The sequence below is a fragment of the Hemibagrus wyckioides genome, linkage group LG08 (genome assembly GCF_019097595.1).
Source record: "Hemibagrus wyckioides isolate EC202008001 linkage group LG08, SWU_Hwy_1.0, whole genome shotgun sequence".
Taxonomy (NCBI): Eukaryota; Metazoa; Chordata; class Actinopteri; order Siluriformes; family Bagridae; genus Hemibagrus; species Hemibagrus wyckioides.
The window spans coordinates 28,184,451-28,256,539 of record NC_080717.1 but is presented as its reverse complement, the minus strand read 5'-3'; the positions used below and the strand labels follow the sequence as shown (position 1 = coordinate 28,256,539).

The window sequence follows — 72,089 nt, the reverse complement described above, 5'->3', positions numbered from 1 at the left end:
TACTTAGCAAAGTCCTAAAGCTATCATTGCACTTGTAGAAATAAGGTCAGACACCGAATGTGCTCAGGTAAGAACAGGGTATCGGTGAACGTGTACTGTTACGTTCAACCCGAGTGAAAGTGTCTACCTGCACCATTTCATCCATCGGGCTCACGTCAAACCCTTCACAGGTTCCACATGGGGCTCGGATTCTCCACAAGTCCTGACAGAGAGAGAGAGAGAGAGAGAGGGTGTGTTAAAGTGATAGTTTCAGTCTGTTCTGTGCCCCAAGTTCAGTCTGGTCACAATTTGTCTGATCTTAATGTGTTAAATTCAGGTTAATATCTAAACGTAGAAGACGAGTCACTAGCAGGCTTCCTGTAGAGCCGCTAAAGCACCTGGAACTCCACGGCTATCAGGCAGAGTGTGGCCGAGGAAGGCAGGACGGTGGCATCGGGCCGGAGAAGGCAGCTCAGTGCTGTACGGCAGTACCAGAAGAACAGAGAGTGCCAGGGCAACAGACTGGTGCTGAAATACGGCTCACCAATCAGCACAGAGATCTAACAGAGGGACACACAGACCAGGTTTCTGTATTCAACTGGATCAGCTTACACTTACAACCCACACAACAACAACAACAATAATAATAATAATAATAATAATAATAATAATAATAATAATAATAATGGGCATTATGAATAATTGACCTAAATATAAACAAAATAAATTGAAAAAGTTAAATAAAATATAAATAAATGGGTACAATATAAATAAAAAAAAACATTAAAATAAAATTAGAATTAATAATAAAAGCACAGCATTTTATTTATTCATAAAAATAAAAATATAATATAATAAACAGTATTATGAATAATTAACCTAAAAATGAACAAACTAAATTGAAATAGTTAAATAAAATATAAATATATGGGTATAATAATAACAAAAAAAACAAAATTAAAATTAATAATATAAGCATAATGTTTTATTTATTAATAAAAAAATTATTAACAATAATAATAATAATAATAATAATAATAATAAGATAGATGGGATTATATATCTGATAAATCTGAGGCTGTGTTGTACCTGTTCTCCCTCCACGTCAGCTGATGTCAGCTGCTCTGGACGCATCTGCAGCAGCTGGACGCTGTTTTTCAGCGAGTTTGCCTCCAAAAACTGAAACACACACAAACAAACACACAAAATGGTTAACAAAAAAAAAACCCTTTCTGTTTTTGTCGCTTCAGATGTTCACTTCCGCCTCAACCTCACCTGCTCGATTACTCCCTTTGACATTCCGGAGTTTTCCAAACTGAACACCTGTGAGACGGGAGAAATCGGACAAAAAATGTTTATTTCTGGACACGACTCGGACAGTTTGAGATGGTGTAGATAAATATCAGAAAGAAACACAGACCTTTTTAGCTCCAAGCAGATGTGTGAAGATGGGGAGAAGACTTCCATCACTGACGGATAAACACACACTGTCCGGCCTGAGAATCTACAGACAACACACACACACGTGTACAATATTTACACTTTTATTGCAGAATTATACAATCACACCGTATACACTTCAACACCCTTTTGGTTAAATCTTCTAGAATTACAAAACCTTAGTAATAAATAAGTCTACATGAGCTGAGAAATATATATGTGGCATTTTAATTTATTCTGATAAAACTCTAACATATACACTGATCAGCTATAACACTGTGGGCAGTGAGAGGTGAAGTGAATAAGACTGAGTATCTCCTCATCATGGCACCTGTTAGTGGGTGGGATATATTAGGCAGCAAGTCAACATTTTGTCCTCAAAGTTGATGTTAGAAGCAGGAAAAATGGACAAGCGTAAGGATTTGAGCGAGTTTGAGGAAGGGACAAATTGTGATGGCTAGACCACTGGATCAGAGCATCTCCAAAACTGCAGCTCCTGTGGGGTGTTCCCGGTCTGCAGTGGTCAGTATCTATCAAAAGTGGTCCAAGGAAGGAACAGTGGTGAACCGGTGACAGGGTCATGGGCGGTCAAGGCTCATTGATGCACGTGGGGAGAGAAGGCTGGCCCGTGTGATCCGATCCAACAGACGAGCTACTGTTGATCAAACTGCTGAAGAAGTTAATGCTGGTTCTGATAGAAAGGGGTCAGAATACACAGTGCAGGATGGTTTGTTGTGTATGAAGCTGCATAGCCACAAACCAGTCAGGATGCCCATGCTGACTCCTGTGCACTGCCGAAAGTGGCAACAATGGACACGTGAGCATCAGAACTGGACCACAGAACAATGGAAGAAGGTGGCCTGGTCTGATGAATCACGTTTTGTTTTACATCACGTGGATGCCCGGGTGCGTGTGCGTCTCTTACCTGAGGAACACATGGCACCAGGATGCACTATGGGAAGAAGGCGAGCCAGCGGAGGCAGTGTCCTGCTTTGGTCAATGTTCTGCTGGGAAACCTACTGTCCATGTGGATGTTACTTTGACACGTACCACCTACCTAAGCAGTGTTGCAGACCATCTACACCCTTTCATGGAACGGTATTCCCTGATGGCTGTGGCCTCTTTCAGCAGGATAATGCACCGTGCCACAAAGCAGAAATGGTTCAGGAATGGTTTGATGACCACAACAACCAGTTTGAGGTGTTGACCCCGCCTCCAAATTCCCCAGATCTCAATCCAATCCAGCATCTGTGGGATGTGCTGGACAAACAAGTCCCATCCATGGAGACCCCACCTCACAACTTACAGGACTTAAAGGATCTGCTGCTAACATCTTGGTGCCAGATCCCACAGCACACCTTCAGGGATCTAGTGGAGTCCATACCTCGACGGGTCAGGGCTGTTTTGGCAGCAAAAGGGGGACCAACACAATATTAGGCAGGTGGTCATGTCACAGCTAATCAGTGTATGTATTTGTGTTAAGGATGACACTAACGCTGTGTAATATCATCTCTTTTATAAACCTTCTTTATAAACAATCATTTAGTGTCTCATTACAATCTGAAGGAGGAAAACATCCCAATAACAGAACAGTTCTCTCCCTCCAGGATTTCATGGAGTTTTTTTGTAATTGTTGCAGCCAAAAATACTTGAATTTGTGTCTTTTTCAAAATTGTTGAGTGTTTTTTTTAATGTGTTGAAACTGCAAGCACAGGATTCTACTTTTACACTGCTACCAGTGAAGACATACACTGTTTAATGACTTTCTATGATGGCTGTGTTCGTGTTCTCGGGAAGGTGCTGGACTCCTGACCGGAAGGTTGCGAGTTTGAATCCTTGGTCCATCAAGCTGCCACTGCTGGACCCCTGAGCAAGGCCCTCAACCCTTAATTGCTCAGTTGAATAAAAATGAGATAAAATGTAAGTCGCTCTGGATAAGGGCGTCTGCTAAATGTCAGAAATGTAAATGTGTTCGACCCACATAACCTGAAGAGAGCTGAGCTCTTGCTGAATTTGTTGTGATGAGGCCACACGACGTGTCTCGACCCAAACTGTAAGCTGCTCAGAATATTTCATTTTCTTGATTTTGCGCTCATTTCTGTGATCGCAAAAATCATCAAATCCTAGAAGGACTGATAAAACATTGCTGGAACTGATAGAACATGCGATACACATTGTGTTAAATGTTTTCACACCACAGCTGATGAAGAAAATGTATTTCCTCATCATGTATATGTTAGTGCATGTGGCAGTGCTTACGCTGCGGAGAGCGCTAAGGTAACACTCTCTTCTCCGCCGGTCATTGAGCTCCCCGAAGCGCGGCCTCGTCCACAGCAGGTGAGCCTGACAGGTACAACACGGTGTAGCCACGTCAGATCGGTCACTGGGAAAGAAAAAAAAAAAAAAACCAATACAGATAACCCGTCTACCGCACTGTTAACATTAATGGATTTATTATCATATCGGCTTTGTAGGGACTTCATGGCAGATTAAATATTCAAGCAATTTTAACAACATAATACAATATGATACACAGATCAGGCACAACATTATGACCACCTGCCTAATATTGTGTTGGTGCTGCCAAAACAGCCCTGACCCGTCCTGCACTGTGTATTCTGACCCCTTTCTATCAGAACCAGCATTAACTTCTTCAGCAGTTTGAGCAACAGTAGCTCGTCTGTTGGATCGGATCACACGGTCCAGCCTTCACTTCACACGTGCATAAAAAACGTACTGACCACTGCAGACCGGGAACACCCCACAAGAGCTGCAGTTTTGGAGATGCTCTGATCCAGTGGTCTAGCCATCACAATTTGTCCCTTCATCAAACTCGCTCAAATCCTTACACTTGTCCATTTTTCCTGCTTCTAACATCAACTTTGAGGACAAAATGTTGACTTGCTGCCTAATATATCCCACCCACTAACAGGTGCCATGATGAGGAGATACTCAGTCTTATTCACTTCACCTCTCACTGCTCAGTGTTATACCTGATTGGTGTAGATAACAATTTAATAAATAAAAACTTTTTTATAAAATTGCCTTGGCCAAAAGAACAAAATCTTATGCATACAAACTCTATACAAGATTTTTGGGAAATTCTTTTCTTACAAAATAATCCTACTTTCTGTTTGGGAAATTATAAAGTCGTAACATCTTGAATGTTTAGCACCTTTCAGGGAGTCAACAGAGAGAAGAAACATGATTCGATGTTGAAGCACAGAAATTATGAGCGCTTTTATTCATTTGTGAATTATAGCGCCACCTAGAGGTGAATTTAGACAAAACCTCTTGGAGCCCCATAGACCCTGGTCCTGATCTAGTGGGTTTCACAATTCACATGACTATGAACAGTTAATAGAAATGACACTATTTACATTTAAATTATTTACTGTCCAGTGTCACAAAGATGGGGATGGTCTCCTTATTGGGTCTGGTTCTTCTCAAGGTTTCTCCCTCATGTTGTCTCAGGGGGTTTTTCCTTGCCACCTTTGTCTTGCTCATTAGGAATCAATTTTGAGCTTACTTCTGTATTTCTGTCAAGCTGCTGTGAGACAATGTCCATTGTTAAAAGTGTTATACAAATAAAACTAATGGTCCCACTGGCTTCTGGTTATCCTCCACTGGGAAGGGAAGGTATGCTCCAGCCCTTTAAAAACTCTTGAAGCTTTGAATGTTTTCTGAACAAATTCTCTGTTAAAAATGTAAAAAGAAAACCATCTGTATTCACCTGTCAGAGAGACTGTACCACAAGCTGTAGTCATCATGTGAGACGGTTAGACTGAGCTCTTCTCCCTCACACACACTCCTCTCAGCAGGCAGGAAGTACACACTCTGCATCCAGTGATCCCTCCACTGAGCCCAAAACACAAGACAACACACAGATCACGGATCACAGCAGACATCTGCATCGTGTAGTCTCATTACACGAGGTGTCGCTGTGCAGGTTATGGATGTACGTGTGTGTGTTAAGTGGTGCCTGGCATACAGGATACTCCTGCAGGTCAGAGTACGTCCAGCTGGGGGCCATGGAGCAGACGATGCTGCCGCTTGGGTCCATGTCCAAATCCCACCAGGACAAAACTACCTGAGCTCGACCACTGGCCTCCACCATAAACCTGTACGAGTGTGACCGAGGAGCACTGCTGACCGGTCTGCTGAAGTCCACACTAACACACACACACACACACACACACACACACACAATGATGTTTTCACTCGTGTGTACCGGACACCACACAACTGTGATGCTGTGACATAAAAAGAAAAGGAGGGAGGGAAGGAAAGAGAGAGAGAGAGAGAGAGAGAGAGAGAGAGAGAGAGAGAGAAAGAAAGAAAGAAAGAAAGAAAGAAAGAAAGAAAGAAAGAAAGAAAGAAAGAAAGAAAGAAAGAAAGAAAGAAAGAAAGAAAATGTGGGTAAAGTAAGATAGAAAACAAAGCAGGACAAAAAGAGAGAGAAAAAGTGAGAGAGAGAGAGAGAGAGAGAGAGAGAGAGAGAGAGAGAGAAAATGAGCAAGAAAAAGAGAGCAAAAGAGAGAGAATGTGTGAAAGAGATAATGTTTTTGTGTGTGTATGTGTGAGACAGAAAGAGAGCATAAGAACGTGAGAGAGAGAGAGAGAGAGAGAGAGAGAGCGTAAAAAGAGAGAGACTCAGAGCGAACCAAGAGCTTATGTGAAATGTTTTAATTTTACTGGGGAAGAAAATAGAAACACACACAGAGAAAATGAATCCACAGGTTCGACAAAGACAAATATGATAAATAAACAGTGCACTTTCACTCACCTGAACATGGTACACAGGGGTCCGAGGTTGGTGAAGGAATTCGGGGTGACCTGGCTGAGCTGTACATCACAGACAGAGGGCACTCCAGCGCACCGCATCACTGCAGCAGGGGGCAGTAGTGTGCGCTCCTCCACCTGCATGGGCTGAATCTGTGCCCAGCTCCACAGCTGCTCCGACTCCACCACCCGGGCATAGACTGTGGCTCGGTGAGGTACGGCTTCACAACCCGCCTGCAGGAAGGATACGAGAACATGAAGAACGCTTTCAATCCAGAAAACCCAAGCCAGCTCTCGCTTCCTGGAGCTAATAAGACTGTGTGGAAATCCTGGAGAGCAGAACCATCATGCTGAAAAGGACTCAGAGGAACCAATCGTGCCAAAATATTTCATCAATATAATCTCTAAAAAAATTCACTTTAAATTCATCAATAGCTTCATAGAAGTTGTGCTGCTCTCTCTTTTTCAAAGACACATAGTAAAATTATAATAATATCAATAATAATAATAATAATAATCCTATTTCTAAGTTTTTGTTCATGATAAAACAAATTATGAAGATATAATCCTTATCCTATCCTCAATTATTTACATAATTATTTATATTTTCTAATAGTGTAATAGACAAATCTTTGAAATTGAAAATTACTAAGTGAGTGAGTAAATAAATAAATAAATAAATAAATAAATAAATAAATGCAAATAAATTAATAAATAAATACAAATAATAATAATAATAATAATAATAATAATAATAATAATAGGCATTATTAATAATTAACCTAAACGTAAACATCATAAATTTAAATAGTTAAATGAAATATAAATAAATGGGTATGATATAAAAAAAAATGATAATTACTTATCAATAAATAAATAGTACAAGTACTATTATTATCATTATTATTATTAATAATAATAAATAATAAATAGTACAAATAATTAATAAATAGTACAAATAATAATAATAATAATAATAATAATAATAATGGGCATTATGAATAATTAACCTAAAAATTAACAAAATAAATTTAATAGTTAAATGAAATATAAATAAATGGGTATAATACAAAAAAATTACAACAATTCTATAATTGATAATATTCAGAGAAATGGTCTTTAGTGATAACTAAGCTATTTAATACATAAATGCATAAATACATAAATGCATAAATAAATAAAAATAGATCAGTAACTATAAACAAACAGAGGTCTTTAAACCAGCATTAAAGATCTGATAAGATTTCAAAAGGAAAGCGAACGTTTTTTTTCCACAGACATGACCGAAGATATTCACGGGCGCGGCTCGTACCTGTACCAGGTTTAAGTGTGCGTGTTCGTAGCTGGGTAAAGCTCCCTCTCCAATCAGCTCCGTATCGAACAGTTCTGTCACCAGGATGTTTGCTTTCTCCTGCATGTCTCCATCTGAAGAAAAAACAAACAAAAAAATATGATTATATGTATTATATTACAGGACCTTGCAGAGGTCACCCTGGAAAATGTCACAGAGAAAGTGTAGGATAAACTTACATATCACTTATAAACACAAAACCTACAGGATTTTCACTTTTGTGGAAAAAAAAAGAAGAAATAGAACAAATATTACATTTCTTATTCATCTCTATTTTTATTGAGTTATTTATATTCAGTCTAAGGAGGAGTGGACTTGCTGGGGTTTTTCCCTTTCTTATTAGTCTAGAAACTGAGCTGTGTTTAATGTCTTTGACCCAAGTTGCTTTTACTCTGCAGAAAATGAGACAAATCTGAACGAACAGTTTATCAGTAGAATTACAGTTCAATAAGAAACTGAGGTTTCTTCACTTTCTGACTCACTCCAGTCTCCATTTTTACTTTTTTTATTTCAAATATATACATACACATATACATTATATATATATATATACATACACATATACATATACATATATATATATATATATATATATATATAGCTATGTAGCTAAATAAAATTTGCTCAGAACAACCTCATGAGTTAAAAATACACTATATTGCCAAAAGACACCCCTCCAGATCATTGAATTCAGGTGTTCTTTTTCAGGGGTTGGGCTCGGCCCCTTAGTTCCAGTGAAAGGAACTCTTAATGCTTCAGCTTCATACCAAGACATTTTGGACAATTTCATGCTCTTTGTGGGAACAGTTTGGGGATGACCCCTTCCTGTTCCAACATGAAGGGGTCATCTCCTTTGGGCACACCAGTGACCAAAGCAAGGTCCATAAAGACATGGATGAGTGAGTTTGGTGTGAAGGAACTTGAGTCCTGACCTCAACCCCATAGAACACCTTTGGGATGAGTTTTTCCTCCTTCATTAAAAAAAAAAAAAAAATCTCATCCACATGAAAACACAAAAACGCGGTCTGAAGCGCTGTCAAGAGCATGCAAAACCAACAGGTGGCGATATAATCTCAACCATAAAGCCATGTTGGCCAATCAGAAGCCTGAGATGTTGACTACACAAGCAGTGTTGCCAGATTGGGCGGGTTTCCACCCAATTGGGCTTCTTTTGGTCACGTCTCACCGGGAAAAAGTGTATTGGGAGGGTTGATAATATTTGGGCTGGTTTTCGATGCAAATGGCGGGTTTTTATTTTTGACTATAAACATGATATTTTATTAATTTTCTATTCTAACGAATAAATAAAGTATAATATGTAATGTTGATGTTTTAATTATTTGGTTCAGTTTAGCCAATAAGGTTCAGGAGAGTACTGTCCAGTCAGACTTCAGTCTTAATTAGCGGGTTGTTGTAATCGTTCTACTCGTTAAGCCGATATCACAAAGTTATTAACTGTTATAACTCTTTGTTATTGTATTAGTTATAACAGTATCCATTTTGGGCTCGTATATATTTTTTTAAATGGGAGGGTTATAAGCTGTAGTTGTCTTCAGTCCAATCTGGCAACCCTGTTCACAAGCCAAAAACCTCCGGTTTCTCGGTCTACACGATCACACTGCAACCAGAGTTTTTAAAAAACTTCACCCTGGCAGGAGTTTTCAAAAATGTTCGTTTCAGTGACCGGATGCTGCGTTTGCGTGTGGAAGAACGGCCAAAACGCATAAAAAAAAGCTGCGGTTTTAAAAATACCCGCATTCGTGTGGACAGGGCCTTAGAGCGGAGACTGTGAGCCAGACCTTCTCGTCCAACATCAGTGCCTGACCTCACAAATGTGCTTCTAGAGGAATGGTCAAAAATTCCCATAAACACACCTAAACCTTGTGGAAAGCCTTCCCAGAAGAGTTGAAGCTGCAAAGGGTGGGACAACTCCATATTACATTTATGTGCATGTAAAAGCAGACATCCCAATACTTTTGGCAACATAGTGTATAAATATGTATAGAAAAAAAATCAACATGCCTTTCCAAGCACAAAGGAAGGTTGAGGAAGTGACCTAATCTGATCTAACCTGGACCCACTGTGACCTCTGTTGAGTGCTTATTGATGATTTTGATCCTGTCTGAGAAACCGTTTTTCTTTACGATGCAAACTGCAGCTTCAGCCATGGGCTTAAACACCTGTATGATATACAAAACAAAGAGTTTATTATCCAGGACAGTATTTTTTTACTCATAGATGTCAGTCTAGAGATTTCAGTTCACCTCTACAGAGTAGCAGAAGTCCGCTCCTGCGGTAACAGCCATCATGGAGAGAAGACCCGTTCCTGTGCCGATATCCAGAACGATAACTCGCTCGCCTCGAGCCTTCACCCGGCTAACTGCTGCTCGAATGCCCTGGTAATATTTCTCATTCTGAGGGATATAAAGCAAAGTTTTACACATTAATAACCATCTTGAATATCTGAGATCAGATCAGTACAGAAACAAAACTCACCCTGTCTCTGTCGTGCAGCATATCAGCATAACAGGACCTGATCAACAAGCAAAAAAAAGAGCAGAGGAATGAGCAAATCCACATCTCTAACCATACGCAAGGATAGAAAACACTTTGTGCTGGTTGTTTGGTTGTTTGATGCAGTGAAGTAGAGTTACTGCTGATATTTTTTTCATAACACCTGAAGTGTTTTATTCCTCTTATAACACAGTACTCCAGCCAAAGAATAGCATGTTATACCCTTTTAAAAATAAAGTTCACACTTGGTATATCCACAAAGAACAAGCTATACATTACAGCAGCTATAAACGGTCATTCCTACACCACACCACCTCACCTTCGTCTTTCTCTTGAATGCGGTTTGAAGTGAAACCACGACCACCAAAACACTCTTTCTCTCCTGAAGCCTTCCATCAATGTCATCATCCTTCCATCAGTGCTAAATAAACATCTCACACGGAACTGCCTTATCAAAAATTACACAAAATTTTATGCGGAGCCTTAAAGCCCCTGTTTAAGTATGGAAACGGTTGATAAAGTGGCTCCTAAAAACTGCTGTCTCATCTTTCTAATGCTTGTATATCTGGAAAATTAATAAACATCTCACTTATGAATACTGATATGCATTCAGCATACAACTTTCCATCTCTGTATCCCTGAACCTGACTGTTAAAAACTTTATGTAGTTAAATAAAGGTATTATTTCTTGGCTGTTTTGTTTATATAATACACATGACCAACTGGATCACATGATTACCAAATGCTTGATTTTAACCAGGACGAAAAGTTGCAGTATTTGTGTGTAGTATCTGTAGTATTGTCCACCCCACAGCCGTGTTGTCATTCCCGAGCTGAGACCACGAGTCTCTCTCTCACCCACCTGGCGATCTCCTGATGATAATCATACTCCTCTCCTTCCTCCACCCAGTCCAGCGCTCCCGTGGTGGGGTTAGCACGACCACAAAACGTCCTCATTATCCCACTATTACTAATCATCAAAAGATTGTAAGGATACGACGAATAATGCAAGGCTTATAACGGATTTTGTATTAATCTCGTGTGTCTAAGCTGCGCGCCGCCATATTGTTTCTGGTGATCCCGCCCTCTTTGGTCACGTGACCAGCTCTGCCTCCTCAATTGGGTTTGGTCTCGTTAGCATCTTTATGCTAAAAAAGTTGCAAAAATTACTTTAAAATAGAAAGTTTTATGTGTGTAGGTGAGGATAGAATGAGCGATACAGTCAGACCCAAAACGACTTCAAGCATCAACCCCTTAGTGAGATATTGTGTAAATATTAGACGTTGTTTTACAAACAGAGACCCCTTGTGGTCACGGACATAATTACAGTCCAGGGCCCAGGAGAGTGTTTCTAAAAATATTTCAAATAAGTTGAAGCTGCTATAGCTGTAAAGGGTTGGACAACATTCATGTTCATGTAAAGACAGACGTCCCAATACTTTTGGCTATACAGTGTATCTCTTATGCCTCTGTCAGACTTTATATACCACTTACTTTCCTTTTCTCACCCAGAAACCATGGAGGATGCAAAACTTCTGTAAGTGCAGTTCTGATGATGGTCAGCTCTGGCACTGCTGCAACGAATACACATACTCACATCGATCAAGTTTGTCAGTTTTTATTTAATAAAACGACACTGAACAAATCAAAGTTGATGTTAGAAGCAGGAAAAATGGACAAGCATAAGGATTTGAGCAAATTTGACCAAAACGGCTAAATTGTGATGGCTAGACCACTGTATCAGAGCATCTCCAAAACTGCAGCTCTTGTGGGGTGTTCCCGGTCTGCAGTGGTCAGAATCTATTAAAAGTGACCCAAGGAAGGAACAGTGCTGAATCAGAGACGGGGTCATGGGCAGACATTGATCACTGATGCACGTGGGGAGCGAAGGCTGGCCCGTGTGATCCGATCCAACAGACGAGCTACTGTTGATCAGACTGCTGAAGAAGTTAATGCTGGTTCTGATAGAAAGGGGTCAGAATACACAGTGCAGGACGGGTCAGGGCTGTTTTGGTAGCAAATAGGGGACCAACACAATATTGGGCAGGTGGTCATAATGTTATGTCTGATCGGTGACTTTATAAACAGACTCAGATATATGGCTTTATTTTTAATGTAACTCTCAGGCACTGAGACTCCAAGCAGTAATGACAAGGCAAATGATTTAAATAAAGAAAAATAAAATCTTTATCTTATCTTTCCAATGAAAAAAAAAAAATCCTAGCTTTTCAAGACTTAATGTGGAAACAGCACCAAGCAGGACAGGCAAGCCCTCCAGAGGGTGGTGCGATCAGCCGAGCGTACCATCCATACCGAGCTTCCTGATCTGGACACTATATACAGCAAGCGGTGCTGGACCAAGGCCAGGAAGATAATGAAGGACCTCAGCCATCCCAACAATGGACTCTTCTCTCTGTTGAGGTCAGGGAAGCGTTTCCGTTCCTTAAAGGCAAACACAGAGTGAATGAGGAGGAGCTTCTTCCTGCAGGCCATTCGGGCCCTCAACCAGAACACCTAGAACCTGGACTTTCTGGACTCACCCCCACACGACATGACATTCTACCTCAGCTGGTTGTCGCACATGCAATAGTTGCACTACTCTGCACACACGACAACCACACTCACTGTACATCTTTCTGTACACCTTTGTGTGCACACTGCACCGTCACTTTACTCCCTGATATTCCTGTTCAACTTGACATTTATACTTGCCTTATATATACACTATATTGCCAAAAGTATTCGCTCACCTGCCTTGACTCACATATGAACTTAAGTGACATCCCATTCCTAATCCATAGGGTTCAATATGACGTCGGTCCACCCTTTGCAGCTATAACAGCTTCAACTCTTCTGGGAAGGCTGTCCACAAGGTTTAGGAGTGTGTTTATGGGAATTTTTGATCATTCTTCCAGAAGCGCATTTGTGAGGTCACACACTGATGTTGGACGAGAAGGCCTGGCTCTCAGTCTCCGCTCTAATTCATCCCAAAGGTGTTCTATCGGGTTGAGGTCAGGACTCTGTGCAGGCCAGTCAAGTTCATCCACACCAGACTCTGTCATCCATGTCTTTATGGACCTTGCTTTGCGCACTGGTGCACAGTCATGTTGGAAGAGGAAGGGGCCAGCTCCAAACTGTTCCCACAAAGTTGGGAGCATGGAATTGTCCAAAATGTCTTGGTATGCTGAAGCATTCAGAGTTCCTTTCACTGGAACTAAGGGGCCAAGCCCAGCTCCTGAAAAACAACCCCACACCATAATCCCCCCTCCACCAAACTTTACACTTGGCACAATGCAGTCAGACAAGTACCGTTCTCCTGGCAACCGCCAAACCCAGACTCGTCCATCAGATTGCCAGATGGAGAAGCGCGATTTGTCACTCCAGAGAACGCGTCTCCACTGCTCTAGAGTCCAGTGGCGGCGTGCTTTACACCACTGCATCCGACGCTTTGCATTGCACTTGGTGATGTATGGCTTGGATGCAGCTGCTCGGCCATGGAAACCCATTCCATGAAGCTCTCTGCGCACTGTTCTTGAGCTCATCTGAAGGCCACATGAAGTTTGGAGGTCTGTAGCGATTGACTCTGCAGAAAGTTGGCGACCTCTTCGCACTATGCGCCTCAGCATCCGCTGACCCCGCTCCGTCAGTTTACGTGGCCTACCACTTCGTGGCTGAGTTGCTGTCGTTCCCAAACACTTCCACGTTCTTATAATACAGCTGACAGTTGACTGTGGAATATTTAGGAGCGAGGAAATTTCACGACTGGATTTGTTGCACAGGTGGCATCCTATCACAGTTCCACGCTGGAATTCACTGAGCTCCTGAGAGCGACCCATTCTTTCACAAATGTTTGTAAAAACAGTCTGCATGCCTAGGTGCTTGATTTTATACACCTGTGGCCATGGAAGTGATCGGAACACCTGATTCTGATTATTTGGATGGGTGAGCGAATACTTTTGGCAATATAGTGTATATACTGTACTGTACATACTGTATTTATTTATTTATTTATTGTCATACCATTTAAATTTGTCCATTTACATCTACATATATGTATATATTGTACCTTTATATATTTTAGAGTTTACAGATATATATTATTTATTTATATATTATTTATTATATATACTATATATTATACTATATTATATTATATTTTATATTTACATTTTTTATTTTTATTTTAATTTTATGTTTTATATTGTATTTACTGTATATATATATATATATATATATATATTTGCATATGTGTATATTATATTACATATTATTTTGTCTTTAATTTCTACATTTAATTTTCCCTATTTTTCTCTATATATTTTAACTATATCCCTTTATTTTTCATGTACACACACTTTAATTTTTACTCTTTTCTTTCTTCAAATGTAGGACAGTCGTAAAAAGCATTTCACTACATTTCGTACTGTGTATGATTTTGTATGTGATGAATAAAAATTGAATTTAAAAATTTGATTGTGGAACAATAGCAAAAAAAAGCTATTTCCTGTCATTGCTTAAGTTATAGCAGCTATCATTTCCTCTTATTAACTTACTACATAAGAATGCTGCATCTTTTTTACACAATTTTTCACCGTATCAAGGATTTTTCTCATCTGTTTAATAATTCCATTTTGTGGCACATACCTTCTAAATGAGCTGTTGCTACAGAAAATTGCTCCAGACTCCACAAAACTCGGTAATTTTTAATATAATGGCTCGTGTGTATGAAGACTTCTAAAGATTCTGTTGATATTGTCTGATTTTATATGCAGATTAAATGAAATATCATTTTGCCCTACATTTTTATTTGCTTTCTTAAGTAATGTTGCACTTTATGTTAAGCCATGAGATTTAAAATGTATTAATATTAATTATTATTCATTTATTAAAAACCCTTTTATACCCTTTTATTTGTCTTTCTTTCTTTCTTTCTTTCTTTCTTTCTTTACTTAGTTTAGTTTATTTCATTCTCCAATCTTAGTTGGTTAAGCTCTACTATGTTTTGTTATTCAATTGTGTGTATGTATACTACTTTTATTTTTTTCCTCCTGGGCTGGTCAGTCTGACCTTCACTCTAACAGATGAGCAGGTCAGAGGACTGACAGATCTCCTCCATCTGCCATACTCAGGATCAATCAGCTATCAAGACATCCTGGACTTTGTTCAGAAGAAAAGACCAGCAGGGTAAAATTTTCAGCTTTTTTCAGCTATATATTCTGCCATTTATTGTGAATAGACATGTCTGGCAATGAAGGAGCACTGCTGTAGATCTGGTCTGTGTCTGTACCAGGTTCAGGAGCAGATCAGCGAGTCTACAGGGAAGCCAGAGATTTATACCCAGCCTAGCGCTCAGTCTCCTTCAGCCACTGCAGCCTGGACTGAGAGGTTGGTTCAAGACGTATTTAAGGGGAACGTATCTCTTTAGTCTGTCTTAAAGTACTCGCTAGAGCGATGTAGCATTTCTACTCATGTACAGTAATTCATGGTTATAGAAGTGAGAGTGCTGATGTGGAGAGTGTTAAAAAGCAAGCTGTGGTGAACGTTGTTCTGAAGAAGCTCAGAGAAAGGTTGCAGATGCATGGACTCACACTTCAGCAGTGTCTGATGGACACCAGTAGAAACTCTGCATCAGTACTTCACCTGAGAGACTTCCAGAAGGTATGGAAATGATCTCAAACTGCCAATTTTTTATAGTCATACCTTTCAAATTTGATGTAAATCCCTTGTGAAATTCTGCATCTTTATCTTAGATTCTGGATAATTGTAGAATTTCCCAGCAAGCACCACAATTTCAGGCTCTCATCCAGTCTCTTGGCTTCTTCCATGGATCCGTCTCTTTTTCCGACTTTATAGATGGAAGAATATAAAGCTATGAGCTATAAATCAAGCTGTATTAAAACTTTCTGATCATTAAGTGCAAAAATTATTTTCCCTTTTTCCACACAGGTGTTTTAGCGTAAGAAAACAACGAACAGTCACAAATAATATTGAAGCCATGAGCTTTATGTCTGTAGAAGACTGTTTAAATCAGCTTGAAGAACATCACAAGGTAGCAAGCTTCCAACAAATTATTTAATCTGTTTATTGGACTGGTTTTTACTTGACCGAGCTTGTGAACAGGCTCATGCTTATCTGATGGCCACTGTGCACACAGTGGGGTCCATGCTATGGAAGGTGAATGAAGAGATCATTTAAACTCCTCCTGATGGCGTTTTATAATTCTGTGAGAGTTATAACTGTTGTTGTGTGATTGACGATTGAAAGGTTTAAAAAAAGTTACACATTTACAAAGCTAAAAACAGATTACTACAAATTTCTACTTTTATACAAAGCCTTTTGATCATATCTGCATCAGTTGAGATTAACGGATGTTTTTAAAATGAAGAGTTTCACAAATCTATGTGTCTTGACAGACTTTTAACCAGTATGGTGAAGATAGTGACAGCAAGATCACCAAGGATGATCTGAGGTGTATACTTTACAAGTACTACTTGCCCATTACTCCAAGAGAATTTGAGAAAATATGGGCAAGGTAAGGAATCATTTTGTTTTAATGATAAGTAAAGGATACATACATCATGGAGTGTGCTGTTGATGGAGTGACGGTGTGGTGTGATGCCCTGGGGTTGATTATTTTTATACTTCTTATATCATACCTATGTATTTATTAAAGAATGGCACATTGTGTATTTCAACGATATTTAATGTAATTTTTTATCCATTTATATTCGTATAACAACCTGAAATATCCACAAATAAACAATCACTTGGGATTATTATGGAAGCTATAATCAGTCATAACCTTAAGTCATAACCTCATCACCTTTTCTTTATTTAATGAGTCAAAAAAAAGCTGCTTGTTATTATACTGAGAAACTTCAAGCTCTCCATCCTGAAGACACTGGAGACTCCGTACCAAATGCTAAACAAACAATTATTTCACAGAAAACCATATTAGCAATTCTATACATTTTTAATCTGTTTATATGTAGCATCTACACACAAGTTTCTGTGTTATAGGAAATGAATCAATTCTCTCTGACCAATCAGAATTAAGATCAGAACAGCACTGTAATATAAATATAGCTTCAGGACAGAGAGACTGATGTCAGGCATGTTATATCCAGGTATGATGAGAAAGGATACGTCACTCCGACAGAGTCGGAGGATGATAAAACCAGCTGAGGAGTGAGTTTAATCGAATGTCCTGCACGGTTTATGTTGATTTGCATGAGAAAAATGTTTATCAGACTGAAATACTGAGTCCATGTCAGATATCTTATTGGTTCAGCCGCCATTTTGAGTGTTCAACATGTGCACGAGTATTTTTTTTCCCTTCGGAAATCTGCTCTTTAAGACTTTAAGCTCTTAAGACTCTTAAGAAATTCACTGATTCTTTATTCCTGTGATGATTAATTGAAAAGAAATATATTTCCAGATCTTTCAAATCCCACTAAAGTCTTTACTTTTTGAATGAAGTCAAAATGAACTTTATTCTTGGCTTATTTTGCCATTCAGGTCAAGTTTATCATCCTGATCTCAGGTTCAGAGCCAAACAACACAGTGTTACTCACTGAGTAAGAACTCATCAAGAGAAATGGACTAGCACATGGAAGGATTATAAACAATCTTGTCTGATGTGTATTTTTGTGTAATCTAACAGATGAAATAGATGAGCCCCCAAAAGAGCGGAAGATTACTTGAAGACCGAATACAAGGAACACTTGTCCACCCACCTCCCCCTCCAAAGAAAAGTGTACTCCATGTGGCAACAAACTTGCGGGACAATCCTGAGTCTCGGTTTGTAGGCACACCGAATACCATTCCACCTATGGTCGCAAGGTAGTAAACAACTCTGTGCTAACTGTAAAAGTGCAGATACAATAGTTTCTCACAGTGATCTGCAGAGGTCATTACAGTTAGAGAATCTGGCCTTCAGACCTTCTTATCCAGAGCAACGTCCTTCATGCCAGTACAAGTAGATCAGAGACAAACAGTGATATTAAACTAAATCTCTCATAAAGAGAAGATAAGAATGTAAACAACACATGTTTATTGAACTGACTTCAGCACTTCTGTCTAGAGCTGACTCTCCCTGTTCTTACCAAAACACTAGTTTTTCTTCCCAGTAGAACTTTGCAGTGTATTGGGTCCATGAAGAGGGTTAAAAAACCTTCTTTATTATATGAACATTTAGTCATTCTTTCATCACTCTGTACTCTGTTAAATCTCTTTTCAACAGATCCACGCCGCCCAGTTCAATGTTACTCTGTTCTGGCAGCACCATGGAACAGCGTAAAAGGTATTTCATCACAATACACAGTGTTAGGACAGCACCACACTGTATCTACTGTATATATATTTCATATACAAATTTGTGGCCTAATGACCTTTTAAAACATTAAATTGTTATTGGAACTTCAAAAACACGAGTTATTTTTATACCTTATCCCCAGATGTAAAATATTTCTACATATCATAGAGAAGGTTCTGCTTAAACTTCTGCTTGATTATTCCATCTCCTCTTCACCAGTGCTGGTCTTCAGACCTTTATAAAAGTGTAAATGATTAATAATAATAAAAAAAAAAGGAATAATAATGCTTCTTCATTATCCCCGCTTGGGACCAACACAGAAGCCACTGGACTGTGACCCCATGGCTAGATTTTGTCACATATTAAATATATGAGAGTATTATAAAATTCATTCATCACAGAATACAACTGAAAAACAATATAAAATACCAAGGGTATAAATCATTTTGAGCACAACTGTATATTATACTGTCAGGATGGTTGGACATTTTCCTGCCGGAACACTAGGGGGCTTTCCGGCAGGGTGTGTTCAGTGTCACGTGGTTGGTTTCGTGTTTTCACGTGTTTGCCCTGCCTAATTTTTAGCCCCTCCTTTATGACGTCAAATTAGCGCCGTAATATCGTACTCGTAAAAAAAAAACCCGTAAAAAATAATAAAACATATGAATCACAGAATTGAACACACGATTTACAAAATAAAACAAACAAACTCTAGGAATTAAAAAGAAGCTGTTATTTTCCGTGTTTATTTTACTCGGATGTTTGTTCTTTCCAGGATGCTAGTGTTTATTTCCAAAATTCACAAGTAAAGTTTTATGCAAATTAGGGGGCGGGATAAAAGTCTCCATTGGTCCACTGCTTCTCAACCTACTGCCCTTCTCTAGCCAATCAGAAGACTCTGCCGGTTAGCGTTTGAACCTGTCTTGATAAAGTGAGAAGATTTAATTAAAACGCTTAAAGCTTCTTATATTTGTGTCTATTGTAGTATCGTATCACACCTCCTGTTATTATGCTAAAGACTATTTTAATGAACTGGACAAGTGTATCATTATATCATCATTAGCATCATAGCACAGTGTTATTGTTGCTGAAACAGTAGAGTAGTGCTCTAGCAGCACTAAGCTCATGTGTTCAGTTTCATCATGATGAAATGTAAACCTTTACAGTAATGCAGTTCACTCTGTGTTTACTCTTATCTCTGTATTAACCCACACTCTTAATCAGAGTCCTGTATCACCATGTCCACAGGCTCAGGTCAGTCAGATACAGGGTCAGACACAGGCTCAGGTCAGTCAGATACAGGGTCAGACACAGGCTCAGGTCAGTCAGATACAGGGTCAGACACATGCACTGACCAGGACATGGACAAGTGCATGCGGGTGGTGTAATGAAGTATCCCCATTCAATGTTTTCAAGATGACCGTTAATAAAAGCTAGATCTGCAGATATATATGAGGATATGAAAGGCTAAGCATTGTAGAATGATGCTATAGATGTAATTAAAACAAATTTTTCTACAGATCGAAAGTCTCTGGATGGGGAGTTTGGTTCAATGTCTGTCCTAAACTGTGCCTGTGGCCACATCGTCCACTCTCTGGGCGCACAACCCCAGCACTCTGCTCCTCTAGAAAGAAGGCAATGTGGCCAAAAAACCTGCACAAAACGACTGGAACATTTAAGAACCATTTTAGACATATTACACCTGATTCATAGGACAATTAAGGCATCTAACTAACGTATACATTGATATCAATTACATGTAGCTGTGTGTAATTACCCATCTTCTCACTTGATCAAGACAGGTTCAAACACTAACCAGCATTCTTTATTGATTGGCTAAAGAAGGGCAGTAGGTTGAGAAGCAATGGACCAATGGAGACTTTTATCCCGCCCCCTAATCTGCATAAAACTCTATTTGTGGTCGTTGGAAGAAACTTGGAATATAAAACGTAAGTAGAGTGACCCATTTGCCGGAAACTTGAGTCATCTTTGTCCTGATGTGTAGTGAGCCAGGGTCTTGACCAGAGTCCCAACTCGTGTAGTGATTCCTGACCTAGTGAACTAGAGTGCTGATTGAGACCTTTTGTTAAACTCAGTCAAGTATCTTCACAGATAAATCAACTCAACGTAAAGATCGGCTTTCTTCAGGAAACTCAATTGCACACATTTGATCTTTATTATTATTATTATTATTATTATTATTTTAAGCGGTAGGTTTGTATAACATTCCAGTTACAACATTTCAATATTCATCAGCTATAACATTCAAGTTTCATGTTTTATTTTCACTCCAAATCAAGAGGTAGTGAGAAATCTTCTGAATTCTGAAGTCCATTCTATGTACTGTATCTAACACCAGTTATTTCAGCCAGTGTATTTGCACTGATCTGTTATAATGACATTTAAATACGTTTTGTGCTACAATAATGGTGCATTTTTTGTGCTTTTTTGTTCAATAAGACTGCAGGTGAGATTGCTGATCTGATCTCGGTCTCTCCTTCTCGTCTTGCTCTTCCCATCCGAGTTCACACAAGGCCTCTGTGGTCGGTTTTTATGGAATAAAATCACAGTCAAAATAATCGTACATAACTCAGAACATTTGCGTGTAATTTTAATTTACTCCTGCGTAATTTTTTTTAAAACGATTGTATGTAATTCTGTGTTTTGTCCGAGTTGGATTCCAAAATCTACGTCCACGACAGTTTACAGATGGGAGATTTTGTGTGTTCGTTAGAGAACAATTCCAAAATGTACGACTATGACAGTTTACAGACACAGTGCTAGTTTTCACAACACCTCTGTTACACACACGACATGAGAAATTATGCCCACGAATGTAGTGTGTTCAACCACAGTCAAAACTAGAATGCTGCATTTCCAGAAGAAACTGTGAGTGTGATTGCGAATATGTTGCTTAAACTATTGCAAGACATTCTGAAATAATAGATAAATACAACTCCGAGCAGGTCTCCCTCATGGGAAGCGGGTGCTCTACCAAATAAGCTAAACTGCAGCTTGTTATTGACATCAGTGGTACTAATATTTTACACGGGTCTCCAGCATGGGAGGCGGGCGCGTTAACAAAGTGACACAAGCGATGAACGTTACAAATATAAAAGCAATACATACTTAAACTATTGCAAGAAATCTTCAAATAATAAATACAATCTAACGTCACAGTTAAAATATGAAGTCTAAACGAATTAGTGAGTGCGCTTTGCATTTAAGCATAAGTCCGTATGAAACCCAGGAAGTAAAGCATCGCTAAAGTTTAATGTAGTCTGTGTAAGTAGTATTTACCAACACCGCTAGCCTCAATAACCTCATCGAGGCCACATGCACAGGCATTACTATCTGAGGGAAGATGAATCGATTCCACGAAGCGCGCAAACCACTGGCACCCTGAGAGCTAATCTTTTTTTTTGTTGTTGTTGTTTAAGGGTTAGTTATCAGTAATAACAGAGAGGAGTAATATTACAGAGATAGTTTAACTATATTAGGCAAGATTAGCTCTCAGGGATCACAGTTTGTGGAAAATATAATATTCATTGTAATTACAAGCAATATAACAGGGTATTGAACTGTATTCCAAAGGCCTTTGTGTAACTGAAGCTCTTCATTTACCTTCTTTAATAATAAATGGGCGAGATTTTATTAGGTGTAGCCTGCCAAATAAATTAATAACAACTTTATTGACCCAAGATAAATTTCCAAATCGAGCTAGTCGAAATAACGTGACTCAACTTTTTTCCCAAGAGCTCTATTTTTAAATTAAGAACCATGTATCTCCTTCCCCATACCCCAAAAGCCAAGGAAGTACACTTTAAAATGTTTAATGATATATACCCATCTTTAAATTTTCTTAGATATAAATTTCATATTGATCGGAATAATTGTACCTTGTGTGATGTTGATATTGAACGACTGTACATTTATTCTTTGACGGTTCATTCAGTAGAGCCTTTTGGTTTGAGACATTCGAGTGGGCAAATTTTATATTCATAAATGTAAGTGCCTTAAAACAAAGCCATTGTTTTCGGTCCATGTACTTTTTGGTATTTGAAGTTTCTTTTCATAAACAGAAACAAAAAAACGAAAATGAAATCATTTTTTAATTATGTGATGAAAATTTCAGACACCTTTTTAAAATTAGACTTGATTTTCTTTCCTCATTTATACTTTAAATAAAGAAAGTTCTCTAGCATAGAAACGGAAAAACAGCTGCATTTTCTTTGTCTAATACCGGCCGTATCTCTTCTTCTATCATTTGTGGCAGCGTGCAGTGTTCTACCGCGGTGAACTTACTTATACAGACACTCGGAAACGGTATTTTAGGGACCGTCGACAAATTTCTGTACGACTGAAATGTGGTATTGTTACTCTCCTGGTAGAGAACTTTCTTTATTTAAAGTATAAATGAGGAAAGAAAATCAAGTCTAATTTTAAAAAGGTGTCTGAAATTTTCATCACATAATTAAAAAACGATTTCATTTTCGTTTTTTTGTTTCTGTTTATAAAAAGAAACTTCAAATACCAAAAAGTACACGGACCGTTTTCTGTTTTTCAAAAGGAATTTTGGACGTACTGTAAATCTGTAAGTTTGTTCAAATGTAAAACTGGAAGAAGACTGTTTAGTTTATTGCAGAAATTTAAACTATTATAAGGCCCTATATATCTTCCCTCAGATAGTAATGCCTGTACCTGTAGCCTTGATGAGGTATTTTTGACTGTGGTTGAACACACTACATTCGTGGGCATAATTTCTCATGTCGTGTGTGTAACAGAGGTGTTGTGAAAACTAGCACTGTGTCTGTAAACTGTCATAGTCGTACATTTTGGAGTTGTTCTCTAACGAACACACAAAATCTCCTATCTGTAAATTGTCGTGGACGTAGATTTTGGAATCCAACTCGGACAAAACACAGAATTACATACAATCGTTTTAAATTACGCAGGAGTAAAATAAAATAACATGCAAATGTTCTGAGTTATGTACGATTATTTTTGACAGTGATTTTATTCCATAGTATGGAATAAAATCACTGCGTGTTACAGTGTAGGTAATGTGTGTGTGTGTGTGTGTGTAGGTGTGTTATGAGATCTTTGGTTTCAGGAGGAATCTGCAAAGCAAAACAAGACAGATATTAGCAAGTTGTCTGTTACAGAACTCAATACTGATCCAGTACAATCTCACAATCTAGACTATTACAGCATTACAGCATGTCTAAGATCATATTAATTAGATCTACTGCATCCTATCTAACCTGGACTTTGTCCTGAACTGCCTCCAGTAAACCACTCGTGCCTGGCCAATTGCTCAAAAGTTGGGCGTGTTTCAGGGTTTAAATCCATGCACCATATTAGCAGCTGGAAGCACTCTGTTGAGATAAAAATAAAAAGATAAACAAAAATAATAAATCAGCAGTTCATTTTAAAGTCATTTTGCAATATTTCGCATATTTAGCTTTATTGTGCATGTTTCTGCATCGACTCACCTTGAGACAAGTCAGGAAGTGCATTCAAGTACCCATAATTCAAGTCTTCTGATGATATGAAGGGGAGGTTTCCACTGAGGAAGTGAAACAGAAGAATGCCCAGACCCCAGATGGTAGCAGGAGCACCCATGTACCCTCCACGGAATAGCCACTCAGGAGGTGCAAAGTACATAGTGCCTGAGTGTAAAAGAGAGAAAGAGCACCAAGAGCAATGTCACAAAATTGTTTACAAAATGTTCTCCACTGCATTCCTTCTGATTCTATCTTGTAAAATTACCGAAAAAATCTGTGCTGGGAGTGTCCTTCAGCAATTCCCCACAGCCAAAATCAATGAGTTTCACTTCCAGAGTTTCGGGGTTGATGATGAGATTCTCGGCCTTGATGTCTCTGTGTACCACTCCACGGTCACAGCAGTGACGAGCCGCCCGAATCACCTGCGCCATGATGTCTCGAGCCTGTGCTTCAGGCAGGAAACCTCCCTGAAGCTGCATGAATTCCAAGAGGTCCATACTGGGACTGGGCCGTTCCATGACCATGACGAATTGATGGCCCATGTCAAACCACTCCAGTAACTCAATAACGTTGCTACAGACAGGTGGCTCAGATACTATCCTCATTAGCGCCACCTCTGAGGGCAGCTCCTCCGCCTCTCCAGGCTAAAATGAGAACAGACATGGGCTGGATGTGAATACATCTAAACTGTGCTAAGCAGAAATGTTACAGTGGTATAGGTTTGGACTAGTTGTACTCATGCTAGATCAGTTCTTGTGTTCCAGTAATATCTATGATGAACGACAGGTAATGAAATGATTTCCTGTATGTGAGTAGGAACATATTTAACTACAATAAATAAGAATAAGTTTACTTACCAGTTTCATAGCTGCAACATATCCGGACTTCTTGACGACCTTAACAGCGACCTGTTTGCATATATAAGAAATAATTAGTAAATTCTAAAAGGCATCATTTTTTCTAATTAGCTTAATTAGTACAAATCCACAGCAATTGTAATGTGACCGAACCTTTACCTTTTTATTATCTGCGATCCGGACTGCTTTGAAGACAAAGCCGAAGCATCCATTCCCCAGCAGATCTCCCAACTGGTACCGTGAAGAAAGCAAAGCTGTTAAACAGACAATAATTTAGTTGATTAAAATTGAATGAGGAAAGATAGAGCATCGTGCTCAGTGTCTTCTCTTGTAGTAAACAATGAGACTTGTGGTGTCTGTGGTTATTAGATTACAGCATGGTTATTTTGGTAGCTTTTCTTGGAGTATGTTAAAGTACCTTGTATATGAGTACCTAGTAAACATAGTAGAGTCTTGACATTTAAAAATATAGAAATAATCAGAAATGATTGTGTTGTCGACTGAGTTGGTACATACAGCTTCCACAATACAAATTGTGTATAAGGTTTAGTTTTTGTCCACATGGTGGAGTGTATCATACCTTCCAGTTCAGCAAGCTGCTCCGGACCAGGAGGCTGGAGTTCAGGGATCTCATTCGGTGGTTCATTTTTTAACTCCTGAATCTCAGAGACTCTGAATCTCTGGCTGGTACACACCATGTGCTGCTCTGGGTCATCAGTGAAATTAGTGTTTGCTAATTTATTTTTATGCAGCTGCCGGAGCTCGAGCAGCCACTCAGGTTCTTCTGCATTTTTATTTTGCAGTTCGCAAGACAGCTACAAGACAGACAAGGAAAGTACATTGGCGACGCTTTGCATTTAAAACCTAGAAACTGTTTCACAATGAGTAATAATCTTATTTACCAAAAGAAGCTGTTCAACAAAGCTCCTTGTGAATCTGTCGGGAAAAGTGATGACTGCCCTAGTGATGACCTCACAGTATCTATGGGCTTTTTCCTTCGAATATACATAATACTCTCTGCTGGCCTGGCACAACTTGAAGATCTAAAAGAGACAAGAAATTCATTCATTCTCAGTCTATTAGTTAGTTTTGGCTGATCAGTGTCCATTAAAAAGAAAAGAGGATAAATTCCAACCTGGAAGCTTGGCTGAGCCCGTCCTGAGGTCATCCACAGCGCGTATTCATACATCTCAGTTCTCAGAAAGGGGTCAGTAAAGACCATCGTGCCAAATGGAATTCTGGAACTAATAAACAAACAGAACAATGTGTCAGTCTGGAAAAAAAAACATCTCTCTCTCTCTCACACACACACACACACACACACACACAGGTACCGTACCTGTTGCAGCCGACCAACTCGAAGTGTCTACGCGACCCCAGGTCCATTTTTGCCACCACATAGCAGATATGCGCTGGGTAGATCAGATTTCTGGAGGCTGCAGATGCATATGAGGATTAGGTCACAGTGCAGTTACATGCATGACACATGATATGAAAATTCTAGAAAAATACTATGATTGTTTATCCATACCGAGATCATCTCCCATCTTAATCACAGCCTCTCTGTGCTCGTCATCCGGTGCATCGGAGAACAGAAGTCGAGCCAGAGGAAGGCACCACTCCTTCCATGTCTGAGCGTCTTTGACCTGTAGCAGACATTGTCATCATAGTCAGCATGATACTGGCAAGAACACAGCAATATTACACAGACACATACAGACAGATGCTGATACCGGTGTGTGAACCGCTTACTTTTGCTAGTCTCTTCCGGAGCAAGCCGTAGCTTTTCAGCAGCAGGGCTGCGATTTCACACATCATCACTTCCTGTAAAAGAAATAACATTAGCTATCATGGCTATTGTAGGTATTGGGGATGTCGCTTAACGAACTACGACACTTACTCCGTTTTTATGGCAAAACAATTCCATTATCTTCCAGAAGAAATAGCTTTCTACTTGGTCAGGATACTGACTGGTTTCGAAATAGAAATTTCCCTGGAGCTGGGTAAAGTAAATCAGAGTCTCCTTATCCATGGCATTGCTGCAACACATGTTGAACCAGCTGTTTTATTTGGATTACTCTGCACACGTATTAACCTCCTGATGATATTGTTTACAAGTAAATGTTCAATTTCTGTGTGCTATATGAACGGAGTAACAAGAGACTCACCTCATGAGGGGGAAATAATGTACCGGATTGCATTGACTGGGTTCAGGTTTGAGCTCTGTGTTGTTCCCTGCAGTGAAAACCAAAGTTAGAGCTACAGAGTAATGCCATGTCTCTATGCTCATGTGAATGTTAGGTATTTGAAAGCATTGTACACTCTCTATACATGATGAAAAACTACAAACTTCAAATGATAATGTTCTTCAAAACACTGTGCCTCGAATTTTCACTTTTTTGCATGTCTATTTTCGATGTATGTAAAATGGTGTCATGTTTAGGCTAAACTGAAGCTCTGAGCCAAATTCAAGAATCTCCACAACCTCTTTCTCTCTCTCTGTGTGTGTGTGTGTGTGTGTGTGTGTGTGTGTGTGTCCTACCTGAACTGCAGGAAACTGCAGCAGGAATCTGTGGATCCATAAGTATCACAATATCTGTCATTTTCTTTCAAATTCTGAAAAAAAACATTAATGATTGGAACATTAGTGATTTTATGGTTATTTCGTGTTATTTTCAAAATGTTTCGACGTTTCTCTAAAACAGAAACTGAAGTGTTCACGAGAGAGATAGACCAATACCGGATCTCACCACCGGAGGTCACTTTCATCATGATGTGAAGGAGTTTGTTAACAATAAGCGTTGTGGTGTGTTCTGTACGGTGGTGTGTTCTGTACGGTGGTGTGTTCTGTACGGTGGTCTGATCTAACCCAATTTTACTCCATTTTACGGGCAGAGAGAGCGTTATAGCCAAATGTCACAAAATGGCTGCGGGGGAAATCAAAATGATGGTAGGATCGCGGAGTGAAGTTAACGCTCTCGTAATTGTTACAAAACTAGTCATTTATCTAATCGGTTTTCTTACATTTACGTTCTTATCTATAACCTTTTCCTGCTCCTCGTTAAAGTTCAGTTAAAGTCAATCAGTTATGTAGCCTATAGACGCAGTAAAATCCCATGGAAATTAGCATTAGCTCACTGGATAAGCGCAGTGTACTGGACAGTGTGGGGTCAGTGAAAGACAATCTTACCGTTTGAGGTGAAGAAATAGTTATATTAGATATTTTCGGTGTATTCTGCTCTAAACACAGTTTTACTCAAGACTTAAATAACATTTATAACCAGACAACCTGAAAAGTCAACTTACCTCTAGCTTGTGATGCGAGTAACTAACGGCAGCTAGTTCTTGACGTAGAAGCGTTCTCTTTGACGTCATAATCGCGTTCTGTTTCACGCTGGGCGGGGGGGGCTGGGGGGTGTCTAAAGGAGCTGGCGGGGAAAATGGAGCTGATTACAACACACTTTAAATGCCCACTGTATAAACATGCACGTCAGATCCACTGCCACAAATAAACGTGAACTACTTAAACAAATACTGAAAACAGCCACTAAATGCATATAAAATGATTTGTTAAGATTATTAACGAATTTGTATGAAATCCATTTTATGTTATTGTTGCAATAAAATGCAGTAAGAATTTTTTTTACCCAATATATAAATTATATATTTACATAATATCTTAGCTGTCTATACCATCCTAGATTGCTAGAATGGTAACATGGTTCAGGGGAATACCCCATCTTGAAAAAACACAGATTTCTGAGCTCCTTTCTACAGTATAGTTCATGTTATTAAATAAATAGTTTTGGCAAAAAAAAAAGTGTGGGAAAAGTGGAGATCCCCCCCCCCATTTAACATCATCATTAAAAATGCCCACAACATTTGTACCGTTTGACAAAGACTCAATTGTTTTATACCAGTGGTATAGCTCCCATTTTATTTCCGTCAAAACATTTTTTTGCGCTCCTCCTAGACCATTCCTCAGAACTTCCCCAAATGCTGCTCAGATTATCTGCAGTCAATGACGGTCAAAAGTTATTCAGAGATTTTTAATGAGATCAAATGTATTGTAATCGAAAAATATGACAGTACGCACACCAAAACAATCATGAACCAATGTCACTTTGGCACACTGACACCAAACTTCTGTGTCTTCTAACAATGACCTGAGGGTACATGAGTTTTGGAACAGTGCCACCTCCTGACCAGGAGATATGAATAATTCCCATTTTTGCTTATAACTTGTGCAGACTTTGGAAATGGTAATTCAGCAAAGCAATACTGAGTTGAATGATACCATTATACTATGTCGGCCATTTTGAATTGCGTGTTAACAAATGATGTGGAGTAACATTATGAAACAGTGTCTTGTTGTCTTGTTACGCTTCCTGCTCAGTGCTACCCTGGGTCTAGAGGTGTAGCTTATGGTGTCTGCACTGGGATGAAGCTCAGAGTGGTGAAGCCTACAGCGAAACCCTCGTGAGGGAGCACTACACTTCAGAAAGCTGAAACCTGTTTGCACTAGTGGACACCACAGAAGATCTGATGTGGAAAATCTGAGAGTCAGATGCAGACACCTTCTCCAGAAGGAACCAGGTTCAACACAATGAGGTCTTTTGGGCAAAAAAAACAAGCTTAAGCGAAGGTGAGTGAAAGAAACTACAGGACAATTTCAGGTGAAACATTAATCTTCATTCCTCTGATTGAAAGTGTATTTTTCAAAATATTATCATCATTTGTTTGCATTAAACTGAATATATTAAAATTATGTAGCATGCGAATTGTGCCTTTCATTCAACAACACTATCATGGTGTGAGCACTTAAAAAATGTGGCACTTAACACTGTAATTCTGTATTTTCAGCACAATAACATCACTCCTAAATAGTTGACTTTTTAGTTTTGAAAATTACCTGCAGTTGTGCCAATTCATTCTTTTATTCACGTAACTTTTTTCATATGGATGAAAACTTCAAATTGTAGGTTTTACGTGCTATGAATTCCATATTGTGCCAAATTATCTTTTGTTCAAATGATTTGTTGTTATTTATAAAAACTTCAAAACTAAAAATCCCAATAATATAGTAAAATTAACAGGTTTATTTTAAACCCAGTAATAAAACTGTAAGTCAGTGCTTGTGTTAGTTCCACAGCTTATCATCTATAACTACACACAAACAGTATGATCAACAAGAATCATATGCAGAATTGTTCAATACAATACAAACTACTATTCAGCACCTGTCCACTTTTAAAACAATTTCAGCTAAATGCGTAATATTTACTGGAACAGTTATCCAGATTGCATAAAAACCTAGGGCTGTGTTAGAATGAAAAAAGGTTCCCCAGTTCTTCATTTGCTAATGTCACAGAGACTGATCAGGCCAGTCAGCATGAGAAAAAGACCACCTTGTAACTTAGAGCAAGAACTTGGTTTTCAAACTCCTGACACATTGTGAGCAACTGGTTGAAAGTTCCTTAAAGATGTGCTGAACAACTTCAAAGGTGTACTTATGTGTGTGTGTGTGTGTGTGTTTAACTCCATGTTCAAGCAAACAGCAGGCCAAAAAGGGTAGGCAAATGCAATGGGGATGTCTGGAAGATCTGTGAGGGCAATGGCTTCTTCCAACACAATGGCAGTATTGATGACTGAGGACTGAGAGGCAGGTGCATCATCATCTTCAAGAACAGTGAGGATACCCGACTTTACACGTTTGGTATGGCTTTCATCTGAAATTCATTGAAACCAGGAAGTTTCCTAATAGACTAAAATAATGTGCAAAGAGAACATATCTGTGATTATTCAGTATCCACACAGTAAAGAGTGGGGAAAAAATTCAGCTAGCCCACTAATAATCATTTATTAGTAGCTCTAGTGTTTATCTTGAGAATGAATTAAATTAAATGTCTTGTTGAAGATAGGCAGAGAAGAAAGTAAATTCAACGTGCACCCATGATTGAGAGAAAAGCCCATACTGTACTCACCAGACATGTCAGGAAAAGTTTCTCTGCATTGTCACCTACAAATATATGTAGACATTCCAGAGATGTTCTGCTTCGATGCAGTGCAATGTCAGATGTCTGGAAATCAAGAAAATAGATAAACGAATAGACTTTTCTTAATGGCACACTCTTTGCTCACCTCCCTTTCGTCCACAGCAGTTTCAAATACTCAGATTTCTGTAGTAAATAAAGTCAGCCAGCAAAATGCAAGTAGAAGCACATTTGGAACTGCAGAGACAACCTGTAGCAGCCAGGCATTTATGATGTTTTTGAACTTATATGCCCCATGCAGTTTCAAATGTCACATTTCTCAATAGATACCACTGGAGAGATAGTGAAAAATATTGCCTAAATTACAAAATACCAAAGTTTTCAGGAAACATGGGATTATTCCAAAAATAAATGTTTTTGATAAATAAGTCTACCTGTTCATCAAGCTTCTGCAAGAGGTTTTCCATGCCTTGACTAAAGGCTCCTTTCCCTGCATGGTACAGTTTAAGCAGTCAAAGAAAGTACTTGTCTAAGGCTTTTAAAGTTTTGGATTTCTATTAACTCACAGTAACAAAGCCTTTGAAAACCAACAAAACTACATTAATAGTGCAGGGCTGTTAACCAAGCTCAGATATGATTGAAAGCTATGTTACTATAGCATAAATTGTATAACCAATTTAAAAAAAATAATCAAAAACTCAAAGAGTAATCCATTAATCATGTACAGCAATAATACATACCATCACATTCAACACAGCAAGCAATGGGTGGTAATCATTCAAGCCCTCTTGGTCTAGGATTTCTATATCTGTGTAGCCGCTGTCAATAAGCTGATAAAATCTGTAATGTTTCAGAAGCCAAGATGAGAGCTTTGAAGTGACAAAGAACACTATCCCAATGTTGACAATGGAAAGTGGTAGCTTGGTGGTTAAGGTATTGGACTATTGATTGGAAGGTTGTGAGTTCAAATCAACTATTATGCCCTTAACATATTGGGTCCTGTGGTGAGAGGCCAGAGGCAGCCAGCCATGGGAGAACAGCAAGTGCTCCTTGCCCATCTCCAACCAAAGTGACACAGAAGCAAAAGAGAAACAGCTATTACAGAACCACAGACAACAACACCCATATCACCTCCATGTTGAAAAAGAAGCACAACTTCAGCACCACAGATAGCACTGCTTTTCCTGGCTGCAAGGCGGGGCGGGAACAGCTTCTGTGGACCAATCAGGGTGCCGCTGAGTTCACCTACCCTGTAGGTGAAAAGTGAAAAGGGGAGAGAGCTGATTTGGGAGAGGAGGAAAAGATGTGTCTGGCAGATTTGTGTCAAATTACCGAGTTGTGTGTGAGGCCAGCAAATTAAAGGAAAGAATGTTCACCGACTGCTCAATGACATGGGAGTTATGCAGAAGAGAACTGTTGGTAAGGCTGCAATTATCAGATATGCTCGATTTTCAGAGAAGTAGCCAGAAAAGTTTTACGGAAGATTGTTGAAACTTTAAGTGCCATATCGCTTCAATTTGTGAGGAAGTAGTTTAGGAGTCTAAATGAGATGCAGGCAGCCATATTTCACACTATACACCAATGGTGCCAGAAGCATGTTTGGGGTCATAATCTGGTCCAGTTTTTTTACTTTGTGTCAGGTGGTGCTGGGGGGAGAAGGGGATCTCTCCTTGCCTATGGTGCTGCTGACTGCTTGTACTGGAACTGCAGCTTTCAACATTTCTTGTAAAACAATTGCATTCCCTTTTAAAACTGCCAAGGAACCTGAAGCCACCTTATCAAGGACGTGGGAACGCCCTAGACGAAGTAAGAGCTGGATTGCATAACGTGGAGATTCTTATCATTGATGAAGTATCCATGATTTCAAAGGACTTGTTTACTTACATGAACTGAAGATTTCAACAGATCAAAGGTAGCAAGAAACCTTTTGGAGGAATCTCTTGTCTAGCTGTAGGAGACTTTTACCAACTGCATCCTCTTGGAAATGAAGAGGATGTGCTAGACTTCAGGAAGGACAATTTTCAAATTACCCTCACAGAGATTATGTGCCAGAAAGAAGACCTTGCTTTCATGAAACTGTTGAACAGGCTACGACTGAGGCAGAAGACTGAGATTCTTAGGGAAGATGATAAGAGCTTTGTTACTCCAGGATGCTGAAGACAGCCCCTCATGATGTTCTGCACATAATTGCCATCAACAAAGAAGTTCAGAAGCACAATACTGAAACAATACAGGCACTTCACACTGACATCTTAACCACTGATGCCGAAGACTACAGGAAAGACCCGAAAATAGGATGGAGACAAAACAAACCTGTCACTGGAAAAAAGGAGGATTTACTTGACACCATTCATAGAAGATGGAATTGTTAATGGATGTTTTGTAAGATTGCAAACATAGTTACAGAGAAAACAGATGGAATTGCCAGGTTACAAATACTAGGACTTCAGCTCCACAATCCAAACACAGGTCAGAAACATCACAAAAAGGTACAAGGTGAAGATCTTGGTTTACATTGAGAGATCTGAGGAGAATTTGAGGAAAGGAGTGGTTCATCGACAGATCCCCATCAAGCTAGCCTATGCCTGCACAGCTCACAAAGTTCCTCTTACTCTAGTTCTCTTGTGCATGAGCACAATGGGGCAGGCTTTTACCCAAGATAAGCCCGTTCTTAAGGGTGCCGTTTACTCTCTCTACTGCTCCTCCACTAGCTGGATGATGAATGTGTGACTGACGAATTCAAATTGGGGTTCCATCGTCACTGCCTATTTTATCAGGAATTCCCCATCTTGAAATAATCTCACTTATCAGGGCTTTAGCTACTGCAATGACATCCTGTTTTAATGTCAGAAAACCTTCTAACCATTTAGAAAGTGTGTCAACTGTGAAAAGGCACTATCATTTACCTTCACTTCGTGTCAGTTCAATGAAATCCATTAAATGTTGAAAAGGCCGTTCTGGTGGTGGGTGTGCATTCTGGGGGGTTTTAACACTCCTGCCCACATTGTTTGTAGCACAGATAACACATTTTTCTTAATGAACCAATATCTAGCGATACTGTTATACATCCCTCCCTTCAACACATGATCTAGACATAATATGGAAACAATTTTTTTGGTAGAAAGGGTTTACTGTTAAGGCTGTACCAAACCCCTTCTTTTACCAGACATCCTGCTTTCTTCCAGGTGGCTCTTTCATCTGGAGTGAATGTGACCTGCAATTCTCCGAGATCTACACAATTATGAGGCTCTCTATCCACATCTGTTGGAAGAAGAAAGGCAGGGTTAAGAACTGTGCAGCGTTTTACTGAAATGTTAGACATTTCTAATAAAACGGTGTTATATCTCAGCCATCTAGCTGCGGTCATGTGTGCTGTTTTCTGTTCTAGCAACAGTTGCAACACAGCATGTGGAACAAGAAGAGCTAATTTGCAGTATCCCACAATGTCTTGACCGCTTTTTCAGCTGTGGCAACAGCTCTGAGACACATAGGAAGCCCCGCTGCCACGTGGTCAAGTTTAGCTGAAAAATAAGCCACTGGTCCAAGTTTACCCCCATGATCTTGTAGCAATACTAATGTCATACAACCCTGTTTTTCATCAACTGTTTATGTTAAAGGCCTGTTTGGATATGAGATTCCCAGTCTTGGTGTAATTTGCAGAGCTCGTTTAAGTTTTTCAAATGCCTGTTCTGCTTCTGGGGTCCAACTAAGTGCACTATGGGCTAATAAGCCCTTCTTATGAGCTATAGCACTCAAGGGAGCCTCGAGGATTGCATAATCTAGGATGAACATCCTGCATTATGAGCACATTCCAAGGAAAGACATCAGTTGTTTTTTTGTGATTGGTTTTGAAATGTTTTGGATGGCTTCAACTCTACTAGTTTCCAATCTTTTGCCATCTGCTGAGATTAAATGTCCTAGGAATTTTACTTCTTGTTGTACAAAGTGCTAAGAGACAGAGAAGGAGTACTGAACTTTTAGTTAAAGTGAGAGAGGTTTTATCAATCGCACTTGATCGAACAGAGGACCCTCGTTGTCCGTCTGGGTCCGTTTCATAGTTCTGATCCCCTAGGGTTGATGAGAAAGGGTCATTGGGTCGGGACTGGGTTAGAGTGGACTGCAAGAAGGTGCGGCAGGAGACGGGCATCACTTTGGTTGTCCTCTGCGAGGCGTGCGCTGACTGGCGGTGGTCTGGATGAGCGTGTTCTTCATAATTGGGTGGTGGAGCCGATGGCATCAGTGGATGTGGTGGAGCTGAAGCCGATGGCATCGGTGAAGTTGACAGGGCGTCCATCCAGGTACTTATCTGGACTTACGGCATTGAAGAGAAGCGTTATGTGCAAGACTGACATTATCATTTTTAGGTTGTGATTTTCGTGCTCTATGACGTGCTTCCGTTTCATAGGTATTTCATAGGCTGTCCAATCCACCGGTTTCTTCAACTTACCCTACGTCCGGTTCGTCCATTTATCAGTGGTATAGCTCCCATTTTATTTCCGTCAAAACATTTTCTGACATTTTGTATTTTTATCGAGCTCCTCCTAGACCGTTCCTCAGAACTTCCCCAAATGTGTCACTCACCGGCCTTCCGATTCAGATTCTTGTAGACGGAGAAAATCACCAACAGGTTGCCCGAAGTATCCACCATGGTGATGAAGATGGAAGGACGCAGCCGAGCGTTGTGGTGACCCATGGCGGTCTGTGGAGCGCGTGCTCTCCAGCGGTGGAGCCGTTCACCTGACTCCCGTTCAGAAGCATCACGAACCGCTCAACAGCTGGCATTTCTCACTTAACATCTGGCTCGCAGCGTGTCCATCCACCTGCCTGCTTTCTATGGCGTCTAATTAGCGCCATATGTACCGTACTCTAAAAAAAAAATGAAAATACACGTAAAAAAAAACTAAAACACGCGAATCACAGAATTAAAAACACAATTTAAAAAATAAAACTCGAAACTCTAGGAATTAAAAAGAAGCTGTTATTTTCCGTGTTTATTTTACTCGGATGTTTGTTCTTTCCAGGATGCTAGTGTTTATTTCCAAAATTCACAAGTAAAGTCTTATGCAAATTAGGGGGCGGGATAAAAGTCTCCATTGGTCCACTGCTTCTCAACCTACTGCCCTTCTCTAGCCAATCAGAAGACTCTGCCGGTTAGCGTTTGAACCTGTCTTGATAAAGTGAGAAGATTTAATTAAAACGCTTAAAGCTTCTTATATTTGTGTCTATTGTAGTACCGTATCACACCTCCTGTTATTATGCTAAAGACTATTTTAATGAACTGGACAAGTGTATCATTATACCATCATTAGCATCATAGCACAGTGTTATTGTTGCTGAAACAGTAGAGTAGTGCTCTAGCAGCACTAAGCTCATGTGTTCAGTTTCATCATGATGAAATGTAAACCTTTACAGTAATGCAGTTCACTCTGTGTTTACTCTTACTCTTCGTGAAGGACCTCAGCCATCCCAGCAATGGACTGTTCTCTCTGTTGAGGTCAGGGAAGTGCTTACGCTCCTTGAAGGCCAACACTGAGAGACTGAGGAGAAGCTTCTTCCCGCAGGCTATACGGTCTCTCAATCATCTCACATACGACTCATCTGATTAGACCTTCTATGCTCCTACACACGTGTTGGAACTCCAACCAACCACACCGGACATTTGCACATTACAGGACTGCGGCACACAATAAACACACGATGTACATCTGCACATTTGCATATTTCAAGACTGTGCACACAATACAACACATAAACATACATGTTGCACAGTCTGCTCCCGTTTACATACAAAGAGGACTTCTGCACATCTGCACTTTAAAGATGGACAATACCACTGCTCTCATCACCTCATCCCACTTCGTGACCACCCCGTACTGCTGCTGTCTGCACTGTGGACACCTTGGACACTATTGCACACTACACACTTCACTTTATATAATTTTGCAAAATTTCACAATTGTCACAAATGGTATTTTGAAAAGGGTGGGGGTGGGAGGTCATGGTATTTTGGATTTTATTCCATTTTAGATGTCTTTTTTTGTGACAGTGACAAGGAAAAGTATTTAAGACAGCACTAAGATTGAAGAAATCCTTAAAGGAACACTATGTGTAATGACTTTTATACAAAAGAGTCAAGGAAATCCATTTCATATGAAATGTCTTAGTGGTTAGAAACAAGAATATAGTGAATCTGGCAGTTATCAGTTAGCGTATCTGTAACTATGCATAACTTGTGTAAATTAAGTAAAAAGAAATTTCACTGCAATATAGCAATAATTCCACGTGAGGGCGCTGGTGGCTCAGAGGTAGGTTTCTCACCTAACATACAAAAGGCCGGCGTTTGATTCCCAGCTAGTGCTCAAACCCCAGCCACTAGATGCAGTGCCGGTCCCAAGCTCGGATAAAAATGGGAGGGTTGCGTCAGGAAGGGACCTGTGTGGACCGGTTGGTCTGCTGAGGTGACCCCTCACACAGGGAGCAGCCGAATGATCATTTATAATAATTCCAGAATGTGTAATTAAAAAATGGCATTTAGATAGAAGCTCAGTTCATTTTCTCAGAGCACCAGCTCAGTAAGGACCAACTCTACTTATACATCATCATGTATTATGTAGAAAGACTTTATTGTACACATTAAGCCATGATATACACATATTCTGTGAATCACAATATAACAAGGATTTCATCATGGCACAGTGTATCATAGTTAATCCTCAAGTTTACACTGTTCACATAACCCACAGCACTTCATCTTTGTCTTCTTGGCCTCCTGTTCTGGTATTACACATGATATCCCTTTTCAGAAATATTGTAGATTTCACCAAGTCTACAGATATACATGTATATTTTCAGAGACTTTTTATCCTTAAATAACAGGAGATCACTTGAGGGTTGAGATGGTTTGACCATGGCTCTCTGACAATTCTGGACGTTGTAGCACACTAAATCTAAACTAATAAGCTTCCAGCAGTCAGAGGATGGTGAAGAAAGGAAGTTACTAAATTTAGCTTTGACGCCCAGTTGATTCCTGTTTGCTCCGGCTCGGCAGGATGGTGTGTCTCTGGCTGTTCCACGGAGAGCGTGCATCAAGCACACTTGGCTGTAGGTAAGCAGAAAGGCATGCTGGAAGGAGGCACAAGGATGTCTGGGAAGATCGGGCGGTATCCTGGTGGCAGCGGCGGTGAACTCTGTTCTAGTAAACACAACACTGTCCCTCTGACATCTCGGGGAACGTCCCCACGTAGGTCCAGCAACACCGAGACATGTTCCTCACTTTAAAAACAGAAACATTAGGAGATTGTAAACTTGTAAAACTGTGTGTTTACTTTCTCTTAGAACAAATATGGGTGGGTTTTCCTAGATTTGTGATGTCATAACTTTCTAATACTAAAATTTGTAATACTATTTTGTTTCTCAAACAGCCTATACATTACAGAAAAATCTTTAGATATTTAAGAGTTTGTAGCCAGCACTTCAAACCAGAGGGATGTTTCACAGCAGAGTTCTCCACAAAAGAAGATTCCACCTGTAAAAGGTTCCAAAAAGGATGCGGAAATGGAATATTTAAAAAATGTTAACCTAAAATCGTTAGCAAGGAAGTAACCTAGCCTACCTGATGTCAGGATACTTGGATATCAGTCCGGACACCTCGAGTGTTAGCATGCCGGGATCTTTTAACTTGATTAAATCAGCCAGCACAGGGATCAAAGCTGTGGGATTCACCTCACTGACAGTCCCATCAACTTCCTACAGACAAACAAAAGATAGATATTTAAAGATATTGTCTGACCAAAATCAAACATGCATGCTAACATGGCTTAAAAAGTAAGTGAAACCAAATAACATTGTGATTTCAGCTACAGTGGAGTCACTGATAATGAATCTGACCGCTTCGGTTGGACAAGAAGTGCATATTCCATTTATAATCAACTTTATTGCCAAGTATTGGGACATCTGCCTTTAAATGGACATGAATATAATATGGAGTTGTCCCGCCCTTTGCACCTTTGCCCTTTGCAGCTTCAACTCTTCTGGGACGGCTTTCCACAAGGTTTAGGAGTGTGTTTATGGGAATTTTTGAGGCCGGTCAAGTTCCTCCACACCAAACTCTCTCATCCATGTCTTTATGGACCTTGCTTTGGTCACTGGTGTGCAGTCATGTTGGAACAGGAAGGGGTCATCCCCAAACTGTTCCCACAAAGTTGGGAGCATGAAATTGTCCAAAATGTCTTGTTATGAAGCTGAAGCATTAAGAGTTCCTTTCACTGGAACTAAGGGGCCGAGCCCAACCCTTGAAAAAGAATGCCTGAATTCAGTGATTTAGAGGGGTGTCCCAAAACCTTTGGCAATATAGTGTATATAATGAATTAACCACCAGATTTCAGACTCGCATCAACTCATGGAGGTGATACACACCGCATGCACCTCTTTGACATAGATGGTGTTGAGATATTTTCCTAGTTTCATGCAGTATGCAGTAAATCTCACCATGCTCTGGAAGTGCTCTCTCAGCTGCTGAGCATCCTGAACCATCTGCTGCGCTAACAGCTGCCTCTCCTCATCATTCCGGCAGATCAGCTTCTTCTGCATCAGCGCTCTCACATACTCCACCACTGTCAACCACTGGCACTCCTCCTGTAGTCGCTGTACAGTCACACACACACACACACACACATCAATTTGTTGAAGGACGTTGTAGTTATTAGGATTAATCTCACACTAAAGAGCTTTTCACACTGAGCTTTCACACACCACACTGGGTTATCATCATTCTAAACCCTGATTGTTATCCTGGGTAGAGGAACGTTTCACACTTGTCATTAAGAAGCACAGATTTTGCGGTTTTGTGGTGTCAAACGTTTACATTGTTACTTGTGTTAGAATGTTACAGCAAGATGCTTAATGATGTCAGTGACTGTTATGTTTTTATTTGTAATATTTTGTATATAACAATGTATATGTATTATACATCTTATACTATGTTATATTTATTTCATTAAAAATATTTCTATACATTATTCCCATTTCTTACCTGTACAGTTAAATTTTATTTTATTGTAATAAAATTTTCTTTATTTTATTTAATTTTATATAATTTCTATTTTTTTACATTTATTTTTTTTCTTTATTATATTTCATATAATCTATTTTTACTCTATTTGATTCTATTTTTTCTGTGTTAATTTGAAGTGGTTACTATGGAAACTGAAAATATATTAGAACAAGAACATTGTTACACAGGACAATTGTTAGAGCCGCTGTTATAGGAAATGAATTACCTCCTTCTGACCAATCAGATATGAGAACTGTACAGGAATGTTGTATGAATTGCAAGATATTTGCAAGATAAGAATATACTTCTCTTCAGGATAACCTGTAGATTTCATAAGTACATATAATAGAATGTTTTTTAATGCTTAGCGTCAGACAGATATTTAGAAATTGAACAGCACCTGCCTCATATCACATGCTTTTTACAGTAATTCAAATGTTTGTTTTGTTTTTCTTTTGTCTTTTTGTCTTTGTTTTCATGCCTTTGTGCTTCTCAGGATCCTTTAAAAAGCATGAGACCAGCTGTTATTCAAATCAGTTGCTCACAGTATTTATCCAACCATGGTTGTTCACTATATTATTTGCCACTATATTTGCCAGAATTCAGGCCCAACACTATCTGATGGGTTTTTCCAGACCACCACAAATAACTGATACTGACATGCTGATACTGGCTGCAAACATTTTGTTTGATGGTTGTAACTCAGCGTTAACACCAACCTCTCTGCAAGGCGAGCGCACCCGGCCGTACAGTTCACAGTGGCGCTCCAGAACACCACACACCTTAGAGACGACGTCTCCCTGGACCAGCCAGGAACGTGACAACAGCCCCTGCAAGTGAGGCTGAAGATCCAGGAGCAGCTGGTCCATCATGAGGCGACACGCTTTCCTCACGGCCCGGTCCAGAGCAGCCAGTGGCCCAGGGGGAATCCGGGAGAACCGCACCAATTGACGAGCTGTAACCTGCTGATGAAGGGTCTCCGTGGACGTCCTGCAGGGACATTTAAAGCATGCAGTGAGATCTGAGTCCATGCAGAGCCCCATTTCCTGGGCACAGCTTAAGGCGTGTTATGTCAGCAGCACAAACACAGACATACTGTAAGAAGATACTTGTTCACCATCTCACTTGAGGATGATGCAGTTGCTTATGCAGGCCAGGAGGTAATGGAGGTAGAATTTGGTGTTGTTTGCTGCTGGATCCTTTCGATGCTCTTTGCCGTAATCTACGATAGCGTCTCGAAATCTAAGTGGGATTTACAAGGACAGTGAAACATCCTGGGGTCAGCCTGATATTTCGCACTTAGTGTAAAGATAGATTTACATGAAACAAGAGAGACCAGTATACACTCTTAGAAAAGAAAATACAAATCTCAATTTAATGTCTGTGGGGGTACCATTAAGGGTTTGTATTTTTATTAAATACCTTTACAAATAAATTCAGAAGACCTGATGGAAAACTGGTGTATTTTTAAAGTGTTACTTTATGCACCTACATCATATTACCAAAGGTTTTGGGACGTCTGCCTTTCCATGCACATGAATGTAATATGGACTTGTCCCGCCCTTTGCAGCTATAACAGCTTCAACTCTTCTGGGAAGGCTTTCCACAAGGTTTAGGAGTGTGTTTATGGGAATTTCTGACCGTTCCTCTAGAAGCGCATTTGTGAGGTCAGGTACTGATGTTGGACGAGAAGGTCTGGCTCACAGTCTCCACTCTAATTCATCCCAAAGGTGTTCTATGGGGTTGAGGTCAGGACTCTGTACAGGCCAGTCAAGTTCCTCCACACCAAACTCCCTCATCCATGTCTTTATGGACCTTGCTTTGGTCACTGGTGTGCAGTCATGTTGGAACAGGAAGGGGTCATCCCCAAACTGTTCCCACAAAGAGCATGAAATTGTCCAAAATGTCTTGGTATGAAGCTGAAGCATTAAGAGTTCCTTTCACTGGAACTAAGGGGTCGAGCCCAACCCCTGAAAAACAACACCTGAACTCAGTGATTTGGAGGGGTGTCCCAAAACTTTTAGCAATATAGTGTATGTGCAAAAATACATACTGAAGGTACAAAAGATGTACTCTTGATGATACTACAAGGCAAAGGCAAGTGCAGTTTGGTACCATTATTTCTCAGAGTGTATTTTTTGGACCACAATAGAACATTTCTACACCAATACATGGGCATTTTGTTATCTATAATTAAAGCACAAACCTGGTTAGGAGGATCTCCATTTCATACAGACCCATCTGGATTGTCTGATCCCGCAGACTTTCACTGATCATCAGAGCCACACGTGCATTCTCCTCTAACATCTAACAAGCCAGAGACAAAAATATGAATGATATTATTTATTAAATAATGACAATTTAAGAACAGTTCATCCACACTGATCAGCCATAACATTGTGAGCAGTGAGAGGTGAAGTGAATAAGACTGAGTATCTCCTCATCATGGCACCTGTTAGTGGGTGGGATATATTAGGCAGCAAGTCAACATTTTGTCCTCAAAGTTGATGTTAGAAGCAGGAAAAATGTACAAGTGTAAGGATTTGAGCGAGTTTGATGAAGGGACAAATTGTGATGGCTAGACCACTGGATCAGAGCATCTCCAAAACTGCAGCTCTTGTGGGGTGTTCCTGGTCTGCAGTGGTCAGTATCTATCAAAAGTGGTCCAAGGAAGGAACAGTGGTGAACCGGAGACAGGGTCATGGGCAGTCAAGGCTCATTGAGGCACGTGGGGAGAGAAGGCTGGCCCGTGTGAGCCGATCCAACAGACGAGCTACTGTTGCTCAAACTGCTGAAGAAGTTAATGCTGGTTCTGATAGAAAGGGGTCAGAATACACAGTGCAGGACGGGTCAGGGCTGTTTTGGCAGCAAAAGGAGGACCGACACAATATTAGGCAGGTGGTCATAATGTTATGCCTGGTCAGTGTATAGTTACATTAATTGTTGAAACAGCTATTACGTAAGCTAGAGTAAATATAAAAATTCATCCACTCACTATCCTTTCTTTTTCCTCTATTTTTCCTCAAAAAATAAAACATCACAGCTTGCAATATTATCAAAAAACGGTAAAGCCCTTTGCAGTGGTTGCAGTTTAACCTCTAACAGTTACAAAGCACTGACACTGGGGAACCTTTCCATAAATTTAAAAAACAAACAAACAAACACTACATGTCCATGTCAATAATTATGTTATGTTTTTATTTGTGATACTATGTATATGGTAATGTATTACATTTCTTATACTATATTCTATTTTTATACTTAACTATTTTCTACTTATATTTTTTATTTATTTATTTAACTTAAAACTTAAAATTTCTATATATTTTCTTCTTCTTACTTTCCTTTCTTTTTTAATACTATTATATTTTCATGCACTATAATCTATATTTATCTATTTTATTTTTGATGTTTTACATTTTCTATATTTTATATCGCTTATTTTTACTTTATTTGATTCTATTTGTATTACATGGACAGGTCAAAAAAGCATTTCACTGTATGACGATTTAAGCATATGCGACCAATAAAATGTGAATCTGAAGTGGTTACTATGGAAACGAAAAATGTATTATAACAAGCACATTGATGTAATTTGATTGGTTAATTAATAGTGATTTGAATTACAGCTAGGACAACTGTTAGAGCTGCTGTTATAGGAAATTAATCATCACCTTCTTACTGAATTGCAAGATACATGCAAGATAGGAATACACTATTTTGCCAGAAGTTTTGGGACGTCTGCCTTTACATGCACATGAATGTAATATGGAGTTGTCCCGCCCTTTGCACCTTTGCCCTTTGCAGCTTCAACTCTTCTGGGACGGCTTTCCACAAGGTTTAGGAGTGTGTTTATGGGAATTTTTGAGGCCGGTCAAGTTCCTCCACACCAAACTCACTCATCCATGTCTTTATGGACCTTGCTTTGGTCACTGGTGTGCAGTCATGTTGAAACAGGAAGGGGTCATCCCCAAACTGTTCCCACAAAGTTGGGAGCATGAAATTGTCCAAAATGTCTTGGTATGAAGGTGAAGCACTAAGAGTTCCTTTCACTGGAACTAAGGGGCCGAGCCCAACACCTGAAAAACAACACCCGAATTCAATGATTTGGAGGGGTGTCCCAATACTTTTGGCAATATAGTGTATATTTCTCTTCAGGAAATCTGGAGATTTCATAAGGACATGTAATAGAACATTTTTAATGGTTTTCCATGTAAAGGATGCAAGTTCAGCTGACTGATTTTGATATTCATGGTCAGTATATGTGGTTAAATGAAGCTCTGCACTAACCTGAGTGATGATCGTAGGAAGGCTGGTATGGTAACAGCCCTCGTGGTCAATATCCGGCTCCTGATCCCTTTGCCAGTCTGTAAGTTCCACCTCCAGTGCTTTCTGCATCCATTCTGAGAGGCTTTTCTACAAGAAGATTTACAGAGAGATTTCAGCCACACAGCCCTGCATTCCTCCAATGTTTTGCGCTGACTTTTTCCCATCCGCGACAAATGGCACTCACCCGAACACATTGAACGTATTTGTTCTGCAGTTGTTCCAGAAAGTCCTGAGATATCAGAGGGCCCATCTCTTCCAGGTCCAGATGTGCAGCAAGGGCTGGGTCACCCATCATTTCTGAACTATAGGAGAAAAACTTTTGAGAATCTTTTGATTTCAACAGATACTTTATCAATAAGAGAAAGAAAATCGCTAGAGGAGGAAAGTCAATAAAGAAAAGTTCCAAAAGCTGCAAGATGGATTTAATGATCTAATAATATAATGAACATATAAGAAATCTGATACTGGCTTTCTTGCAGTAAAAAAAGTTATATATAAATAAGCTTGACTTATATTTAAAAAAAGTCAATCAGAATAATAAACTATCAGCAAAAAACAAAAAAATCTACAAATAATCACAATTATTTATTAAAAAAGACTTTTCTTAAAAGGAAAATGTAAGGAAAGATTAATTCTACTTCTTCACACCACATTGCTGCTAATTTCTTGAACCTGATTGGTTCCTCTATATCAGCAGGTTTATGTTAATATGCTCTTTCTAATGTTGAGTCTCCAGGGTCAGTGTTCACAAAGCTGTAACTTTATAAAACTATGACATCACTAGTTTACTGACAATATGATTTTGCTTATAAAAACAAATGGTCTTCGTAAGTCCAGATCAGGAAGCACACAGATCCAGACCTATACCCTGCCCCACACCCAGCCATACCTGTTGTAGATGTGAAGGACCCAGTTAAGGACAGCGAATATCTCCCCACTTTGCAGCTCCCAGCCAATGATTTGGCCTAAATGGACCTGCAGGCAGCGGTGGCATGCACGTAGATATGCTTTGGTCAGGTGGTAATGCGGAGGAACACACTGCTCCAGCAGGTTGCGCACTGTAGTCAAGTCTCCCATGATGCTGTGCTGAAGGGCTGAAAGGTGGCCAGCGAGTCCGGGGCCTCGAGTGTGTAAGTAGGATGCGCTGCGGAAACGAGCCGCAACGGCCTCCTCCAACACCTGAGGAACACACAACACTATCACTAATGACATGGCCCCTGTTAGTGGGTGGGATATATTAGGCAGCAAGTGAACATTTTGTCCTCAAAGTTGATGTTAGAAGCAGGAAAAATGGACAAGTGTAAGGATTTGGGCGAGTTTGATGAAGGGCCAAATTGTGATGGCTAGACCACTGGATCAGAGCATCTCCAAAACTGCAGCTCTTCTGGGGTGTTCCTGGTCTGCAGTGGTCAGTATCTATCAAAAGTGGTCCAAGGAAGGAACAGTGGTGAACCGGTGACAGGGTCATGGGCGGTCAAGGCTCATTGATGCACGTGGGGAGAGAAGGCTGACCCGTGTGATCCGATCCAACAGACGAGCTACTGTTGCTCAAACTGCTGAAGAAGTTAATGCTGGTTCTGATAGAAAGGGGTCAGAATACACAGTGCAGGATGGGTCAGGGCTGTTTCGGCAGCAAAAGGGGGACCAACACAATATTGGTGTGGTTATAATGTTATGCCTGGTTGGTTTATGCAAATAATTGAAATGTAACATTTGTTATTATTAGATTACTGAAAATCAAATCTAATATTATTCATATGTTTATATATGTTTTACTTATTTCAAGCTTTAAATCTAATCTAATCATAATGTATGACTAAATAATTTTGCTTCTTTCAAGAAATTAATGCTTTAAATTACAATTATCAGCTGATGGAACAAGACTATTTCAGTAGAAAATACCTTTAATAATCACATATTTGCTTTATTGTGATCACATTGCATCAGAGAAAAGCTTTGTGGTTTCATTCTCCTTAACAAATCTAGCTCTTTATTTAAACCTTCCTATATTACGTTTCAGTCATAAATAGCTTTATAGATCTTCCACACAATTACATTATGACTTTAAATCCAACAACATCTAGATAGCCACTGTTCTGTCCTTCAGCAAGGCCTTTTATCCACTTCTTATCTTATATAGTTACTTATTGTACTTTACCACACTAAAAGTATAAACTACATCCGGGATCACGTAAGAACAAATTTATCATCCACTCCATCATCATTCTTCTTACTGGCATGTTAGTGATGTGGATCTCTGGGACTAAAAACAGACTTCCCTTTCTAAGAACATGCTCATATTAACCAAAAGGGAACCCTTTAGCCATCTACACCTACAACACTCAAAATTATTTTAATTAATGGTTAAAATCCAAAAGCAAAAGTACTGCTAACCTTCAGCAAACCTTCAGCTAAACTACTACTAACCTTCAGCAAACCTACTGCTAACCTTTAGCTAAACTACTTCTAACCTACAGATAACCTTCAGCTAAACTACTGCTAAGCTTAAGCTAAACTACTGCTAAACTACAGCAACCCTACAGCTAAACTACTGCTAACCTAAAGCTAACCTACAGCTAAATTACTGCTAACCTACAGCTAACCTTCAGCTAAGATACTGCTAAACTACTGTTAACCTACAGCAACCCTACAGCTAAACTTCTGCTAAACTACTGCTAACCTACAGCAACCCTACAGCTAAACTACTGCTGACCTACAGCTAACCCACAGCTAAAGTACTGCTAACCTAAAGCAGCCTACTTAACCAATCCATCTATCCATCCATCTTGGGGGTGGTGGTAGCTCTAGTGGTTAAGGTTTTGGGGTTCAAGCCCCAGCAATCTGCCACTGTTGGGCCCTTGAGCAAGGCCCCCAACCCACCCTGCTCCATCATGGCTGACCCTGCCCTCTGACCCCAACCCAAAAGGATGGGATATGTGAAGAAAGAATTTCACTGTGCATTAATGTATTTGTGACTAATAAAGACAACTTATCTATCTATCTAATAATCTAGATCAGATTATTTATGTTGCATGGATCTTTTCAGAATGAGGAACATGCAGGTTTGTGGAAATTCTGATGAAACAGACAGAAATAAAGGTCACTATACTTCTTTCTACACTGAGTCATACACAAAACGTTGGCCAACAACTTGCTGACATTTTGTTGACGCCACAACATGATGTGCTCCATTAGAAGCTCCATTAGAGGAGAAGGGGATAATAACAATATACTCATTTATTTCCCTCGTGTACGAATGCACAAGCAACTAGCAAACTAGCTTGCCATATATCATTAGATTATTTTATGTTTATTCATTTATGTTTCCAGGCAACCAAAACACTGAACTGCAGCACTAGACTCACTAGATGCACTATGTATCCATCTTTATACACAGAATGAACCGAGAACCCAAAATGTGTCGGAATATTGACAAATACTTTATCTTTAAGTTAAGTAGTCTTTATTAGCACCCATGGAGCAGGGTGGGTTGAGGGCCTTGCTCAAGGGCCCAATGGTGGCATATTGGCAGCTCTGGGGCTTGAACCCTGATCTTCTGGTCAACAATTCAAAGCCTTAACCACTTGAGCTACTACTACCCCCATAGATAGATAAATAGATCGATCCATCCATCCAGCCAGCCAGCCAGTCAGTGGCAGCTTAGCAGTGCTGGGGCTTGAACCTTGATCTTCCGGGCAATGACCCAGAGCCTTAACCACTTGAGCTACCACCTCCCCTACCTTACCATCTTATTATTATTGGTTTTAATGTTGAACTCACCTTACAATTTAATTTCGAAAATGGTTTTACTGGTTTCTTGCACTTCCATCATTAATCATCATACATCATACCTTAAAGAAACGTTCTCTCCAGCAGCGTGGTCTTCCTAGAGGCATGGGCCTGCCATACCTCGCACCTGATGCACACTGCCTCTCCTCTAGGAAGTATTGATCAAGCGCTTCCTCACGCTCCACGATGCGCACTGCTGAAACAAACGGTGTAGGGTTCTGCAGGGAGAGAGTCAATCCACTCCCTATCACCGCCCACAGCTCTTTCGCCAGGGCTTCTACCAGCTGCCCTACTCCTGAAAAATAATTGTGCACCAGTGCATCATCTTCGGGGCTCAACAAAGTTTGGGATGAGCTTCTGAGTCCATGGAGCTGAAGAAGAACCTCATCCTGCCAGTGTTCCAGCTCCATGAGGCGAGCGTGGGCTTCAAGCAAGCGGCGTGACTCCACGAGGCGCTCTGTTTCCATCACCATACTCTTCACTGATTCAGTCCAAACAAGTAAAGAAGCACAGTGAGATAGATATCATTAGAAGCATGGTGGACTTGACGTGTCATTTGACCAAACTTATACAGCTCAGGCAAAAGTGTGTGCATGAGATCAATTCCCAGAATTGAGTCACTGTTTAGCCTTAAGCCTTAAACTATACTTGGATTCTGCCTCATTTGTAAGTCACTTTGAATAAAAACTCATGCCAATGGAATAAATCTAGTAACAAGCAACAAATACACTTTTTTGGATTATCCCCAATTTAGTCAATACTCCATTGTTCCCTAAGTAGGAGATACTCTATCCAGCTTTTTTATTTATTTATTTATTTTATTATTTTTTAAGCATTTTTCCCCAGTAAGGCTCAAATGGCAGCTAGCTGGTTTAGTTATGCTGTCTTGGATTTCTTGCCTCTTGTCCCATTAGTTTCAATGCCATTTGATGTCTCATTGATGGGAACGTCCTGAAGGTTTTATTTTTTTACCCCACACTGCATGCACATAGAGACAATCTAACAATTAGAAATGAATTTCCTTCTCTTTGCTTAACAGAAGCAAAATGCTTCATAGAGACAGATGTTTCATGTCAGTAGTACTGTTCAAATGAGAACAATAAAACTTGAAATGAATTGCTTCACAATTCTGGCAGTGCTCAGTGTCAGATGTTCAGGAAAATGAACAACCAGTTTTACAACATGCATATTGCTAATTTCCTGCAGGCATCACAGCTAAAATTCTCCCCTGAGTAGCACTAAAATGGGAAATTAGCAGGAGAGCCATTAGCAGTAAACAGAAATAAGATGCTATGTAATGTAGACTAATATCCGAAGCTACTGTTATTACACATAATGACAGTATGAACGGTAGATGGGGGCATGTGCTGGTTTCATGCTGTAAATATTAGCATGTAGGACTCTGAAGCAAAAACTTCAGTTAAAATAATGTGAGATATATATTACTTTATCTACATACTGTAAGATATCTCTTAGATGCAGTTACATGAAATACCTTGCTTATGAAGGTCCCAATAAACGACTACTATGACTGTCGCCACTGTGACCACTTTTGTCTATTGTTAGAGACTCTGAACACACATTTTGATTCTGGATTCTGCTTTGTCCATTTATAATTTTTTTCATATATGAAACCTTTTTAAACAAGCCAACTTGTCATTTTGCTTATTGGACTGGAGCAGCAAATAAAATAAAATAAGCTGTAAGTCCTGTAAGTGAAAAATCTTTCATTTCTGTCCTATTGTCTGTAGCCCAGTAACTAGTATCTGGTCCAACACTGTCAGTTAAATGCTGGTGTTGTTGTTGTTGTTGTCCTTCATCTGCCATCGCCATAAAGGATCATTTAATCTGCATTTGATTTTGGCACAGGTTTTACATCGGATACTCTTTACTCGGATAGCCTTCCCATTTTATCTGGGCTTGGGACCAGCACTAAGAGTTAACCCTAACCCTCTAGGACCTGCTAGAGAACCAGTTGTGAGCCCTCGTGTATGGTCCTTAACCCCCAGTTGTTTCACAGCTCTATGTTTGAGCTTTATCCTATCACAATTCCCCTTGGTTAAACATATCCCAATAAATACATGTACATGTAATGTAAAATGATGTCAGAGTAGATCCTGACCTGAGTGAAGGTGTGGCATGTTCGTAACAGCAGCCAGCAGTTGAGAGTGATTGGTGGACGTCTCTCTCAGCATGTCCAGGGCGTTAATGCTTTCGGCGTTCTTCCTGGATTCGAGTCTGACCAGGTTCATGGCATGGGAGACTTCTCTCAGCTCAGTACGAGCCTCTCTGAGTTGTCCCAGCCCCCAGTCTACACCTTCTAGATAGGACTGGACCACTGACTGCAAGACAACCGCTGAATTTCATCAGGAAGGTGATCGTTGTGCTACGATGTTTGTATATGCAACAAAGCATTAATTTTACTAGTGATAATCTTGTTTATGCTCTCAAACAAATATATTTTTATAGTCTGAGAGCAATAACACACAATCAAATCAGTATCGGTTGAAAGATTACAATAATTGTTAGCCCCACATTCACAGGTATGTATTTTTGAGGTTGGAAGGAAACCAAAGAACCCGGGAACCTGAAGGAAACCCCATATGGACACAGGCAGAACATGAGAACCTCTACGCAAACACTAACTAGAACTCTGGATGGACCTAGGAACCCTGTAGCTGTGAGGAACAGGAAATGGACTCAGACTTTTAAAAAAAAAATCAGAAAACACTGAATGTTGATACAAATAAAAGCTGAAAATGTAAACTGTACCTTTAACCTTGAGCTTATGGATGCTGTTCTTTGACTCTCCCTCTTCTTGTAGTGTGCGAGCCTCTCGAGATGTTCTGGGCGGCAGAACACACCCGAAGCCCATTTGAGAGCTGCACCCCGTGCCAAGCAGTCTGCCCGCTCCAGTTCCGGCCAAACCTCCTCACCTGCTGCCGGGAAATCTAGCGTTCCCAAGGAGAAAGATTTATTCAGCTTATTTACCTGATATAGTGTAGTGCAGGCCTGAAGATGGCGAGGGTTTTGTTGTTATGGTTTTGTCTTTATGCTATCTTACAAGCGTTCCTTCGGGTTAACATTGTCTTAATTTGTCTGACCTCTTTATTTGTTAATATAAGTGCCTTACATTCTGACTTACACACACACACACACACACACACACTGACAATTTTAAGATTCCAGTCAGCCTACAATGCACATATTTGGACTGGGGGAGGAATCCAGAGTTCCGAGAGGAAACAATTTCACTGGCATTAACCTGGATAGTTCTCCATTTAAACCTACAAAATGGTATTGATCACACAGGTAGGATCTTAACCATTTTAATGCCTGTCCCTGAAAACCTGTGTAATTTTGTAAGCAATCTAGCAGAGTGTTATTATCTATAGTGTCGAATGAAGCACTAAGATCAAGTAAAAGTAATATTGAGATTCAGAACAGAGCAGTTTTTTCTCATAGACTTATAGATTCATGCAGATTATCATTTCAGGACAAGAGTATATGTTTAGTGAATTAGTGAGTCCAGCTTACTGTGTTTGGTATTTGGAGGAAACATGGCATAACAGACATCTGCCTATGTGCCTTTCATCATTGGTGTGTGTGTGTGTGTGTGTGTGTAACTGTCCACATCATTCTTATGCCATCATTCTTATGAGACCTAGTGATCCATTGTCCGACCCCAATAGTTCCATTCTCATGCTATTGACACATAATAGATTTTCAACTCACTTGTAATATCACAAGTATCCATCACTACTATGCCTATTGTACTCACTTAGCAACCACTGTTACAGCTATTTTCTATTGTTTGTGTACCTTTGGGAACAAAAAATGTGCTTATACTGACAGTAAAGCCTTAGCAGTAAGCTGTTGAATAACCTTTGGCCAGGGATTGGAAAACAGATTCTCTTAAGAGACACTTATCAGGCATCTATACTGAAATCTATACTGCAACTTCTCTCTCCTTTCTCTACCAGTACAGCAGGATTACACAAGGTTTGTTTTGCATTCCATACATGTATGCCGTGACTTGTGCATCTCATTTAGACCTACAGCTGAGACACTGAGGTATAGTGTGTACATTGCAAAAGAAGAACTCTCACGAGTGTTTTAAATGAATAATCCTGTTCATCCTTTGCTGTGGTCATGAGACTGAGATCATTTCACACAGCATGTGAGGGTTTGACATCATTAGTGTCTCCAGCCTCACTGTTTACTGGACTATTGCTGCTGTCAGGAATGACTCAGCTTAGTCGAAACTCTTCTCTCTGCTCTTCTCTTCACATGATGCTGGAGTGTAATTGTTGCTGTTAGGTAGTCAAACCTTTCCCTCTTGTCTACTTTCACCACTATCATTCTCTTCCTGAATTATACTTATTTTCACTTTAACTTCAAATTGCCAAACATACATAAAATTGCATAAAACGTAGAGTTGTACCTTCACGGTTGTCACAGCCATTCTCGTTTCCTTGTGACATTTAGGTTCAGGTTTGTTGGGGTTCAGCTGTCGTTTTCTCGGTTGTGAAGAAGGAGCCCTTCGCTGAGGGCCGGCAGCTCACGCGGAGAAAGAAAACAGGGGGACAAGAAGAGAGGGTACATAGCCGCACTGCTGCCTTCCTCCAGCCTTCCTCTGTCCTTCTTCCAGACACATCCTCCACTCCATAGTCGACAGGAAGGGAGGGAGAGAGAGGGAGAGAGAGAGAGAGTGAGAGAGGGGAGGGAGAGAGAGACTGAGCAAGAGAAAGGGGAGGGAGAGAGAGAGGGAGAGAGAGAGAGGGACAAAGGGAGGGGACTCGATTTTAGTCAAAGGGATCCAGATGTAGACTTGTTAGGGTGGGGGTGTATTTCATATCCAACACTGACTCTGTGCCCTCACGCCAGTCTTAATCAAATCTCCCAGCCGAAAACAAGTGACTAGTTTCACATGAGCTTACAGAGTGATATCAAGATCAGAGCATTTACAAGCTGGAGAAATGTGTCAAGACTTCAGGGAGGTCATTATTAATCCATCTCTGGCTAGAAATGATTCCAGAAATCTTTGCTATAATGCGTAGAAATTGTTGAATTTATACCACAGTTTAGTCAGAAGGTGTTTTTTAAAATGGTAATAAACTTGTATTGCAGGTGACACAACATCTAAGCCTCATAATATACAGATTTGTTATTTAACTTTATTGTGTATAGATATAGTAATTCTACAGTTTTCTCTAGGAAGATTGTTGTGTAACAGTTATGGAAGGAGTCTCCAGTGCTGTCAGAGTTTTCCACCATGTACAGTGTCTCTGTAACATGAAAAGCTGGAACATTTGTGGTATTAACCTGTCATGTTAGGGTTAGAGTTAGTGGTGTACCTACAGACTATGATCAAGCCAAAGGAAGGCAAAGCAACAATAACATGATAATAAAGACACAAAAATTTTTTTTAAAGGTTTAACGGGACACATGTGACATGTGACAAGGAAACGTCCAGGGGCTGATGGGTAATGTAGTTCGAGCATTGATTCGACATAACCATAAGAGAGAGATAATATAATGCCTGGTGAGGGAGCCACTGATGTGCTGATGTGATGTAAATGATATCAGACATGTAAATATATCACAACATGTAAATGTAAATATTTTAAAAATGTGACATCATTCTTTAATGAATAATATCTGTAAGGGTTGGATAATCATGATCAAATTAGTATATATGAATACACCGATCAGCCATAACATATAATAAGAATAAGTCTGATGATCTCCTCATCATGGCCCCTGTTAGTGGGTGGGATATATTAGGCAGTAAGTGAACATTTTGTCCTCAAAGTTGATGTTAGAAGCAGGAAAAATGGACAAGTGTAAGGATTTGGGCGAGTTTGATGAAGGGCCAAATTGTGATGGCTAGACCACTGGATCAGAGCATCTCCAAAACTGCAGCTCTTGTGGGGTGTTCCCGGTCTGCAGTGGTCAGTATCTATCAAAAGTGGTCCAAGGAAGGAACAGTGGTGAACTGGAGACAGGGTCATGGGCGGTCAAGGCTCATTGATGCACGTGGGGAGAGAAGGCTGGACCGTGTGATCCGATCCAACAGATGAGCTACTGTTGATCAAACTGCTGAAGAAGTTAATGCTGGTTCTGATAGAAAGGGGTCAGAATACACAGTGCATATACATTTTGACATGCTCATAAACACTAAATCTGCACTAAACGGCTAATAAATTTTAGTGTGAGAAAATTCATTAACAATAAGAATTATATTTGTATTTTAAAAAAAAACATGACTTTTGATTTTGCTTCATTTCATAAGCATCTTGGTAACACAACTCTCATTTTAAATGTAAACATAACTATATTGATTTTCCTAAGTGATATGTTTTAATTTTTATTTTGTATTTTTCTATTTTGTCATTGCACTCCATTATAAATGCCCATGTGTTTTGATTGATGTAAATAAATAATGAGAGGAGCTCGCACCACAATGTCACCCTGAAGACAAACCATTTAAGATTTCATCTCAGCTCTCAGCTGTTTGAGGGTGTAGTGTTATAGCCAAGTGAAGATTTAGGGCTTTTCAGAAAACGTGCAAAAGATGATCCACAGCTGCACGCTCTGGGAAAAACACAATAGTGATCTGAACCCTGAGGCCACTTCAGGAGGCTGTTTGTCCGTGCGGCCTTTGACCTCAACCCCGTGTCTGTGTTTACTGCATGTTTCCCGGAGAAGAATGTAACATACACACACACACACACACACTGCCTGGATGAGTGACCTAAATGCTGATGTCAGAGAGGGTACAAGGACAAGTGTGTGTGTTTGTCAAGAAGGTGAAAATGGCGTATATTAAAGAACTGGTTTATTTCAGTTAAAGTCAATTTTATTTGTATTGCGCTTTTAACAATGGAAATAGTCTCAGAGCAGCTTTACAGAACATAGGAGATATAAAACAAAAAGTTCAAGATTAATATTAGACTTATATTTAAATTTATTTGTATTTATCTCGTTAATGAGCAATCCTGAGGCGACTGAGGTGAGGAAAAACTCTCTTAGATGGAAGAGGAAGAGACCTTGAGAGGTCTCATTTGGGTGACACCCGAGAGTGTGATTATAAATGATTATAAACACCGGAGAGTGTGATTATAAATGATTATAAACACTGGAGAGTGTGATTATGAATAATGTCCTTTCTACAGTCATGTGGAGCTCCTGAGCAACTCATAAATAAGCTCAACATCTGAGTTCATTATAGATTCAACACCAACTCCTCCATGCTAAAGCCTTCAGATGCTCACTGATGGAGATCCAGCATATGCAGAATGTTTTTGTCCACCTGGGCTTGGCATCTTCAGTATGTATTGTATGGAATGCAGGGGTATTAGTACAAAGTTGTTGAGAATAAAATGTTGCTTTTGTTGATTGTGTTTTTCACGAACACACCCGCTGAGAATGTCGTGGCATAACTTCCCTGTTCCGCCACGTCGTGTCCAAAAAATAGGAATCAACTGTATGTCAACGGCGCAAAAAAATTGCACGCTAATTAAAGCAGCATGACAGATTAACTGAGCTTTTCTGCTGAAAGCAGCAGTTCCCTTTGGATGAGGAAGAGGAAAAAGGCTAGGTTTTAGTGTCGATCTCTTTCCCAAGGGCACAAAGCCATCACTATAAGTTGATCATTGCTATACGACCACTGAATCCTCATAAATACTTCATAACCAGTTATAATGTAAGATTGTGGATATTTTTGCTTTCTTTTTTTTTTTTTTAAGGACCTGTGCTGGGGTCTGTGAGTCTGGACCTGTGTATTTACAGTCCAAAACATTCAGACCATTTCCTCCTTTAAGGAAATGTCAGTTGGAATAGGAAAATCAATAGATTGTGCAGTACCATGGATTTATAGGAGCACTGATGGGAAGCTTGACCATTTATAATCCTGAGCTTGGCTTACTGTCTGCATGAAGGTTTGCATTCTGCGTTTCCTTAAAAACATGCAAGGTCAGTGGATTGGTTATGATAAAATGCCCCTAGATGTGAACATTGTGCATTTTGGTCTGCAATGGACTGATTACCTCATACCCAGTGGTCCACTGAGACCCAGGAAGAAATATTTACTGGAAATGACTCACAAACGAAAATGGCTCACAAGTGGTTGATGTACTAATTACTAAGTATTTACGAACTTCATTGCTTAGCTCTTGCTCTCTGTGGTCTTTCTGCAACTATCCTTTATTTGTTTTGGGTCATTTGCATCACTTTTAATAAAATTTAACAACTCTATCAGGTATGTTTTGTGTGTTTTTAGATTTTTAATCAATTTATGAAGCCATTTTACATCATGCTATCATTAGATATCCCATTTGATAATTGTACAATGCTATCGTATTTTATGGAGGCACTTAGCTTGTTTTCTAAAATGAATAAATGTAAGTGTAAACACAGCCAAGTTTAGACGACATACTTAAGTAAAATCTAATCAGAAAACACTTATGACTGTAGCCTCGATTATCTAAGAGTTTAGATGAAGTGATCACGTGCGTTAGTGCAGTAAACGTCCTCAAACTATGCTAATTTTAAAATAACACACGCACGCACGCCCACACACACACACACACACACGCACGCACACACACACACACACACACACACACACATTGTGCCAAACTGAAGCTAGATCCTGTGCCAGATGTTGGGTTCCCCAGCTGTAGCTTTAAACGGCCCACCTTTGCTGTCAACACCTCAGAAGAAGCCCAACCCACACCCAAAGGGGCAGCAGGGAACAGGAAGTCTATTTCTGAAGCAGCCGGAGGACTTCCTGCCTGACATTCCTGACCTGGGCTGAGTTCCTGCTTCGCCAAAGCTGTTTCAGACACAAACAGTGTAACAGTCTCTCTCTCTCTCTCTCTCTCTCTCTCTCTCCTACTCTTACACACACACACACACACACAAATAAGGAAATACATAAATATCCACCCATGGCTTTTTCTGCAGAAGTTTAGTGCCAGTAAAAAACTATTCCCAGTAGTGTACAAATAAAATATATCTCTAATACATCAAAATATACAGAATATAAACAAAATATATTTCGAATAACGATATTACAGGATAAACATAAAACATAACGGTTTTAAGTTTAATAAAGATAAATTACAAAACTTACTATTTGACCTTTAAGATTTTAAGATTTTAACCATGGCAGTGTACGATAATACTTTTTTGCCCATTTTGCAAGAATGTGATGTTTATAGGATACATATAGAACAGTGATGCATCTGTTTCTGTGTGATATTATGTAATACAGCGTGATTCAATGTTGAGTGATTCAGTGCTGCATGATTCAGTATTGAGTGATTCAAAATCGGATGATTCAATATTGGGTGATTCAGTATTGACTGGATCAGTATTGATTGATTCAGTATAGTGTGATTCAATAGTGGGTGATTCAGAAGTGAATTATTCAGCACTGATTGATTCAGTATTGTGTGATTCAGTAGTGAGTGATACAGTATTGACTGATTCAGTATTGGGAGATTCAATAGTGGGTGATTCAGTAATGTGTGATTCAGTAGTGCGTGATTCAGTATTAATTGATTCACTATTAGGTGATTCAGTAGTGAGTGATTCAGTATTTCATGATTCAGAATTGAGTGACTGAAAAATATTGGGTGATTCAGTATTGATTGATTCAGTATTGGGAGATTCAATAGTGGGTGATTCAGTAGTGAGTGATTCAGCATTGATTGATTCAGCATTGGGAGATTCAGGAGTGAAGGATTCAGTATTGGGAGAATCATTATTGTGTGATTCAGTAATGGGTTTCAGAATTGAATGATTTGTTATTGGATGATTCAGTAGTGAGTGATTCAGTATTGATTGATTCACTATTGGGTGATTCAATAGTGGGTGATTCAGTAGTGAGTGATTCAGCATTGATTGATTCAGTATCGACTGATTCAGTTGGGAAGGTTGATGCCACGCCTACTTTACTGAAACTTACCAGAACAGAGGCCATGCCTCCTTTATAGCAACCAATAAACAAACACACCACGCCTTTTTTACTACAATTAGCAGACACAGAGGCCACCCTTCCCTTACTGCTACAGCTGACAAGTGCCAAGGCCATGCCACTTTTACTGCAACTCACAGTCACAGATGCCATGCCATCTTTCACTGGGACTGACAGACATGAAGCCCACATCAACCTCACTACAACTCATTGACCATCCATACTTTATTGGCACTGAAAGGCACAGAGAAGAACGTGTGAATGAGAGAGAGAGAGAGAGAGAGCAATAAGGAAATGCCCACTGCAAATAAAAAAACTTTTGTAATACCATTTCTCTAATACTCAGCTATACAGAGACATCCAGATACATTCATCTGGCATGAGTGGACAATGTAGACTGTTCTAGTGTATTATACCGAGGATGCCTGAAGACATTAGTTACGCAAGGGCTCGACCTGGTGGTACATCTCGTAAACTACAAGCAGGTTTACACGGAGCCACAGACACCAGCGAACTCGTTCCTTGTAAAAGTAAACAAATAAACAAATAAATAAAAATGACTTATTATGGAAAAGAGGGGCATGATGTGTGGGGTGATGGGGTACACGGATCATTTAAAACCTAAATCATCTTCATTAAAAATGACCTACAATACAAATGAACTACAATTTACTTAATAATCAGAGTAGCTAATATGATGCTTTAAATGTACTGCATTTCCCCCTTTTTGCTTTATTATACATCTATCATTGTCTCAGGATGAAGAATTACTTTACAGAATGTGCAATATGTGTGAGGAACTAATCCCTTTTCAATTACTGCCAATAATGTTAACCTTCAGCAGCCAGTAATTACAGTAACACCAGTACCAGCACATCTGTTCTAGTATTTACTTCATGACACTTAAAGAATGTAGTCATGTCCTAACTACAGGAAGTGTGTGGGCATGGCTCATGAATATTTACTGTATAAAGTACACCTTTCAGGTCTTTGAAAACTCTCTTTATAAATGAGGTTGCATGGGGAAAAAAAGCTCTCAATGGATAATTAGGCGGTCCATACGCTGCTAATGCTCTCAATCAATACTGAGCTTCTGAAGATCCTCCAGGAGTAGATGGAAGCTGACTAGATGGAAATGAACAAATGACTTTCCAATGAATAATTAGAAGAAAAGAAAAAATTCACAGGTTGTGAATCTGTAGGAGTTTTATGTCAAACCCTACAAGTGAGCACAGAAAAGTGAGAAAGAAACTTTTTTTGTTGTTGAAAAGAAGTCGCTAAGAACGTGAAGAAATTTTATTATAAAGCTCATACAACTAATTTCAGTTATAATAATAATAATAATAATAATAATAATAATAATAATAATAGCATTAAAACATCACTAGAGTCTAATTCTTAAATGTATTCCAACTCCTCTGTCACTTTAACACTAAATATAGACTTTCTCCTGAAATCTTCCCCAAATTGTCTCCAAAAATTTCCTGAAATCCTGTGTGAAATATTGAAACCGAAGATCCGAATCAGATGAGATATTATTAAAGCCTAAGCTTAAATACATGAGCCTTAATTGTGAAGAAGAGTATCATTTTTACTTTATAAGGCATTGCTAACAGTTATCATATTTAGTCTGATTATATGCTGATTATTAACAACTTCATGATCCTTTACTTTTCTTAGCTGTCACATTTTTTTTTTAACACATTTATAGTTATCTCTCTGGGGAAAGTGCGAGCTTGCAGCCCTGGCTTTATTTTAATGCGATTCAGGAGCAGGAGAAAGAGCAGGATGGATTAGATATGGGGCCCCTAATTATTTTGGCTTTAGTTCTGGATTAGCCCTCTGTACTGTCGACTTCAGTTCACACCCTCGCAATCTGACGAGATGTGAACTGACGTAAACACCGCTGGCTCACTTTCAATCCGATTTTACGCAGTTAAATTAGCACGGCCCGAACCTGAGGATGAGACGCGTCCCTTTACTACAGACCCTGTGAACAACGGGCGGATCCTCCCTGGAGCACAGGGGTGATCAGGGCGCTTTATTCAGACTCCGTCCTGCCTATTCCCTACTCCCTACAAAGTCTACTTCATCCTCCCACAGTCAGAGCAGGGGAGGTAAATAGTGTTGGGGTTTAAAAAACATTAGCATTGTTATTCTCAAAAGTGAAAGAAGCGCAATTATGTAAATGTAAATAGTTAAATCATTTCATTTTTGCCGGTTATATCCTACTTTTGGATCTGTCACAGGACACTAGGTACACATTCGCACACTGTCCCACACCTCAGAGCAACTTAATACAGGATTATTTTGCAAATGACTTCAATACAGTAGCTTATTTACCTTTAGCATATCCACTGTTACCAAATGCTGGTTATTTCCGAATGCTACAGGAATGCTAGTGTATAAATAGTTCACTCATATGAACATTTTAAAGAATATTGAGAGCAAAATGTTGATCAGTTCGTCCCTTGAATAACAAAATAAAACTTTAAATGCGCTGGATTTGGATATTTCACCACAAAAACAACAGCACAAAATGGCTGTTGTTAGCATTTTTTCTTGAAAGTAACCTAGCATAACTAGTAAAATGTTGCATTCTTGCTAGTCAGCAGTCAGTAGATAGTGAGTGTCATGATTTCTCTGGTTTATAGAAACGGTTAGTGAGCTGTTCAGATTGTTAGCCATGTACAGAAACAAGTTTATGTAAGTTTTATTAATCAAAGATGTTGTTATTTCCTTATTGATGAAAATAAGAGGTAATAATAGGTGGAGTTTCTAGAATAAAATATTTAGCGAGGTTACTTGTGGTCATTTGAGGGTTTTTCGTGTTCTTGGAGCATGTACAAGGTTCAGAACAAGCTAGCAAGTGGTAAACAGGATTCTACACACAAGCTATGTGTCCTAGTTAGAGCACAAGTGCTGGGATTAGAGCACAGCCGGAGACCCACGCTGCCCCACGCTGCCCCCCGCAGCCCCACGCTGCACTCTTAAACCCGCATGAATAGAGCCCATTTATCCAGGCGACGCTCACCTCACGCTAGTTCACCCTAAATATGGTTTTATTAGCACAAAATAGATGCCACCAACAAAAGAAAAGCTCACATCCTTGGACTCGCTGGGGTTCCCATCGCTCCGGATTTCTCCCTAATGCCACAGTGAAGCGATATTACAATGAGCGGTCTTGTCTTCTCTTTTCTCGAAATAATGAAAAGGAGCCTGGAACAAGAAGATCATAAGGAAAGGCTGAAAACATCGGAGCTTCACACACATTTAGTGGATTCGTTTCAGCACAATGGACTTTAAGGTGGTGTATTGTGGAGACGTTGGTATTACATAGTTAGTATAAATTCCTCGGGGGAATTTCTGACAGAATAAATTTTTATAGACACATCACTGGCTTCTCACATAGCGGAACATTCATTTCTGCTGATTGATAAACAGGTCAGTTTAAATCTGATCAATTATAATATTCATGCATTAGATTCAAATAAAAATATTTCAACAGATAGATAGATAGATAGATAGATAGATAGATAGATAGATAGATAGATAGATAGATAGATAGATAGATTTTTAAACAGACAGACAGACAGATAGATAAATAGATATTATAATAATAAATATAAATAGAGTTGCTAATTCATGTCTGTAGGACGTTGGAGGAAGATGGAGGAAGCCTATAGAGTTAAACTGTTCTAAATAAAAACCAGGGATATCTGAACAGCCGGCTGCTTTAGTGTCAGCTTGTCATTTTCTATAAAAAAGCAAGAAAAAATGATTCAATATTATAATTAATTAAAGGAATATATTAACTAATACACCATCGCAATTAACGAGTAAACAGAGTAACTAAAGGAATTTATACTATTTGTTATACTTATTTTGACATCTGCCATTTTTTTGAAGGCATCCAGGTGAGTTTCCAGTCTGTGTCCAGTTTGCGTGAGTCAGTGCCTGCTGTCAGACTCAGGAAAGAAACCTGATGCAGTCTTTCACACTTACAGTTTAGACACTTACTGAAGATTTTATGTATTATGAGATGCTTTTCTGCTCACCATGGTTATTAAAAGCAGTTATTTGAGTTTCTGCTTGCAAAATATTTCCACTTGTATGTTGTGTGTAAGAAAATTTTTTGGAAACATTATAATTATTATTAAACTATTATTTATTATTATGTAACTGTAAACTATTAAATTATAAATAGTTAAACCAGCCCATCTGTATATACACAATATTTACACTATATTGGCAAAAGTTTTGGGACGTCTGCCTTTCCATGCACATGAATGTAATATGGAGTTGTCCCGCCCTTTGCCGCTATAACAGCTTCAACTCTTCTGGGAAGGCTTTCCACAAGGTTTAGGAGTGTGTTTATGGGAATTTTTGACCATTCCTCTAGAAGCACATTTGTGAGGTCAGGCACTGATGTTGAACAAGAAGGTCTGGCTCACAGTCTCCACTCTAATTCATCCCAAAGGTGTTCTATGGGGTTGAGGTCAGGACTCATGCTCATTTATGGACCTTGCTTTGGTCACTGGTGTGCAGTCATGTAGGAACAGGAAGGGGTCATCCCCAAACTGTTCCCACAAAGTTGGGAGCATGAAATTGTCCAAAATGTCTTGGTATGAAGCTGAAGCATTAAGAGTCCCTTTCACTGGAACTAAGGGGCCGAACCCAACCCCTGAATTGATTTGGAGGGGTGTCCCAAAATTTTTGCCAATGTAGTGTATATACATATATATCTTCATTACAGTTTCAGAATTGTTTGCACCCTTGAATAAAATCGATAAATAAAGCTACACCAGGTGACACCAGGTTACATCTCATCAGGTAACGCCTCACTATAGTCACTTCAACGACGTTGTGTTAGCATTAGCATAAACGAGTGTGTAATATATGTGTATGTGTGTGTACTCAATTCATTTACTGTTGCACAATAATATGGTATCTAGTGAAGCAGATTCGAGCCGTTCCAGTCAGGACTAATGCTTTTCAACGCATCCAGAAAGAAAGCTCTTTTCCCAGAACAGAAACAAAAAAGTGAGAGATTGAGAATGCTCATAAATCTCCAAATTGGTATGGACCTCACTAACACACCAAAGCTTCTCAGACAAAGCGCTGTTTGATTTGCCTCCTCTGTTTGCCGTTTCTAACCTCTCTTTTGTCGGGCCGAGATAATCTTAATGACTTGTTTGATTCACCAGAACTGCTTACAATGGGGGATATTGGTTACTCTGAAACAGGCTTCCTTACACACGGTGAATGTTGTAGCGTAGATGTGGTCACTCTTCAAACCTGCAGTTTATCAGTATCAGGATGATTGTGTAGCGCTGAAATTATGTAATTACAATGAGTGTAAATAATTAATTTATACTAGATTAGAACAATCAGAGGCTTAATATGTCAACAAACTGGTTCTGAAACCTTGATGCATCAGTGTGTGTGTTTGCGCCAGTGTGTGTGTGTGTGTGTGTGTGTGTGTGTGTGTGGCTAAGCCCAGCCCTGAACAAGGACCCACCACAGCACAAAAACATCGTTGCCCCCATCGTCAGTATCAAACACAGCTCCAGCGCTGCTGGATCGGTCATCATGTGAATAGGACAGAATTAGCCAAGTCCTTAATTCCCGTTTACCAACATCTGTAATAACTGTTAGACGAGTGGTAATCCCATAATCTCCGGCTCCATTAACATATCCTCCATTAGCTCATTCAGAGCTGAAGGAGGCCGCTTCTCCCTCCTGGAGGTCTCCATGCCTGCTCTCGGGCTGCCTGGGTGGCTGTGAAGTCATGCTGCTGAATGTGATATGTACATGTATGTGAGGGATTAGCGCTGGTCTCGTCTATGTGAACCAATCCGGCCATATTCTCAACATAATTGCAATGGGCGGAGAAGAAGGGGATCCATTAGATCGGTCTGTTTGCTTAGCAGACGTACAACTCTTCCATTTTGTTTCTCTTTGAGCTCTGAGGGACTTTTGTAAAGAGCTGCATTTGTGTGTGTTTGGGAGGGTGTGTGTGGGTAGGGGTGTTAAAGAGAGAGAGAGAATCAGGGATTTTTCTTGGTCCCAAATCTTCAGCATGCTAACCAAACTAAGCACTACAAAGCGAATGCCTTAAAGTCTTAGCACAACAGACTCGCAGAAACCGCGATGGACGTTTCAAGTGATGCTCGAGAGAATGGCCCGATCAGACCACACAACTCTGAGCTGCACGAGAGAGCCGTTTTTATAAACCTATAAACACACTGAAAAGGCCCACTCGTGTTTCTGGAATCTCATTCCGACACTTTCGGGATCAAACATGCCGAAAAAGTACTTCAGAGCAAATGGAAATGTTGGAAATTGTGTCAGAGGAGAAAAGGATTACTGACAGGCTTATGCTACAACTAAATAGTTTCTTCGTATTTCCTCAGGTCTTTCTCCGTTTTTTCTTCTGTCCTTTGAACAGCTGATTGAACTGTCGCACTGGAGCTCATGCTGAATCTGTGGTTCACTTTTGTTAAAATACGGAGCTGAATTAAGCTGCTGAGATCGTGGAAACGGACTTTTTGTAGGAGGTTCTGAAGCTAATAAATTCTTCAGTTCCTTATCACAGGTTTATTTTACAGTTTTACATAAACCTTATTTTCATATACTCTATAAACATAAAGAACCCTGGGGGAAAAGACTTAAAAATTGCACAAATTTTTATTTAACCATTTTTTTTCAGTTGATACAGCTGTTTTTAGATTTTTATTTTCATCCAAAGTTTGATTTTCCGTCAGTATATTAGCTTCATTATTTAAATATTAAATGAAATAGTACAGAATATTTTAAAAAATCACATTCTTTAGTTTTCCACCCCAGACACAAAGAGATGTGTCTTCGAGTTCGAGTTATGGAAGTTTGTATTGCATTTTGTAAAAATAAGCAAACAAGAAAAAATAAGTAAGAGCTAGTTTTTGGGTTTCAGGAAGATGTAGGTCTTCACCTGCCGTTTGCAGATGGTCATTGACACCTGTTCGGACATCAAGGAGAAGTTCATTCCATCGCCTCGGTGTCAGAACAGGGAAGAGACTCGATAAGTTCCTGCCTTGTTCCCTGAAAGACGGTGGGACCAGTCCCGCAGTGCTGGAAAAGCTTTAAGAGGGTTGTGAATTTCCACCACTGTCCCTGGACCAGAATTTGAGAACCACTGGGAAACAAAATAAGACTGAATAAAAGAAATGAAATAATGAAATATTCTCCTGTAATAATGCTACAGGATTTAAAAAATAGTAAGAGCTGATGTGGGAAGAAAATAAAAAAAACAATCAAACTAAAGAAAAAAAATCTAAACAAACAGAAAGGATTTCTGTATCATTTTGAAAACGTACTAAACTTTAATCTTCTAAACATATTTAAGCTTTTTCACCTGAAATTTCATACATTTTCACCTCTGTTACTGATTTTCTTTTCTTTTCTTTTTTTTTTTTAAAAAAGTTTTTTTTTTAAGTATTAAATGGTTGTTTTAATACAATTACAAACTTGGGCATGCTTAATATAAATTAAATAATAAAAAAACATAAATAAATTAATATAAATTAAATAATTAAATAAAAACACACATTATATATAATTTATACATTTCCACATCAGAGAAAAGGACAGCAAATAAAGGTTAATCACTATATATTCTATCGGTTTCATTCATTCAAGGTAACACGAACGAATCTTACATTAAATAATTCATTTTTCCGCGCAAATATTCTAATTATAATAATTAACACTCTCCATTTTCTCAAAATATGTGATCTTGAGTTTGGTTTAATAATATTTGTTAACTGTTTTGTTATGAAAGCAGCTGAAATACAAATTTCAAAAAAAGTCAAATTTCTTGGACAAAAAAAAATAAAAAGGCAAAATTGAATTAAAAATAAACAATAGCAAAAAAAGGGGAGGTGTTTATGAAAGTGATATTTTTCTATTTTCATTTTCTCAGTTGTTTTTTTTTTGTTTGCTAAATATTTTTATAACTATAATTTTGGTCAGATAAAATTTATTTCTCACTATTTGTTTAAATCCATTTTATTCAACACAATTTTTTCAATTAAAATAAAATCCAATGATTTTATAAATATGATGGAGCTTTGATTGTGCTTCAAGTGGAATTTTATCTAGAAAGCATGTTTAAAGATGACAGAGGTTCATCTGAAATGCTGTAACATCTTAACACAAAGAATTAGAGTATGTTTTAAGAAAAACTTTGGGAAATGGCTAAAGATGGAGCGGACCTCATGTGGAAGAGATTAGGATCGACCACAGAAAAGGTTCGTCTTAGCAGGACAGCAAGGAACGGATAGAAGGAGTTGGTTAGGATAAATGTGGAAAATTTAAAATCAATTATGATTTGTTTTTATGATTTGTACATTTACGTTTATTCATTTATCTGACATTTTTTCTGCATCTTACATTTACATGTATTTCTTTATCTGGTGCATTCATCTAAGAGACTTAGAAATAAGGAAATACACACAAAGTGATATTAAAGCTAAAGTGTGTGCAGTTTTTAACTCAGTGTTAAGGAGTTAGTGAAATGTTCACAGATAATGTGGGTCTTTATCCATTTTTTGTAGACATTAATGGATTCCGCTCTTCATTGAAGTTGGAAATTCATCCCACTGCTAAGAAACAGATCTAAATCAACCCTCCATATACACTGTCCCTCACTCAAACACTCATGGTGTTGGGTCTTTAAGTGTTTAGAGCTGTATTTTGTATTTCAGGTCTGTGAATGATTCGGTCCTCCAGATCTCTGGCTCATGCAGTAAATTTTCCCTTGCTTTTCAGCTGCTCCCGTTAGGGGTCACTACAGCGGTCCGTATAGGTCAGGAATTAGGGGCCTCCATGGGTACAAAATCCAGACCCAAATGCAGGGATAGAAAACAGACTGGGGTTTTATTAATAAAAAAAAAACAACTAAACCAACAAACACAGGAAAACAAACACAAGATCTGGGGGGAAAAAAATAGAAAAAAAGGAAACAAACCAAAAAAAAAAACAGTAAACAGAAACAAACAAACACAGAAAAACAGGAATCAGAAACAAACCAAAAAACAGGAAACAAACAAACAAACACAAAAAACAGTAAACAAAAAACAACAAAAACAGGAAACAGAAACCAAAATAAAAAAAACAGGAAACAGAAACAAACAAACCCAAAAAAACAGGAAACAGAAAAACAAACAAAAAAACAGGAAACAAACAAAAAACACGAGACAGAAACAAAAATCAGGAAACAGAAAGCGGTTAAGACGAGGCACAGACACAGCAAGAACAAAGAACAGCTCAGGACAGCAGGTATATAAAGGGAATGTAATTAGGGACACGTAAGGAACAGGTGTGCAGAGGCAGGAACAGGATAAGGATAGGGCAAGAGGGCGAGAGGGCGGAGCAAACAAACGTCAGAACACAGAACATAAACATCAGCACATGATGCAGGACATAACATAAACCAACCCTGACAGAATGCCCTCTGGGGTCAGATCTCTGAGAGCACCGCAGCCTGACCTCTAGTCCTCCAGGGACTGTGAATTAAATCTTAATTAACTTCATTTCTCCATTTTTTTTCTTTCCTTTATCAGATCATTTTCCCGCCCCCAAATCATTTTACCTCCATTTATTTTCTTTTATCTTCATCCTAAATAATTTTCACTTACCCCCATTTTTCGCCCCAAACATCTTCCTCATCAAAAATTCATGTTTTCCTTCTTGCATCTCTCTCTCTCTCTCTCTCTCATTCTCTCTCTTTCTCTCCATCAATCTCTCTCTTTCTCTCCCTCATTCTCTCTCTTTCTCTCACTCATTTTCTCACTTTCTCTCCCTCATTCTCTTCCTCATTCTCTCTTTCTCTCCCTCATTCTCTCACTTTCTCTCTCCCTCATTCTCTCTCTTTCTCCCCCTCATTCTCTCACTTTCTCTCTCCCTCATTCTCTCTCTTTCTCTCCCTTTCTCTCCCTCATTCTCTCTTTCTCTCCCTCATTTTCTCACTTTCTCTCCCTCATTCTCTTCCTCATTCTCTCTCTTTCTCTCCCTCATTCTCTCTCTTTCTTTCACTCGTTCTCTCCCTCATTCTCTCCCTTTCTGTCTCTCATTCTCACACTCTTTTATTCACTCTCTCATTCTCTCCCTTATTCTCTCTTTCATCCTCTTTTATTTTCGACCCTTATTCTCTCTCACTTTAATTCTAGCTTTTGATTTCTTTCTCTCTCTCTCATTCTCCCTCCCTCCATCTCTCTCTCATTCTTTTATTCTCTCTCTCATTTTCTGTCTTTCTCTCTCATTCTCTCACTTTGTCACTCACATTCTAGCTTTTGATTTCTCTCTCTTTCTCATTATCCCTCCCTCTCTCTCTCTCTCTCTCGCTCTCTCTCTCTCTCTCTCTCAGTGGGTGGAGCTCTCCAGGTCTGAGAGGGGGCAGCACCACCCGTACGCGACAGATCCGAGCAGCTGGTACGACTCAGTCATGCCTCGTTAGCCCACGCCGGTGTGGGTGTATGCAGGAGGGAGGGAAAAGGGCGAGGAGGAAAGAAACCCCAGAGCCGCATCTCTTACATCACACCAACTGTTCGCATTTTCAACGCTGACCCCTCCTTTCTCCTGCTTTCTGATAATGCGCTGGTTAACAAAACAGTTTACAAATCACGGGTGATGCATTATCCCGCTGGTCTGTGGTGAGATTTATACGTAGCAGAGGCTTGGGTGAAGACCATATGGAAGCCACAACATCCTCATTGTGTGACTTGTCAAAGAGAGACAGCAGTTTAAGGATTCAGCGCTTAACACATAAAGACTGGTACAATGCAGCACAGGATGCAGACGGACACTGTGACTCTGACAAAACCCTGGCGTGACAAACACTAAACTTACCAAAATATAGACTTTAGTATCAATCATTATCAAAAAATAAAATCAGAATTTCACTCTCTGTACAATGTGAATGAACTCTTTACTGACTATAAATGAGCAGATATCATGAGAGATTTAGCTAGCTAAGAAGAAGAAGCTAGCTAACTAGCTCGCTTGTACTAGCTTTTATTCATGTTTGTGTGCATGTTTGCAATATTGAAAAATGTGGGAAAATGTAGAAGACGCATTTGTGTTACAGACCACTCACACCCTGGACTGGCAGGCACTGCAGGACATTATACACCAAAACCGCCAGGCAGAGGAACAGTTTCTTTCCGCAGGAGGTCACCCTCATGCATACACCAGCTGACCAACATCTTTATAAATTTACTGTACTGTAAGAACACTCACTCACCACTGCATCCCTCTTCTTCTTCTTCTTCTTCTTTGGGCTTTTCCCTTCAGGGGTCTCTACAGCGAATCATCTCTCTCCACCTATCCCTATCTTCTGCATCCTCAACACTTACACCCACTAGCTTCATATCCTCATTTATTACATCCATATACCTCCTCTTTGGCCTTCCTCTTTTCCTCCTGCCTGCACCACTGCATCCCTATTCACTTTATATACATTCATAACCTGCCTCATGATCTGTATATTGTGGACTTTTCTGAATAGCATTGTCTCTGAATTAAATGTATAGTGTACAGTGGAACCTCGGCATACGAATGCCCTTCTTTACTAATTTTCTCCTTAAGAATTGAAATTTTGCAAGAAATTTGAATCGGCATACGAAGCATTTTCAGCATATAAACGAACCAAATGCCAGCTAAGTTGCGCGTACGTCAAGGAGCTGTTCAAAACTTGTTAGCGTCAGTGGAAAGCTAAGCGAAGGGAGTTTTTTTTCAGTCACTGAAAGCTGTGTGAAAGAGTCAACCCACGTTACCAACGTCACCTTCAGCATGCATTCAACAGCTAGGTGATTTTTGGGGTGTTTTTTTGTTGACAGATTGGTGGCGTGGGCGGTCTGTTCTATTTTTAGCCCAAGCTTGGTGGCATGACTTCCTGTGAGGAGCCTTGACATGGAATGCTTGGCTTGGGTCAGTTCTTTGTAAGCAGCCATACAGTTTACATACGCTTCATATTGGGAATATTTTTGGGCGGCTGGAACGGATTATCTGCATTTACATTATTTCTGATGGAACATTCCTTTCACAATACAAACTTTCACCTTAAGAACTCGCCTCCAGAACCAATTAAATTCCTATGCCGAGGTTCCACTGTACTTATTTTATATCTGTACTTTTGAGGTCACCAGCAGCCGATACCAAATTCCTTGTGTGTGATTCTGATTCTGATTTATTGATAAGCAAAACAAACAGGAATTTTCAAGAATCGTTCTTCAAAATATTCCTGATAGTGAATGTTATGATGTTTTTTTTATTATTATTGTTAATGCTACAAAGATTTGCAAGTAAAATGAAACGTCAAACTCAATCCCCAGCCATACACTGACATGTACTGTAGCATAACACAGGCATGTTTTAGCTTTGTAAATGCCGTGAGTAATAATAGCGCAGTTTGCATATAGCTAAAAGTTAGCAAAGCAGGGGTTCTGTGTGAAGTAAAGTCTGCCAGCCGATCCATCAAAGCCCGTCTCCATTTATCTCTGCTATGGCTAGTGGAATAACGTGACTTTAACTGGATCATCTTTCTCCTCCTTTCAGGCAGCCAGGAGCCCTGGGGAGCTGACAATAGAGTCTTTGAGAGGGTGAAAGGAGGCCCGCGCTGGTCAGAGGTTAACCTGGGCTTTTGCCTGATGATAAATCACTGGCTAATGAGGCCTGCATTGTGGCTGCTCACTTTCAGAGGCGCTAGCCTGCGCTTGTAAAGCCGACAGAGCTAATGAACTGGCTGCTTTGAAGCGGGGAGGGGGAGCAGGACGAACAATATTGACTGGTTGCACGGAGCAGATGTCTCAAGCCGAGCGACTAGTAAATGTACATTTGATGGAGAAAGACTCTCTGGATCTTTGGAGGAGGTGGAGACCGATCCGACGGGGGTGAAGCGGAGGCTTTGGGGTGGTGGACTCTGGACTTAATGAAACCACTTAGGGAAGTTCATTTTAAAACAAAGGGGTCTGACAGTGAATTGAGACGGGGCAAAGAGTGAAAGGCGCCGTGTTTGCTTTTTTTCCCCTGATAATGGTTAGCCTTAACACCGAACGCTTACTTCCTCCTAAAGCTGTTGGCATTAATTGTTGGCAAAACTGTCTCATATTTTAATTTAAAACTAATTAAATCTACACTTCTTGTTTAAGCACAGAATAAAGGACAAGGTTTCCACCATTTTATTTCGACACTGATAAATCGACAAATTTCAAAAAGGTCCAGATTAGACCGAGAACAAGTGACCTCTTTATCTTTATCTGGATTTGTTACAAAACTTCACAACAGGAAATGAGCTTAATGAGGTTTAATGAGATCTCGGCATCACAGATAAGCCACATCAGTGTCCGTTTCTCTTAACAAATGCGTATTCGACACAGATCTAAGAAGATTTCCCCATGTGTGTGTGTGTGTGTGTGTATCACTTTAAGAGGAAGCAGGCCGCTCCTTTAGCCTCCAGTGAGACAGACGGATGGAGCCGAGCCAGCGCCGAGTTGAGCTGATTAGCATATAATTGCTCCTTTTGTATTAAACACAAGGAATTAGCCTAATGTTCAGCCTGCTGTTAAGAACTGGTTTCCCATTCATTCAATCATTCATTCATTCATATGGAGAGAGAAAGACAGAGTGAGATGGAGAGGGAGAACCTGCTGGGCTTCTTGTAGAGATCGTTTTTTTATCTTATTATTTTTTAATTTTTAGAGATCTCCCATTACTGAACTGAGGACTGAAAATATCTCCAGTGTAAATAGGTTTATTTGAAAATAACTGCAACAAGTTCTGCATAAAATCTTAAACCTTTTCAGTAAAAGTGATGTAAAAGGTAATATGTTAATTAAAGTTTTATGCAACTCTGAAAAATGTCTGAGGGGACTTTTAACTTAGCATGTAGACCATAATAAAAAATAATTTAATGTATAGTATAGTTTAATTTAATATATAGCATAGTTTTATATATATATATATATATATATATATATATATATATATATATATATATATATATATATATATATATATATATATATATATATATATATATATATAGTTATTATTAATAATAATAACAACAATAATAATAAAATATAATTTAAAACACTGGAGTAAAATATATTCCAAATCAAGTTAATATTTATTATTATTATTATTATTATTGTTG

General features: G+C 39.4%; 3 protein-coding genes across 4 annotated transcripts in view; all 3 read right to left on the bottom strand.

Annotated features, from left to right (window-relative positions):
* prmt7 (protein arginine methyltransferase 7) overlaps nucleotides 1-11,145 on the bottom strand; it is a 14,102-nt gene extending 2,957 nt beyond the window's left edge. The window contains exons 1-14 of the mRNA XM_058397111.1: nucleotides 10,929-11,145; nucleotides 10,049-10,085; nucleotides 9,817-9,966; nucleotides 9,624-9,732; nucleotides 7,514-7,626; nucleotides 6,206-6,435; nucleotides 5,411-5,591; nucleotides 5,153-5,277; nucleotides 3,679-3,802; nucleotides 1,400-1,483; nucleotides 1,255-1,302; nucleotides 1,069-1,158; nucleotides 378-539; nucleotides 128-202 (exon numbers count right to left, since the gene is read on the bottom strand). Coding sequence (XP_058253094.1) covers nucleotides 128-202; nucleotides 378-539; nucleotides 1,069-1,158; nucleotides 1,255-1,302; nucleotides 1,400-1,483; nucleotides 3,679-3,802; nucleotides 5,153-5,277; nucleotides 5,411-5,591; nucleotides 6,206-6,435; nucleotides 7,514-7,626; nucleotides 9,624-9,732; nucleotides 9,817-9,966; nucleotides 10,049-10,085; nucleotides 10,929-11,044 — 1,644 coding nt within the window. The 5' untranslated portion in view covers nucleotides 11,045-11,145. The remainder of the gene's footprint in view (nucleotides 1-127; nucleotides 203-377; nucleotides 540-1,068; nucleotides 1,159-1,254; nucleotides 1,303-1,399; nucleotides 1,484-3,678; nucleotides 3,803-5,152; nucleotides 5,278-5,410; nucleotides 5,592-6,205; nucleotides 6,436-7,513; nucleotides 7,627-9,623; nucleotides 9,733-9,816; nucleotides 9,967-10,048; nucleotides 10,086-10,928) is intronic.
* Nucleotides 11,146-23,152: 12,007 nt separating this feature from the next.
* On the bottom strand, nucleotides 23,153-35,775 carry LOC131357491 (serine/threonine-protein kinase DCLK3-like). The gene is made up of 20 exons (XM_058396473.1): nucleotides 31,869-35,775; nucleotides 31,478-31,577; nucleotides 31,172-31,227; nucleotides 30,729-30,824; nucleotides 28,051-28,172; nucleotides 27,287-27,360; nucleotides 26,913-26,979; nucleotides 26,645-26,783; nucleotides 26,497-26,568; nucleotides 26,276-26,390; nucleotides 26,084-26,180; nucleotides 25,880-25,988; nucleotides 25,647-25,787; nucleotides 25,325-25,559; nucleotides 24,904-24,998; nucleotides 24,745-24,795; nucleotides 24,153-24,531; nucleotides 23,876-24,052; nucleotides 23,645-23,758; nucleotides 23,153-23,500 (listed from the first exon to the last, which is right to left on the bottom strand). The coding sequence occupies exons 6-20, from the start codon at nucleotides 27,345-27,347 to the stop codon at nucleotides 23,490-23,492; spliced, it is 1,863 nt and encodes a 620-aa protein (XP_058252456.1). The 5' UTR covers nucleotides 27,348-27,360; nucleotides 28,051-28,172; nucleotides 30,729-30,824; nucleotides 31,172-31,227; nucleotides 31,478-31,577; nucleotides 31,869-35,775; the 3' UTR covers nucleotides 23,153-23,489.
* Nucleotides 35,776-37,349: 1,574 nt separating this feature from the next.
* exoc3l1 (exocyst complex component 3-like 1) lies at nucleotides 37,350-52,585 on the bottom strand. Of its 2 annotated transcripts, none has more exons than XM_058398104.1 (13): nucleotides 52,352-52,585; nucleotides 50,680-50,858; nucleotides 50,030-50,249; nucleotides 47,970-48,388; nucleotides 45,008-45,297; nucleotides 44,303-44,420; nucleotides 44,080-44,205; nucleotides 41,996-42,096; nucleotides 40,915-41,031; nucleotides 40,572-40,779; nucleotides 39,225-39,380; nucleotides 38,350-38,483; nucleotides 37,350-38,009 (listed from the first exon to the last, which is right to left on the bottom strand). In XM_058398104.1, the coding sequence occupies exons 1-13, from the start codon at nucleotides 52,389-52,391 to the stop codon at nucleotides 37,823-37,825; spliced, it is 2,295 nt and encodes a 764-aa protein (XP_058254087.1). In that variant the 5' UTR covers nucleotides 52,392-52,585; the 3' UTR covers nucleotides 37,350-37,822. The 2 variants fall into 2 exon arrangements, with proteins under 2 accessions (XP_058254087.1, XP_058254085.1); XM_058398102.1 differs by having other exon boundaries at nucleotides 37,351-38,009; nucleotides 40,509-40,779.
* Between the last annotated feature and the right edge of the window lie 19,504 nt (nucleotides 52,586-72,089).

Bases quoted from the DNA above. Each gene is read 5' to 3' on its own strand.
- LOC131357491 (XM_058396473.1), bottom strand. From the start codon at position 27,347: ATGACAGATATTGTGATACTTATGGATCCACAGATTCCTGCTGCAGTT. The intron at 26,784-26,912 runs GTGAGTCTCTTG...CATGTGTTGCAG, and splicing joins CATTATTTCCCCCTCATGAG to CAATGCCATGGATAAGGAGA. The intron at 24,796-24,903 runs GTAAAGGTTCGG...ATATGCAAACAG, and splicing joins GGATCGCAGATAATAAAAAG to GTCGCTGTTAAGGTCGTCAA.
- exoc3l1 (XM_058398102.1), bottom strand. From the start codon at position 52,391: ATGTCACAAGGAAACGAGAATGGCTGTGACAACCGTGAAG. The intron at 50,250-50,679 runs GTACAGTTTACA...GTTGTCTTGCAG, and splicing joins CCATAAGCTCAAGGTTAAAG to TCAGTGGTCCAGTCCTATCT. The intron at 48,389-50,029 runs GTCAGGATCTAC...GGACTGAATCAG, and splicing joins CATGCCACACCTTCACTCAG to TGAAGAGTATGGTGATGGAA.